General features: G+C 38.2%; 3 protein-coding genes across 5 annotated transcripts; 2 read left to right on the top strand and 1 right to left on the bottom strand.

Moving 5' to 3' along the window:
• Window positions 1–1,611: 1,611 nt before the first annotated feature.
• Window positions 1,612–28,667, bottom strand: KDM1B (lysine demethylase 1B). The gene is made up of 22 exons (XM_070940668.1): window positions 28,635–28,667; window positions 27,686–27,730; window positions 25,398–25,491; window positions 23,469–23,593; window positions 20,817–20,906; window positions 18,672–18,783; window positions 17,908–18,024; window positions 17,059–17,097; window positions 15,320–15,524; window positions 14,870–15,048; window positions 13,262–13,438; window positions 12,848–12,922; window positions 11,965–12,102; window positions 10,703–10,874; window positions 9,681–9,808; window positions 8,684–8,815; window positions 7,024–7,098; window positions 5,061–5,177; window positions 4,241–4,366; window positions 3,766–3,888; window positions 2,969–3,121; window positions 1,612–2,726 (listed from the first exon to the last, which is right to left on the bottom strand). Exons 3-22 carry the CDS (start codon window positions 25,485–25,487, stop codon window positions 2,643–2,645), a joined length of 2,457 nt encoding a protein of 818 aa, XP_070796769.1. The 5' UTR covers window positions 25,488–25,491; window positions 27,686–27,730; window positions 28,635–28,667; the 3' UTR covers window positions 1,612–2,642.
• Window positions 28,668–28,805: 138 nt separating this feature from the next.
• Window positions 28,806–45,558, top strand: TPMT (thiopurine S-methyltransferase). Of its 3 annotated transcripts, XM_070942483.1 has the most exons (10): window positions 28,806–28,892; window positions 30,264–30,425; window positions 30,895–30,987; window positions 37,115–37,247; window positions 37,954–38,006; window positions 39,993–40,067; window positions 42,092–42,177; window positions 43,016–43,060; window positions 43,740–43,800; window positions 45,229–45,312. In XM_070942483.1, the coding sequence occupies exons 2-9, from the start codon at window positions 30,286–30,288 to the stop codon at window positions 43,754–43,756; spliced, it is 642 nt and encodes a 213-aa protein (XP_070798584.1). In that variant the 5' UTR covers window positions 28,806–28,892; window positions 30,264–30,285; the 3' UTR covers window positions 43,757–43,800; window positions 45,229–45,312. The 3 variants fall into 3 exon arrangements, with proteins under 3 accessions (XP_070798584.1, XP_070798582.1, XP_070798583.1); XM_070942481.1 differs by lacking the exon at window positions 43,740–43,800 and having other exon boundaries at window positions 45,229–45,558; XM_070942482.1 differs by lacking the exons at window positions 28,806–28,892; window positions 43,740–43,800 and adding an exon at window positions 28,912–29,035 and having other exon boundaries at window positions 45,229–45,558.
• Window positions 45,559–49,191: 3,633 nt separating this feature from the next.
• Window positions 49,192–50,820, top strand: NHLRC1 (NHL repeat containing E3 ubiquitin protein ligase 1). The gene has a single exon (XM_070942484.1). It carries the CDS (start codon window positions 49,248–49,250, stop codon window positions 50,448–50,450), a length of 1,203 nt encoding a protein of 400 aa, XP_070798585.1. The 5' UTR covers window positions 49,192–49,247; the 3' UTR covers window positions 50,451–50,820.
• The last annotated feature ends 8,838 nt before the right edge of the window (window positions 50,821–59,658 follow it).

The following is a 59,658-nucleotide window of genomic DNA, read 5'->3' on the forward strand; positions in this document are numbered from 1 at the left end:
ATTTATAATCTTGGCTTTTAAGTATGTCATTTTAAGAGAAACAAAAATATTTCATTTCTTTGTCTATTTGATAAATGTTCAGTTTGGAGCTACAAGCAAATTATACTTAAAAAAGCAGAAATGAAAGCTACCTTACATGGTTACACCACTATGCCCAAGTACCACTATATCCAACTCTTTTCTAGTCTCTTTCTAGTATTTAGTCTTCTATTTTTATGAATTAATGCTAGCAGGTTTTCTTTAAATATCTAAGAAACTGATTGACTTCTTAACACTATTTCTATTTTCCAAATAGCCTCAGCAGAGAACAGATAACAGTCACATGTTATATACAGACACTGTACAGGTAGTCCTTAACTTACAACCATTTGTTTGGTGACCGTTCATAGTTACAACAGGACTGAAAAAAGTAACTCTTTTTTTCACACAACCGCTGCAGCATCCCCACGATCACGTGATGAAAATTCAGATGCTTGGCAACTGGCATGTATTTATGACGGTTGCAGTGTCCTGGGGTCATGTGATCACCTTTTGCAACCTTCTAACAAGCAAAGTCAACGGGGAAGCCAGATTCACTTAACAATCACATTATTAACTGCAGTAATTCATTTAACTGTGGCAAGAAAGATCATAAAATGGGGCAAAACTCACTTAACAAATGTCTTGCTTAGCAACAAAAATTTTAGGTTCAATTGTAATTTTATACTACACCTGTGTTAACACAGATGAACATTTTATCAGTTACTATATTGCTATTAAGTCACTTTATGATCACTAGTAAATATTTCAAAATATTTTACAAGACATGAGTTACCATATGTAAATAAATGAGCAAGTTTCAAAAAATCTTTGGGATTTTTTCCTGAATATTTTAGCTCATTTAAATAAATGTGAAAAATATTCATATCCGATCTTTCCTTGTAAAAACAATTTATACAGTGATTCAATATTTAAGGCAGGAGTTCCACATTAATGACAATAAAATACCTACAGATGCCTATAAATTTATTTTTTATTTTTTATTTTTTATTTTGATTTATATGCCGCCCTTCTCCGGAGACTCAGGGTGGCTTACAATGCGTTAAGCAATAGCCTTCATCCTTTTGTATATTTATACAAAGTCAGCTTATTGCCCCCACAAACTGGGTCCTCATTTTACCTACCTTAGAAAGGATGGAAGGCTGAGTCAACCTTGAGCCTGGGGAGATTCGAACTTGCAGTAATTGCAGGCAGCTGAATGTTAATAACAGGCTATTAGTCTGCTGCGCCACCAGGCTCCTGTTTGTAATGCTCCACATTACCGCGTTTCTCCAAAAATAAGACCCTGTCTTATATTTTTTTTAACCTTGAAATAAGCGCTTGGCCTTATTGCCATGCACTCAAAAGCCCAATTGGGCTTATTATCAGGGGATGTCTTATTTTGGGGAAAACAGGATATATCATTTGGGTTTAAGATGTGTTTCCTTTATTTGGTAATACCATGTGTTATTTGTTAAAAACTTCGCATAAAAAGGTTGAGTACCAAAGAAAATAAGTTTAGATAAAAAAAAAAAAAACCAGCTAAACTGCTTTAGATGAAGAGTCACATAATTTGAACATTTTAGATCAGAGAAAATTTCCAGAAATCATGTTTATTTTGTTTTTCTTTATATACATGTTTTCATTATTATAGTCCATTTAATTTAGTAAAATTTACAATGTCAAAACTTGTCTATTTTAAAACAGTAATTCTTTTCCAGTATATCCTCTACTGTGTAAATCAGGTTACTCTTCAAGTCTTCATAGAATCACAAGGCTGGAAGGGACCCTGGAGGTCTTCTAGTCAACCCCCCTGCCCAAGGCAGGAGTCATAATGCCATCTCAGACAAATGGTTGTGCAATGTTTCTTGAAAATCTCCAACAATGGAGCTTCCATTATATATTTAGAAAATATTGCATATTGCATGTTTGCAGCAAACGGTTTTAAATACATCTAAGCAATGTTTTTGAAAAATAAAGAAAAGGTGTTGATGCTGGCATACTGAAATTGTCACTGTACATGTTATTATATCATTTTAAATTTGCTTCTGGATGATGTCACATTTAACTTTTCAAAAACAAACGTATCCCAATTTTAAGCCCCCCCCCCCAAAATTTCAGAGTTGCCCACTTCCATTATATTTCTTTAATTAAAGTTCTCATTATTAAAACTAAGTGCACAGAAAGGAAATATCCACATATTTTTATTAGGCCAACATTTACATGATGAGCAAATACTAATTTCATACAGAAGTTCTTTTTATATTATTTTCTGCAGGTCAGTAATGAATGTCATGGTTGTTTATGCGTACTATATAATTGAATGGTACCAAAGGCTGCATTTCTAACCATTTCTTAGACTTTTTTTTTCACCCTATACATGATTGGAGAAACCTACTATCCTTTTGAAGAAACATTCAACTTATGAGCTATTTGACAGTCCATCTACCACTATTTAAGGTTCATTATAATTCCACCTTTCATAATACAGACTTCTTAGTGAAAAAATAAGGGATGAAGTGTGTGAAGTGCATCTTCAAGGCATAAACGATGAAATCGTTTTTGTCTTCACAAATTTGAGCACCACGTGGATTTAGGATTTGTTTTAAAATGTAAACTAGTATTCAAAATGCTGATATTTTGCTTGCTTCTCGAACACCACTCAAGTAGGCTCCTGTAACTGTCTGCGGAAAGTGCCGATTTGTGGCCTGTTTAAAATAAAAAAAGTTTCAGTGTATATATTTTGAGAGAAATACAAAAGATTCTTCTAGACCACTTTTATGACTGCATTGCTTAGCAACTAATTCCAGTCCCAATTGTTCAAGGATAATCATTTCAGAAATCCTTCTACAGCCTATTCAAAGGGCGAATATGTTTTTAGTCTTTTCAAACTTGGTTTTGATTTGAACAAAGCTGTATTTTTTTAAAAAAATGTAATTTGAGATTTCACCTCTCCAGCAAAGAAGATTTTTCCCTGTATGTCTTCAGCAAGTATATCATATGCTTCACCGCTGCCCCCTGTCTTTACAAAACTATATGCCATTTGGATCCAAGGGTCTTTGCTCCACCTTGTAATGAAATATTTGACTGGATCTGGCACTTCCTGAATTGCAAAGATAAGCAAAATTAATAGCAATAAAATGACACCATGTGTGTCCAAAACTAGACACTTGTTTAAAATGTATATTGAATGTTTTAACATCTTGTTAAAACAAAAATGCATAATTGTCCCGTGAATAATTAAACAAAGCAGACTTCATTAATTATGTGTTCTGAGGTGATTCTTCATTCAATACAAAATACAGGAAACAACTAGAGTATTATCATTCTTGTAGTTATGATGCATGAATTCACAGATTTTGGTTTTGTGAAACGCACAATATATAACCTAGCAAATTCAATCAATCAGTCACTCCTTCAGTCATTTCCTGCAAATTTCGGTTTCTTAGGCATCCATGATAGTGCTACACACAACATCTCAAATTAAGTTGGACTTGTAGTTTGTGTGTGTGTGTGTGTGTGTGTATATACATACGTACTAGGTAAAATGCTCTTTTCCCTAATGTGCTAAAAATATGCACAATTTTAAATTCAAGTCATGTAGACAGATCAAATAAATTTAATAAAACATTTAGAAAATGACACCATATAATAAATTCACCATCCCTGATTTTTTTAAAAAGTCCTGGGAAGTCTCTGCTTTCCATCTGTGGAATGAATGTTATTCTCTCTGAGAAAGAAACTGACCTGTTCCTTAAACAATTCCCGAAGCACGGCCATGCACTGTTGCAGCACTTCCTTGTCATCTAAGTTCCTTATTGCTCGCACAGCATCTCCAGTTATTACAGACATTAGAACACTGCATTTACGCTGAAAACATAAAGGAAGGATCAGCTATTGTTTCCTTTACTGGTGGCTCCCTTTAACAATCTCTAAATGAATGCTGGCCAGCCCATAAAACTGAACTACTTAGAACATGTGCCAGTGCAAAATAATTGCAGTACTGAGTTTTTTTTATGCTTGTCTTAACAACAAAACACATTCAGATGACAAAAGTCAAAATTGCCAAATATTCTTAGCATAAAATGTATTGTAAAGGAGTGAGATATTATATATATATATATATTGGAAAAATGCCAATTTACATTAAATTCCAAGAGGAAAGGTATTCCGAAGGTAATCATTTTTTTCCAAATCAGAAGAATAGGAAGATACTGGATACCTGTGGGTCCATGTCGTAGAAAACACTGAAGAGTCCACGTTTACTTGAATTAGGTGGAATATGGCCAAAGTAATCAGCTCCTTGAATTTTGCTCTCCCAGAATCTGTAAGGAAACTGTAGTGCAATCTAAACAAAAAAGCAGTATTTACCCTCTTTGCTCACATGGGTTGTCATCCTGCATAAGTTTAGTATATAGCAGTAGAAAGTAAAATCCATTTCTTTCCATAAACATAGTTCCCGTTATAGGGGGCATAACATCAAGCCATTACTTTCAAAGATTTTTCTCTCATCCAAACTAACCCAACTAATGATGTCAAGAAGTCTCAAAAGACTGGTTTTGACAAATAAAGGGGTATCCTCCTACTATGGGTTATTTTTTATGAATATATACATATGACATCCATTTTTACTGGAATAAGCTTGTCTAAACCAGATTATGTAAAGAACATAATTTCTAAAAATGTTATGAAGGAGTCAATAGGGCAGAGGTCTTCAAACTTGGCAGCTTTAAGACTTGAGGACTTCAACTCCCAGAATTCTCCAGCATGCTGGCTGGAGAATTCTGGGAGTTGAAGTCCACAAGTCTTAAAGCTGCCAAGTTTGGGGACCCCTGCCATAGGGACTCAAGATTAGTTTTAGGACCCTTTGCCAGAAATACTAATACAAGTATATGAACTTGTATCAGTATTCAAATAATAATTTCTCTACAGCACAGACTTGGAAGGCCTTCACTGGCCTCTACACATTTCTATTGGAAAACATTCCCTGCAAATATTTGCTCTTTGTATTCTACTTTTTATGACAAAAAACAAACTCTTACCTTCTCAATGACTCCAGTTCCTAAACTGTTGATAGCTTTCATTTTTCTATCTGATAAAGCTGGATTGAACTGAATTGCTGGTTTTTGAAGAATAGTTAAAGGTACAGCAACTAGAACCTTTGGAGAGAAAAATATTATAATAGAATGCTAAAGGACCCCATATTTCCAAATGTTCTAATTTACACTTTGCTGGGTTAATGTGCAAATAAGAATGTAATAAACCGTATCTTGCAATATTATTTTTTCCCACATTTAAATTAATAATTTAATTGGCTACCAATGGATCTTTCTCATGGTAAAAAGGTAAAGGTAAAGGCTCCCCTCGCAAATATGTGCTAGTCATTCCTGACTCTATATACCATTCTATATACCATTCTCATGGTAGTTATACATTATTCTATCTCAAAATTTTCAATATCGATAAAAATTAAAAAGTATAGTTTAAGCAACATTTGATAAAAAATCTAGAAACATAAAAGTTTTATACAGTTGAAATTTGTTAGAAATATTCTTTGAAATAGCTTCCTTGATTTTTATTTTTAATTTGCAGGATTGGGAAAATGGCACAGAAGGGATTTATAAGGAAATAAATACATGTGAAACTAACACTGACCAGACGTAAACTGATTAATCTATCGCTACATTATATTAAAATAATTTAACCCATTATATTCAATAGATTTGTTTCTATATTTAAAAAGGGAAATAAAACATAGGAAAAAATGATTGAGCCAACTTTAAAGAAGTACTTTAAAGAAAAATTTTCAGCAGCTTTTTTCCAGCAATAAATCTGAACAAATCCAGAAAGAAATAATGTCATGATAATAATGCAGAAAATCATGTTAAGTAGGAAACCAATCTAAGACAATAAATATTCTCTTCCTCTTTTAAAACAATTCATACACAGTCCATCAAGGAAACTTTTCTTGCTCTTCGTTCTTTCAACTCCTTGTAATTCAAGGATACAAGCAAGCATTTCAACTGCCTTTCCCTCCCAAAAACCAAATAATATTCAACCTTCCCTCTATTGATAGAGCAGAACCCGAAACAGATCCAAAGAGGAAGTCTAATTGATATTATTTACTTCTGAATTATTTTCTGTGTAATTTTCATGTAATGTCTCCTATTGCCCTGTGATCTTCTCTAACCTTTGCATCCATAGATTTTCTGTACTGAAATTTCAACAGCTTGCTCACTGGAAATTGAGGTCCACACATCTTGAAGACATCACACTGGGGAAAGCTGTCCTATAATCTTAATGCTGAAGTTTTTTAATTTGGAAGTAACCGGACAGAACTGCTTTGAAAGAGACTCAGTTAATGGACGACCAAGGCAGAACACTTAACAGAGAGCTTTTCAATGCCACTGAGCCCATATGTGTGTCTGAAACTGCACAATCTCAAATGCCCTAGCACTACTTCACCAATCCCAAGAGGTATTTCTAAATACCACCCAAAGATTAGAAAGAGGATGCAGAATTGGACTAAGAAATTAAGAGTCATGAAAATAAAAGGGAAGCCACAGAATGGGTTGGCCTACCAGTCTGAGTTTTCCCACTTCTGAACTATGGTTTACATTTGTGAGGGCAGGTTGCAGGATTTTGAAACACAATAGATATTAAAAGCTGTAGTGCATATTTTCTGCTTCTTGCAAAAACATTTCTCAAAAGCCCAGGTCATAAATCAGAGGCACACAATATTTGCTCTAAAAAGGTTTAAATAAAAATTTAATTCATCAACTGCATTTAACTCCCCTGCTCCTCCACACAAGAAGGAAGGAATCAAAACTGTTGGCTCCCCACCCAGTATGAAAATCTCATGACATCAAACATGCCATCTTCAGCTGTCAAAGACAAAAGTACAGTAATAACAAAATAAAAGTGTTCTCCAATGCTGAAAAAGGTTGCACACTCCAACATGGGCCAGCCTGTTCTAGACTTCAACCCCCCAAAATAAGAGATCACCTTTTGTGCTGTCCACAAAGTTCCATCCTTTGTGGTCACTTTCACCTCTTCTCCTGAGTAATCAATGCGACAGACCTTTTAAGAATGAAAAGGAGATTGTAAAATACTTATTTGTACCGCATCAAGACATTAATTAACACAAGTAGACCAGAGATATATTTCAGTTGACATTAAAGAAGCTGAAACATTGTCCATGAAGAAGCAGGAATATTTTCAGTAAAAGGCACAAGAACAATACAGGGAAGACCTGATTTAGCAGGAGTACAAGAAAAGGATCTGGATCTAGTATAACGTATGTTGAACATGAGCCACCAGTGTGATTCAGCTGCTGCAAAAGCAAATGCTATTTCTGATGAATCAGCAGAACTTTAAATGATGGAGCGGCACTGAGAAAAGTCAGAGTTGGAGTTTGGAACAGGGTGGAAGAAGAGAGCTAACAAGCTAGTTTGGTTTGAGGTTGTAAAGGCAAGCAGCATCTATAAGTTGACTATAGGAATGAATACAGAGTGAATGCAGCTTGGCATGTCAAAAATTCAGAAAATGCCAAATTTGACTCTGTTGGCATGTCACACATATGCACATATATGAACAAAGGAAACTATTCTCTGTCTCCTCCCCTCTCCCCCATCTAGGCCACCCTGAACAGCGGCACTCAATGGCAACATCGAGGCTGGACCTGAAGTAGAGCAAAGGAAAAGGAAGAGTCCTTGCGGATTTTACTGTGCTAATCGTTGCTGACTATAGGGGGCGGCACTCACATTCATTTCAAGGCCATTGAGCCAGCACTATCCAAAGACATTTCCGCAGTCATGTGGTCAGCATGACATCACGGAGTACTGTTTCCTCTCCATGGAAGTGGTAGCTATTCATCTACTCGCATTTGCATATTTTCAAACTGCTATGTGGGCAGGAGCCAGGCGAAGACGGGCACTCACCCTGTTGTGCGACAGGGCCTGGGTCTCAAAGTAGAGGTCTTGTAGTAGAGGCCTGGCCCTCAATTTCAGCTCTAGTGCCACAGCTGTCATCAAAATGCCACCTCATACTGTTTCTGCAGTTCCCAGCACTCCCCAGGATCTGCCATGTGCCACTTATTTTTGGGTAACCTATCTGAGGCTGCTCTGGGTCGCACAAGGCCTTTGTCCCTAAAGTAACTTCTGAGAATGCTCTTCTGCAACCTCTGCAAACCTAACAAAACATGCCCCATTCTCACACGATTTTTGGAGACTCCAGAGGCCTTGAGAAAGCAGGGCCCTCCTGTGCAACTTCTGGAGTGTCCAGAGGCTGCATGAATTCTCACTCATTCTCATGCAGCCTCAACAATTCCAAAGAATGGACTGTGCTTTTGAGAATAGTTATCAAGTGTTGATGAATGCTGACTTCCCATCCAAAACATCATGGTGATGTCACCTTTGATACACACTTTAATACGTTCATCATCACTGCTGTAGACTATTAAAAGGTCTAGTATACATTTAAAATAGGCTATATGAAGCCCTATTTATATTTCTTTCAAAATGTATTTTAAGTTGGGCATCCATACAAGCAGTTTGGAAAATTTGTGTATATATTATAATTCAGACAGAATTAAATGGAACATCAGCGAGATGAAATATTCAATGACAAAGCAAGGAAAACTATTCTTCCATGTTTTGATACTTACTGGAACATTTAACCGAATATCCAGGCCTTCAGCTAATTTTTCCATTAGGGCTGAGTATCCTGAACTCAATAAGGTGTGGTCACCAGAAAACTGCGCAAAAAATTCATTATGATCCCAAGACCGTGCAGAAACCTATGTGGCAAAAGAATTCTTCATTCAGTTGCAATTCAAGTTAACTCTTTTTAGCATATTTTCTTTTCCCATGTACATAAAGAAATCTCCTCATTCTCCTGACTGTCCTATATGTGAAAGGCTAATTGTGTTAGGTTGCAGCTATACCATCCCTTCTTGCAAGCTAGCACTTAGCACATTTAACACTGCAAGCCAGTTATCTTTTTCCAGCTTTATTTGAGCATGAAATTTAAAAAAAAAAAAAACTTCCAACAAGCAGTACTGTTTTTTGAAGCATTTTTATCCTTTTCACCCACAGAGGCTCCCAGAGTAACTTGTATGTACCCAACAAAGGGCAATTTGCAAATTAAGACAGAGAGAGAAAGAGGCCCTGCCACCAAGCAAGGCTGACAATGAAAGGAAAAACATGCAGAAAGAAGGAAAACACCCCCATACTCAGCCACCAATAGTCATTCCTCTACAAGGAACAGTTGACGTTCCAGGAGAAGAAGATAGTTTGATGTGGGTTTTCGGCAGGGCAGATACAATGACCTGGCCTATCATCTCATCTCCCTTTTTTGCAAGGGATGAAATTTGCACTTGCCATAATTTTGCAGTCACGTAAAATGAATTCTACTGCCTACTAAACTCTGGGAGGCTAGTTCATTAACTTTCCCCATCCAATCATCTTATAATTTTCTTTCAGGATGTAGAATTAGAATCAGTTGGTTAGCAGTCCCACATTAATTAAAGCTCTGAAACATTTATAATGTGAAACATGTCTGCTTAATAAGAAAATATGGATCTGAATACATTGTTATGACAATAGACAAAACATATTTTAACCATATTGTTCAGTCATTATAAGAAAAGTATTTCCACTCACTTCATGGAGGTTACTGCCACAGGCATATTCTAAATTGCTAACATGGAACTGGAGCACTTTTTCCTCTAGTTCATTGAACTGGATACCAGATTCCTGAATAAAAACTTTATAGATTTCCTGAATTTTATCTGCAAATGTTTTAAAACAATTCAACAGTTAGTAAAAATATTCATTTATCTCAGTGTCCCGTCATTTCAGCAACAATTTAGCACATGTATTTAAATAAAATCCATACACACATACATACTTTTCTTTCTACAGTCAAAATGTAACAAATTTGAACACTTAAATTGCAGACATTTCAAAAAGAGTTAAACTCACTAACCTGATATTTATAACAGAATTTAAAAACTCTCAGGTCTTATCTAGTGACCACTTTATGGTAGCATTTTACATGCAGATCTACAGGTCACCAACAGAGACAACTACCTCCACCAATACACATTCATGTGTTAATCTGGTCAATATAAGGCTATAGCAAACGTAATAAATACAAAACTTTGCTTATTTTCAGGTTTAAGATACTTGTTATAATTCTCCCAGATCCCGTACAAAGGTGCACTTACAAATTCTGCACTTACAAATGTTGTATATCTTCCTAGCAATGCAATAATTCAATGAAACCTCTTAACAACTGGACTGCTTGAGTTTCAGCTATTCATACATGCAAATGATGAATAAAAAAAGTTTGAAAAAGAGACCATTTTTATGTTCTCCTCAATGAGCAACACATGACCAAGCTTGTATTCTGGACATTAAAAATATTTTGGGATTTTTTCCCTTTGGTACATTGTATAAACTTGACAAACTATCCTCATTCAATAAACCATGTACATCTAGCTAAGATTCAAACTGGCCCAATTCATGAGTTCCAAGTGATTATGCAAACGTATAAATTAGACAAGCTAATACACAACAAATACATACTTCTATGGATGCTGCCATATAAGTATTCTATGCTGTCATAGAAGCATTCAGCTGCCATTGTTGCACTATTTTAGTCTTTCATGATTCTTTCTTACCTCCAAGAGGAATATCTTGATGTTGACTTTTATCTTTTCTCCAATTTGCCACAACATCAAGGATAGAATTGAAATGAAAATCCATGCGCTTATCTATTGCAGGATCAGTTATCCTTCCACCTTCTTGGATCAAGTCACATTTCTCTCCAATTTTGTGCATTTTAATGCCCAACTTTAGAAAAAGAAATTTTAAAGATGGAAGCATGTGAGTAATTCAAACTTCATTTTCATTGGTAGCAATACACATTAATCCCAACCAACAGCTATTGCAACAAAATATTTATCGGTATTTTAAAGACAAGTAATCAGAATGGTACCAAAACAGGCAGCAAATAAAAACTAAGGAAACTTTTAAAATCTTGAGAGTTTTCTATTTCTGAAACAATCATTTAATTTATCATAAAGTATTTGTAAGCCTTTCGTGTGTCATGAAGGATAGCCATTCTAAATGACAAGGATTATTCATTGAAAAAGAATTGTCTGTTGTTTACTGCAAGAGTGACATAATCCATTATAAATTTAAATACATGATGCAGGAAGAAACTTTGGATACAGAGGAGCCACGATAGCACAGTAGTCAGAATGCAGTTCCCCTTCCCCCAGGTATGGCAAACCCCCACCGGGGTTTGACAGCAGTATTGCTGGCTAATTCTGCCGATTGCCAGGAGTTCGATCCTGACCGGCTCAAGGTTGACTCAGCCTTCCATCCTCCCAAGGTCAGTTAAAATGCGGACCCTGATTGTTGGGGGTAGTATGGTGACTCTGTAAACCGCTTAGAGAGGGCTGTAAAGCACTATGAAGCAGTATATAAGTCTAAGTGCTATTGTTAACTGTAGCTTAATAGCAAATCCTAAATTTTTAAAATATGATTTGCTCTTAAGAATTGTATTTACCTCATCTCCTATTCCTTTAAACAAACCTTTAGACCAGTTAAATGTCAAACTGGCGGCCCAAGGGCCAGATGCATCATGCATAGACCACGCCCCCCAGCTCCGCAAAAATCATTGCAATACATTACATGACACAATCAAGTTTGACACCTGTGCTTTAGACAAATCCTTGCTCTTTTCCAAGTGATAAAACTAAATAAACATTTCCAAGCTTCCCAATAATTCTACAATTAGAACACCTTCAGACCAAATCCTCAAGTGGAACACAAAAGTCCTTGTAAAATATATCCAAAATAGAGATGTACATTTACAGGGATCAATATATACTAAGCTTGTTATCTGCAATGTGTCATCTTCAAAAGTGCAACCCACTTGCTCACACATTAGTGCTATAGGATTGTTGATACAGCCATTCACAATCTGAGCTCCTTTTCCCACAATGATCCCCTTGAAAGTCTTATCGTCCCAGACTCGCCCGCCAATTCTATTCTTTGCTTCCAGCACAAGGACCTGTAATATACAAACAAGGTAATGGAGGTGGTAAGAAGCACTTTACTCTCAATGGTTTTTTTTTAAGCAGTTAGTATAACTTCCCAGAGTCATCAAGAGGATAGAAGAGTATTATCTAATTATGTGGGTTGTTTAGCAAGCTTTTGATATAATTACAAAAAGTGAAATGAGACCTAAATAGGTGAGCCGTGGTGACGCGGTGGTTAGAATGCAGTATTGCAGACTAATTCTGCCGGCTGCCAGGAATTCGATTCTGACAGGCTCAAGGTTTGACTCAGCCTTCCATCCTTCCCGAGGTGGGTAAACTGAGGACCCAGATTGTTGGGGACAATATGCTGACTCTGTAAACCGCTTAGAGAGGATTGTAAAGCATTGTGAAGCAGTATATAAGCCTAAGTGATATCGATATTGCTAAATATAGGCTCTTGAAGTGTTAAGCAGAGACATACTCATATGAATTTTTTCTTAAAGAAGGAAAGTGTAAGAAGACAGTTGACTCTGTCACATCCCAATGCTGGCTAAACTCTATGTTACATAATGAAATCACACTATAATAACTTTAAAGTCATCTTAATCTTTAGTCTCTCCAACTAGATACTAACTCTGCTTCTAACTGTGCAATGGAATAATTCACTAGAATACTTTCTGGATTGCAAAGGTTCATGTTCAAGTTATTGGAATGTAATAAAATTATGCCAGAAGACAACAGTATTACAGTATCTTGATTTATATGATCAGGTCTTACTTTAATTCCAAAGTTTTGAAGTTGTCGTGCAGCTGCTAATCCTGCTGGGCCAGCTCCAACCACAATGACAGATTTCTGCATTGAAGGAAAAAAGGTTCTATTACAAATACTATTTCTCTAAAGCTAGTCAAATAGACCTTATAAGACTTCATACAAGTTGCATAAAATATAAAGATAATATTCCCACTGAAGCGAACTATTGCCAACTAGAGAATTAATACAGATAGTCCTCAACTTAAAACAGTTCATTTATGTTGGGCTCAATTGTGGTCATTAAGTCAGGGATTTCCTAAACTAAGAACATACCAGAAACATATTTTTTACTTTGAAAATCTTTGTGGGGATGTTTCTGTACTTTCAGAATATTCTGAAATATAACCAGTTTAATGATATATTAAATTTTAAAAGACCTACATTGTGGTAGTCTTTGGGAAGCAGGGCTTGGGCTCGATTAACTAACAAAACTCCTGTATTAATCAGACCTTTCCTGGTCATAAAATGAAGAATTCGTTCTGTCTCCCGAACACAGCGAATGCGTACAAGTCCTCGAACAATTATGTGATGAGTACATTTTTGAGGGGTTAGAGGTTCCTGTAGATTGAGGGAAGAAAACCAAACCCAAAATGAGAAAAAGAGTCATGAAGCAGATCCATGGACCAAATTGTCTTGCAACCGAGGAATACTGGCTTATAATTATCTATACTTCTGAAAAATAATGACAAAGAATCCTATAACACACTCAACAGTTTTACTGCATAATAATGACATTACCAACTAGATGGAACTAATGTTTCCTGATTTTTGGAGCAGGGGAAATTAGCCCGATTCTGGATGTTTTCAAGAAATGGAATCAATTCCTTAAGATTGTGCGTGACTTAAAGCACCTTTTTTTCTCTCTTACAATCTCCATTTCCCTTCCCTGGGAAACAAAATTTTGGTTCAACCTATCCTGGAGATACACAGAAAACTTTCTTGCAGTTTGTAAACCATGGGTTGCATATCTATGAGAAGTTGTAGCAGGGGTGAAATGCTCCTGGTTCGGACCGGATCACCCGATCCGGTAGCGATGGCGGCAGGTGGTTCGGAGAACCGGTAGCAAAAATCCCTGCGCCTTGCCCCCACCCCCCTATGCCCAGCTGAGCCGGACGATCATCAAGAGGCTTTTTTTTTCTTTTAAAAGCATTTTTTCTACAACCTCTTCCGATGAAAAAATGCTTTTAAAAGTAAAAAAAAAAAAAGCCTCTGATGATCAGGCGGCTCAGCTGGGATCGTCAGAGGCTTTTCAAAGCATTTTTTTCTGCAACCTCTTGGCCGAAGAGGTGGTAAAAAAAATGCTTTGAAAAGTCTCTGACGATCCCAGCTGAGTTGCCTGATCAGCAGAGACATATTTTTTAAAAAGCCTCTCTGACGATCTCAGCTGAGTTGCCTGATCAGCAGAGGCTTTTCAAAGCATTAGAAAAAATGCTTTGAAAAGTTTAAAAAAAAAAAAGTTGGCCACGCCTACCCAGTCACATTACCACCATCACCCCACCTAGCCACTCCCACAGAACCGGTAGTAACAAATTTTACATTTCACCCCTGAGTTGTAGGAATCATAGCTTCCACACATGTGGAGGATATCAGATTGAGGAATGTTGTGATGTAGCTTTCATGTGAAGAAATTATCCAAATATATAAAGTGAGATTATCAGAATTAAATGAGTGGAAAACACATGCTTCAGAAAATAGTACTTTGCAATCCTGTATTTCCTTTTCTAAAAGAAATATGTGCACCATATAAACTTCATGAATAAATCAATAAAGTAACAAGTGAAAAACTTTTAGATAAAAACCTTTGGGTCTATCGAACGAAGCACAAAGGAAGGAGAATTAGCTTGATCTTCCTCACAAGAAGTTTCAGAGCCCAGGAACAATCACTAAGAAGATGATGGCATGGACAGAAAAGTTTCACAGCCCCACAAAGTTATCAAAATATTAAACTGGTGTTACTTGATCAAGCTTTTGAGAATGCGTAAAACGTACTTTGCAGTTCGTGTACCACAAGGCCAGAATGAGATTTCGCAGTGCTAGGTACATGGTGGGATCCCGGGAATATTCTGGAAACTCATAGAGTTCATCTAATTCCATGACGTCTGGCCTTACACACAAGGCTTTACCGCATTCATTGGGCTGATAGAAAGGCTGGAAATATTTGTTCATCCCTAAAACACAAGAAAGAATCAATCGCCCATAGAATAGAAGTAAGTTTTCATTCCGTAAAGATAGTATAATATTTCTGCAATGCCAGAAATGTTCACAACTATAGCCACAAAAAAACAAGATCAAATGGAATGGAAAACACACAATGGCAGTGTTGACTGATCACTGGGAGAATAAATCTGCTTGAACCTACAGCTGATAATGCCTATCAGTCATAATTCAATTCTAAATACAGAGTATTTAAGGGAGAACAGAGAAGAAATCCTGGCTTACCAGCTATGGAAGGTGGAGTCTTTAAGTTCTCCATTTTCATCGGACTGGATTCACTAACCGATCGTTGAGTACTAGTACAAGAGGGACTCATGCCCACACAGTCTGGGTAGTATGCAGACAATAGTGGAGCAGCTACGCTGTCCTTCAATAGGGGAGGAAGGATAAGCATGGAATACCACCAATGATCTGAAACTTCAGCAACTCTCTAAAAAGAAGCATTAGAGCAAAAGTCAAGAAGAAAAATCTTGGCAACAGATCAAGTTTCTTCCCATCCCCAGTATTATTTCTCAATCCTGATTGAATTTCACATCAGAAGATAAATTGGACATATGCATGTTTGAGTATATAATTATGTATGTAGGTATGTAATCATCAGTGTGTGAAATTAGGCATTTTATAGAATGCCTAGGAAATCTAAAGAATGCCAAAAGTGGGATGTCAAAGTATGATTGTTGTTGTTGTTGTTAGTTGCGAAGTCATATCCGACCCATCGCAATCCCATGGACAATGTTCCTCCAGGCCTTCCTGTCGTCTACCATCCTTTTAGTGACTCCATCCAGCCACCTCATTCTCTGTTGTCCCCTTCTTCTTTTGCCCTCAATCTTTTCCAGCATTAGGCTCTTCTCCAGTGAGTCCTTCCTTCTCATTAGGTGGCCAAAGTATTTGAGTTTCATCTTCAGGATCTGGCCTTCTAAAGAGCAGTCAGGGTCAATCTCCTCTAGGACTTCTCCTGGGCATTTTATGCAATGCCAAAAGGCGAAGTGACAAAATGCAAAATACTCCCACTAAAATCCCATTCTAGCCTTCCTTATTGCAACATAGGTCAATATTGGTAGTTTTTTCTTGTGCTTTTTTTTCAGTAAGAAAGTCCTGTACTTTGCATTTCTTCTTTCATTTTAATATACATCTTTTCAATATAGAGTTAAAGTTAGGAATAACTCCAACCCTAACCCTTTTCATGATTCTCTTTTCAACCTTGCCCACCAAGCCACACCCACAGAACTGGTAGTAAAAAATTTTGAATCCCACCACTGTCTCTAAATATGTCTTAAGGTGTATAGATTACTCATTCGAGATGGTTAGAACTAGTTGAGCTAATTAGCGTATAACATATCATCATCAGTATGAAAGGTTCAAGAGCTAAGACTTTGTTGGGAAGGTGCTCCACTCTGATCTTTCTAGAACAGAAATAACATGCAGATATAGAACAAGAATACTAACCACATCTCTTTAATTCAATAGCTCTGCATTCTCAAAAAGTGATCAGTTCTAAGTCCTCGACTTATAACAGTTTATTTAGTGACTGTTCGAAGCTACAACGGCACTGAAAAATGTGACTTATGACTGTTTTTCACACTTACGACCTTTGGTCATGTGATCAAAATTCAGATGCTTGGCAATTGATTCATATTTATGAAGGTTGCAATGTCCCGCGGTCATGTGATTCCCCCTTTTGCCACCTTCTGACAAGCAAAGTCAATGGGGAAGCCTGAGTCCCTTAATCACCGTGTTACTAACTTATCAACTCCAGTGATTCACTTAACAACTGTTGCAAGAAAAGTCGTAAAATGGGGCAGAACTCACTCAACGCATGTCTCATTTAACAACAGAATTTTTAGGTTCAATGGTGGTTGTAAGTCGAGGACTACCTGTAGAATTGTTTGACCACGTCATGTATTCATGGCTAAGGCTGCAGCCTCTATTAATTGATCCATTTTAATAACACAGGCATTGCTTACCAGATCCTCAGGCATGGCGCACTGGTCTGAGCCTTCCACCTGGAATAAATATAAGAAGCCTGAATCTTTCCAGCTAGAATAAAATGCCACTCTGACCAGCACTGTAAATGAAGCAGCTTTTTTAAAAGTTGGATAATATTCTGTGACTGAAGCAAAGGTATTGCTGATGTCCAATATCACACAACATTGCACCTGACACTCAAAGTTAAGGGTGTGGAGGGTTTTGTTTTCCTAAGACATGGGAAGCGTTTTCTTCAGAAGGACAGCATTTTTAAAGAGAAACACTTGCCTTTCACAAGCAAGAAACAAATCAATAATTACACTCAAAAACAACTGCTGTGCCACAGATGGTCCCTGGAACAAGTGCCAACATAATTTCTTACAGCGGCCTTAATAGTGGGTGATCGTTAAAATCTCACAAGACTTTGGTACCCTAACATTTACAAGATTTCCAAAAGGAACACTAAAATCTCTCGGTTTTTCCTTTTGTAAAATTAAATTAATTTCTGATTTAATCTGTGAACCTCCTCTAAAATACACATTAAGTCATGTGCCTGTTAGTAACACACCGTTGATCCCCCAGAGACCCTCAAGAGATATCAGATGCTACAAAAGAAAAGAATTGGGAATTACTACTTTAGTGCAAACTACAGGAGCTGCACCTGTGAAGTCACTGGTATGAAAGGTTAGCAAGTATGAAGAGATGCAACAACACAACTGTTTATGGAGCCACTGAGCATCCATGTATAGTCCATTGCCATCTATGTACAGGGAAGCTCATATAGCCGGGGTAGAAGTAGAAACAACCAAGCCACCAGCCTATTCCAATGCAAATGGATGTTGAAGTACCTTAGCAGAATTGTTCAGTTTCATGCCACAGCGATATGCTTTGGCTATTTGTGAGGTAAGTTGAATTTCCTTTGTCAACTGACGCCACTTCCCACACTCCGCCTTTGTGCACTGAACCTATGGGGTTAATAAATGACATTTTAAGAATTACAAATGTAGGCAATGAAATTGGTTCAGAAAGTTCAAATGAACTTTAATTACATTTAGCCACTTTGTTTCAGAAATATTGCTGGAAATTACTTGAAGCTTCAAGAGAGAACAATATAAAGCAGGCACAAAATATCCAGCAGACCTCATGCTTTCCATGAAGAGGTCTTGGAGTCAGGCCCTGAGTAAGGGCTGAGTAAATTCCCTGCTGGAAACCTTAATAGCTTGTATATTCCACCTTTCTTCTGAGAGCTCAAGGCAATATGGGGTTCTTAAACAAATTATTTTTTTCAGAATGTTATTTTATCCAATGGCAAAATTCTAAGGCACTGTAGGATTATTTATGGTGACACCAAATATATGTATGCGGACAGTGTCTATCCAGCCCCTTTTACATGTTCTAATTCATTGAATGAGTTACCTATTCTGATTTTTCACTATAAGAACTCAAAATCTACAGCACAGCACTTGTATCAGAAAGGGCTACTGAGAATCGATTAGGTATCATCAAGTTTTTCTTTACACCTTGCAATCAAGGTGTAATTAAAACAATGAAAAATGTGCTTGGTTATTTATTATTTATAAAGATGCATCATTATAAACAAAAAAGCTGTTACCCAATAAGGAAGCTGTTGATCAGCCATAAAAGCTTTTGGACTGGGTTCACTTTTTCCATTACTGGTCCAGATCCTTTTCCACGCGGTGTATTTTTCATAACCATCTTTATGACTAACAAAAGTAGAAAAAGTAAATGATGAGTATAAGGAATAAGCAGACTAAGAATTCTGTAGTTTATCTAAATGGGCAATATTAATGAAAAAAGGCAGTCATTAAAATAATAGGATTATAGTCAGCAGAGTTTTCCCATAAGTCATCATCATCTTCTTTTAACAACTGCATAATCCCTTGCAGGGTGGAGTCTGGGCAACTGAATGGAGCTAGCAGAGAGTTTAATGGCCAGATGCCCTTCCTGTCGCCAATGCAAAGCTTTTTGTTTAGCAGATATATTCTCACTGTGCCCAGAGAGAAATAGCTGCCTCTACCTAAGATCAAACTCACAGCCTCCTGATTGTGAGGTGAGAGCTCCACCTCTAGGCCACCGTACCACTCAGGGTTTTCCCATAAGTAAACAGGAAAAAAATAAAGTCTCCACATCAAGACAGATTTCTAGTGACTTTACAGAAAGATCTATTTAATTTTCTTAATAGTAACACAAAATAACTTTGCTATTGCTGCCTTCTGGCATTTTATTTTCATTTTGACTCTGTTCTAGACTGTAACTGGGGATCTCCCAGCCAGACCAGACCTGACCCTACTTAGCTTGTGAGTCCAAACAAGGCCACTCAGGTATTTCCACTTGCTGAGGCAAAACTAAGCAAAGGTTCTAACAAGTATTTCATTGCAATGCTATGTTGGTTAATCCAGGGGTTGCTTTGAATTACATCCCCTTCAATCATGGATATCTAAATCTACACAATGATTCCTCTATTAGATTTTTTCTTCCAACTAAATCTTGGGTTGTGTCCAACTTCAACCATCAGCCAGCAGAACTGGACTTCCTAGTACCGTGATGGCAAACCTATGGCACGCATGCCACAGGTGGCACGCAGAGCCCTCTCTGCGGGCATGCCAGCTGTCACCCCAACCCAGCTCCACCATGCATACGCGCATGCCTCCCAGCTGGTATTTGGGTCTCTGCTGTGTATGTGCAGGGCCAGGGCGCATGCGGGGGATGTGCACACATGCACGGGGGAGTGGGGCGCATGCGCAGGGGGTGCAGGCAGCTTTCCAGGTCCAAAACGGGGTGCAGGGGAGCCTCACACAGCCCCCCCGCTCCCTGTTTTGAGCCTAAAAAGCCTCCTGCACCAACTTGGAATCCAAAACGGGGCACGGGGGTGCCGCACGAGGCCCGCCTGCTGCACCTTCTAATACAAGATGCTCAGGTTGTCCAGGAAATGGTACGTGCAAAACCAAAATTTCTGTTAAAGGGCAGATTGCCTACTCTCCCAAGAATTTAACATTCCCACATGATAAAAGATACTAACATTCTTGCATTAAATACATAAACTCTTAGGATGGAGATCAATATGTTCTCAAAGTATTTATGGCTCTCTTGAGATTGGGCATTTTTTTTAATGGGGGGGGGAGAAATTGGACCTGAATATATTACCAACCTGGTTCTAGAAAGAAGCAAAATACCTAGTTCACAATCATTACCGTGTTTCCCCGAAAATAAGAACCTGTCTTATATTTTTTTGAACCCCGAAATAAGTGCTTGGCCTTATTTTCGGGGAGGTTTTATTATTTTGGGGCAGTTGGAGCAAGATGGGGCTCCTCTTGCCATCTTACCTGATTTCCAGCTCTGCATTTAAATATTTTCAGGGAGGGCTTATTTTCGGGGGGAAGCTTATTTTAACGCATGCGCTCAAAAGCCTGATTGGCTTTTGAGCGCATCTTAATTTTCAGGGCAACAGGGTAAAACATATTGCTTGATATAACAGTACTACAAATGTGGGTGTTATATTTAATCTCTTTATTAAAAATCAAATCCAAATGGGCAAAGCACAGAACTATGGATAATAGACAATCCCAAAATTTGCTCACCTGGGAATAGATCCCACTAAACTCAGTGTGGTTCACTTCCAAGGAGTGAAGTCTTGTAAGTCTTATTTATTTTCTTGTTTTAAACTGCTAATGACCACAGGATATGTGCTACTGGAATGAAGTCATTTCAGAGTATAAACTCTTATAAATAAGATTACCTTCTGTAGTAATGATCAAAACATTCATTACAGAAATGTTCCCCGCAGGACAGATGATACCACCTTGACGTATAGCCATTTTTAGCACACCTAAAACAGAAAATATTTAAAAACTCTGTTTACTAAGATGATATGCTTTGCTCTAGAGCAGGGGTGTCAAACTGGTGGCCCATGGGCCGGGATCCAACAAATGCAGGACACGCCCATCCCAGCTCCACAAAGGCAAAAAACACTGCAATAAGTCACATGACATCATGCGACACATCATTTAACACCCGCACTCCAGAATTTCAGATTGCTTTTTACATTAACCATCAATGAAGCACTTCAATTTATTCATACTTGAAATAAAAGTCATGAACAGGAGCTGTATAACACACATGTATGGCAGATTCAAAACCATTTCCTTGACTTATGGCCTGGAAGGATACCCATTTATCATCAATTACAAAATGATTTGAAGAACTCATCTACATTTTGACATAGAAGCAGAGCTGTGTTTTTCAAGTCGTTGTGTAATGAATGACAAATGAAAGATTGCTTTGAAATTTGGACTGTGTGTTATTTGCTTGATTTCCCCTTTTTCCTATAGTTAAACGAAAACGAATTAACTATTAATAATTTAATTATATAACTTGACATGAATGCATAAACAAGATTAATTTTATTGAAATGATTTCTGGGCAATAGCAATATAATAACTGTACTTTACAGTCTAGTTTTAGAATAGAGGGCAGGTGAACTTTCTTTTTTCCCATTTTCTTTTTTTTTCTTTCCTTGGCATATAATAATAAAATGAATAGAAAAATAAAATGAAAATTCCTGAATTAAAAATGATGAAATTTTATTATTGTTGTTGTTGTTGTTATTTAAATTTATATCCTGCCAAACTCCCAGAGACTTTACAATTGTTAAACCATTTAGAAGCAAAGAACAACTCCTAACTAAGATCATTAAAATCTTATGAACAATTTTTTAATATATATCTTGGCAAAATACCACAAGATTTCAACAGTGGGATTTACATATAAAATGGCAGTTTTGGCCCTACTAGATAGACAAGACAGGAGGCACAACCAGATAAGCCAATTCTATCTTAATATAAAGCTATATTAACAGAAACTTCCAAATCTGAAAGTACAATTCTCTTGCCATCTCATTTACAACTTTAGAAACTAGGGAGGGTTCCTTCTGAGCCTCTTGCCCTTCCCACTCTCCAGTTATAGGCTATGATGTCTCTTATCTGCCTGTTTCCCTAAGTAGCATCTCTTTGCCCTGTCTACCAACCTCTTTCCTACATTCCATTACAGGCAGCCACCAAACTAAAAATGTTGCAAATCCCTGTGTTGAGAATATAGAAAACTATTCCAACCTTCTAAAACCCAAGGAAAACAAGATAGGTCAATCTTACATTGACTTTACTTAATTGAGAATAAACAAAGCAAAGTCAAACTAATGAGCAAAGCACATTGAAGAGCTGTTGCTGAGGACCTGAGAAGACTGGGGGGTGGGGGGGGGGGAGGTGTTGGAGTGGAAGAAGAAAGAGACTCACCCATGGGTTCAGGCTACTTGAGAGACCGTGTTCTGATCTAGGCTTCCTTAGAAATTAAACAGTACAAACTTAGTCTCGGCAAACCTCTTTAATTCATATGGCTGTAAATTACTTTCATATACAGTCCACAAGGCTTGATAAACTGTCTTTCAGAGGAAGGTTATCAACACCCACCTATCTCACGTGGAACGCTGCCAAAGAGCCAATTTCCAGATGCAGGGCAAGGCCAAACTTGGCACAGAGTCACAAACAGAAATTTCAAATCTTGAATCGGCCAGATGAACTAATTGCTTCTTGCAAAAGTTCACGTCCCGTTCGCTTCTCTTTTATGTCTTATGGGAGGGGCCAATCATCTCCAAGCCTTACTCCCAAGTCGACCCTGTTTCCTTAATTGTTCCTGTCTCCTGGCAGCTCTGCACATGTGCACAGTGAGAACAGGCTCATGCTGTTCTTCTGCCTCGCTGATGTCAGACTCCAGAGACTCCAGAGGCAGCAAGAACTACCAGATGGCCTTGGCCCCCTCTCTGTCTCTGACTCACGAGCCATTATCCGATCCTTCTCCAGACTCCAGGACTGGCCCACGTTCCTCCCCAACCTCCTCACTGTCTGAATATGCTGTCAGCTTTGCTGGCCGCTGGCTGGCCACAACTGACCGTTTCATCCCACTGGGATTGATCTGCCCCACCTATGCTGGCAGAGGAGCCATGCTGTGGGCCCCATCGGCCAGGGTATTCTGGCTGGCAGGATCCAGGACAAGGGCCTTCTCTACCACTGCACCTGTCCTCTGGAACATTTGCTCCCTGGAATGAAGTTAGCTCCAAGCCTCCTGGTCTGCCACGAGATCTTAAAAACCTAGCTCTGGGAGTTGGTTTGGAGCTCCAATGGAGAGTCTTCACATTGCCCCCTTCTCATCCTACTCCCTCCCTCCCCGTCTTTGCAGTTAGGGCTCAGTAATTTGGAACTTTATAGTATTTCATTTATATCATCTAGGTTTTGTACATCTTTTTAATAAAGTAAGCTGCCCAAGGTTACCCCACGGTAAGATGGATGGCCAATAAATTTTACAAATAAAAATGAATACTAAATAAATAAACCCAAACCTTTCAGCAGCACTAGCAAAGCAGACTGGGCAAGTTGCAGTACACCCGGCTTTTTCACATTTCCGGTATTTCTTCTCTGATATTTCTTCATCCTCCTCAGCTGCCTCTGCTGCCTTCCTCCTCACCTAATGTGACACAGAGAACTTTGTGACTAAAGAGACTTGTGCGGTTGCCCTGTCTGTTTACCTCCACATATGATGACAACCTTGATTTCTCCTGCATCCCTGTTTGCAACTGCCTGTTTTGGTATGGAAATGCTGCATGAGTAGCTGGGCACAGAAGAAATATATATATATAAAAAAACTGTCAAGACTTGGTAATGTTGTGTATACAGTGTGTCTTACTTTGAGTAAAGCAATAATAAATAGCAGCCTAATAATCCAAAAATCGTAACTAGTTCTCAGAAGGAAAAAGGAGCCAACCCCCCCCCCCAAGAAAGCAATATTCCAGATGTCACGAAGGTCAAAAGGCAACCGGATTTCCATGGTTTTTTCCTTTAAAAATGTTTCACTTCTTATTTCATCTATCCCTTGTCTGCAACAGAATTCCCCAATCTTTTCGGGTTGGCAGCCCAGAGTGGGGTGAAGCGGGAAAATAGGCGATGGTTTTGTGGGAGGGGCAGGCGCATGCACACGAGTGGGATCGCAAGTGCCAGTGACACTCGTACAAGTGGAGTTTTGCACCAGCACACACACGCCCACCGGTCCTCATGTGACCCAGTGACAAATGGGCAGCAGCCCAGTAGTGGGCTGTAGCCCAGAGATTGGGGATACCTGGTCTACAGCACAGTCCTTTCAGTAGAAGGTTCCACACCCATTTGCACTCTGATTCAGGTGACCCTGAGGGTATAGATAAAGCCCCAAGTGGCTCCAATGATTCTCAGAGACCTAACGAGTCTAACGACCAGATGATTACAAACAATATAAATCTTTCTATTCTTTACTATTCAGTCAGAACTGAAGAAGCTTCTTGGAAGCAAAATGTTTTCAAAAGAAAAAAAAAAGAAAGTCCAGTTGCCTTTTGAAAAGCATCTTTGGGATAACCGTGACATGGGTGATTGAGAATCTCCATAGACAGTATTCCAGATAGGAAACAGCCTAGTCTGCAACTATAATGTTATTTATTTTAATGGTGGGGGCTAGATATCTTTTAATGCTATAAACTGCTTCAATATTCCAACTCAAAAGAAGCTTAATTTTTAAATAACATCACACAATAGGGGCAACTAAGATTCAAACGCTTAAGATTCTAATGCAGAGATATACATTGAAGAAATAACCTTAATAGGAGTCTCAGGTACTTAAAGCTCTGTTCAAACATTAGAGCCGCCAGAGAATCCAATATTTTCTCTTTCTGCTACATATTCACAATGGTCAATGATTAATGTGTGTGTGTGTATGTGTGTAGGTATATATAGTATGTATGCATATAACATGTGTATATGTGTGTTATGTATATGTATGGGTAGATATATACTTTCTTTTGGAGAGCAGGCAACAGAATTTCATTTTTAATGTTTCTCAGTATGCTCACAGTAAAAAATGACAATAAAGGTTACTTTATCTATCTTATTGTATCTAATGCAAGGGTGGAGATGAAATAATTTTTCTTGCCCCTTCCATCCATAATTGTTGCCTGGCCTTCTGCCCTCTATTTATTTGGGAGATAATGGTAGCAGCAAAGGGTTGCTTTGCATACACATTGCTATCCATGCAACATACAACTATATGAATTCAGCGTTCTGAATCTACTACAAGTCCTCACTTTTCCAACAGCTGGATAGCAGTAGAGCAGTAGGCAACAGATACAAAGACAAATACGGGGAATGAGGGGAAATGCATCAGAAATGCAAATGTATGCTCAATATAAAGAAGATTTAAGTGATTACCATTTCCATTTCATTTATATATTTAGAAAGACATACAGTACCTGTCTCCCAGAACTTCTCAATGGAAGATTATCAGGTGCTTGATCTAAAGTGGTGATCTTTTTCTTCGTTCGGACTCTGCCAGCTGACATGGTACTGAAGGGTTTAAAGAGAGAGAGAGAGGGGGGGGGACATTAACCAGTCTTCTTAATGGAGAGTTTGAAGTGCCCTGCTATGCTCCCTAGGTAAGAGAAAAGGCCATATTTGGTCTTACTTATAGGTACCATTCCATAAACAGATCCATCTGTCAACTGAACTGGGAAGAAGGAAACTAAAGAATTTCTATTTAGGAGCACAGCATAAAGAACAAGGAGTAATGATAACAAAGCTCCTCATTCCCATCCCTCAAAAGAATGTAACATCCATGGATTGCCTAGACCCTGAAGAAAATCTCTGTTGGTCTTGGCAAGAAAAGGGAAGAATGGTTCTTGAAGAAAATGAAAGAAGCTCCTTTATGATCAACATAAGGTTGCATCCAGTAAAACATATTTAAAAATTGTTGGAAAAATATGTACATTTAAAAAGTTCCTCTGCTGAATTTGTTTTCATCAGCCCAACCTGCAATTCCCAGGAGATCCTACTAGTAGCTCCCTATTTTTGTAAACCAAAGGGGAACAGAAGCCCACAGACACTGCTTCTCTGCTTCTGGGATGGTGTTTTGAATTCCTTTCCCACAAAAATTCAACTAGCCCTTGCTTAATTAGTTTGGAATGTATTAAAGGCAAAATTATTTAAGATGGCATTTAAGAATTATGAATGTTGGCTATCTGTTTATATATATGTTTCTATTTTTTGACTGCTTCTTTGGCTTTTTATTGTATTGTGTTGTGCTGTGGTTTTAATATTACTTTGTGATTGTTTATTTTAGATCTAGATTTAGTAGAGATTTACTGAAACGTGATTATTGTAACTTGCCAGATGTTTGTCAACTGCAGTAGACAGAAATCAATCGAGAAAATACTTCAGCCCAAGCAATAACAAGAAGAGAACCTGGCATGCCAACTTTTCATCCAGATCTTCCCATCAGGATAGATACTTCTAGACTGATAAAATAATCCTCAGGAAGTTTGTGTAACTTTACAGAGACTCCAAGCACAGCCTAGGTTTGCTAAAAACAGATCATGCCAGACACACCGTATTGCCTTCTTTGATAAAGTGACTAAATTACTGAATCAAGGAAATGCTGTGGATAAAAGTGTACTGGAGCTTCAGTAAGGCATTTGACAAAGTAGATCACAGCCTACTTCTTGGTAAAATAGAACAATGTGAGAATGACTATCACTTAAGTATGAGCCAGCAGTGTGCTGCAGCTGCCAATGCAGTTCTAGATTGTATCAACAGAAGAGTAGCATCAAGATCACTAGAAGTGATAATACCACTCTATATTGCACTAGTGAGGCCACACTTGGAATATTGCATCCAGTTCTGATCACCAATATACAAAAAATATGCTGAGACTGTAGAAAGAGTGCAGTGAAGAAGAATAAAAAATAAGGGATCTGGATCATAAACCGTATGATAAACAGTTAAGGAAACTAAGTATGTCTAGTTTAATGAAGAAAAGGATTAGGAATGACAGCTGTCTTCCAGTACTTGTGGGGCTGTCACAGAGAAGAGGGGGGTTAACTTATTCACCAAAGCACTTGAGAGCAGGACAAGAAGCTATGAGCAAAAGCTCATTAAAGAGCGATCCAACCTTGGAACTAAGAAGAAATTTCCTGACAAGTGAGAACAATTAATCAGTTGGACAGCTTGCTTCCTGGACTTGTGGGTGCTCTGGATCAGGGGTCTCCAACCTTGGCAACTTTAAGACTTGTGGACTTCAACTCCCAGAATTCCTCAGCCAGCCTTTGCAAAGCTGGCTGAGGAATTCTGGGAGTTGAAGTCCACAAGTCTTAAAGTTGCCAAGGTTGGAGACCCCTGCTCTGGAGGTTTTTAAGAAAAGACTTTGTCTTTTGTCCAGGATGAAACTGACATTCAGCTGTAGATTTTTTGTTTTTATTTTTAAATGAGAACTGAGAAATCAATACATCATAGAAGATTGTCAGAAACATTTACAGCTCATCAACTCCACAATTCCTTATGGACTATACAAGTAGTCCTCCACTTATGGCCATAATTGAGTCTGCAATGGCCATAAGCATGAAAAGCATGTCAGTTTTTTCTATGTAACATCAAACGGTCACTAAACGAACTGATGTAAATAAGAAGATGGGTTGCAATTGCACGAGAAAGAAGAAAATTATGGTTCCCGCAAGTTTCATAATACAAAGGGCAGTTTTCTGTTTACCTAGGAATCCAAGAACCCAATTTTCAGATGTTCAGTCAAGTCAATCTGTAATAATACAAAAAAGAAAGAAATCATTGTAAAGACAAAGGAAAGTGGCATAAACAGCACTGAATCCTCTTTCTTTATGGACCATCTCACTCCTCCCAAATTCCTCTTTTCTGCAAGAAGTAGATATATTACATCCATTTCAGATAATAATAACAACAACAACAACAACAACAACAACGAAAGCTTTATTTATACCCATTTATACAACGAAAGCTTTATTTATACCCATTTATACCCACCTGCCTTGATAAATTCTAGGGAAGCACTTCTTAGAATCCCCCCAATTCAGCACTTCACTGTCTCCAAGGAGACAAAAAATCCTGCCTGGAAATCTTACCCTCCTCTGGTCTTCTCCTAATCCTGACCAGCTTCTCGTAGAGTTTTATTTTATTTTATTATTATTTTTTATTCCACCCTATCCCTTGTAATGAAAAGGCACTCTACCCATGGCTCAGAGACAAAAGGCAGTGTGTGTGTGTGTGTGTGTGTGTGTGTCTGTCTGTGTCTGTCTGTCTGTCTGTCTGTCTCTGGAGGGGGGGGGAGTTGTTAAACAAGAAAGAGTGCTGCGGCCGGCACTGAAATTGAGCTCCAGGGCGAAGTCCCCGGCTGGCGTCCCTTTCCAAATTCAGCATCTGCAAGGCAAGGAGTAACCTCCTTTCTTGCGCAGATGTCCCAGATCCGCGCAGGCACACATTTTTTTGCAACAGAGGATTCCCCTGCGGAGGACATGCAGCTTGGGGAGGAGGTGGGGGGGTGGGGGAGAGACCGCGAGTCAAAGAAAGGCAAAAGACCCTCAGGGCCACTTTAACGTTCCCCCCACCTCACCAAGAGGGAACGGGCGCCTCGGTGCCTCCGGCTAGCCGTAGGATCCCACCTCCCCCCACCGGCCCCGCGCTCTTACCCCTCCGGGCCAGCCCTTCCCGCTGCTCGACCCAGCACCCAGCTCTACCGCAGCTGCTTCCGCTGGTCTCAGCGCGGGGCGTGCCGGGCGAGGGGAGGAGACAATGTTGCCAGCCTCTCGCTTCCTCTCTTCTCCGCCCGCGCGCCCTCGCTCGCCCAGCCTGAAGGAGCGGCGGCGCGCAGTGCAGCGGAGGAGCGAGGAGCTGAGCCGCGCTTCCCCTTGTTGCCGCCTCGTCCCCGCCGTTTACTCTTCGCTCAGGTTGCTTTTTTTGTTTCCCGCCACTTGATTCCGGTTGCGGTTGTTTTTGTCGAGTTGCAGGTCCGAGGGAGGAAGAGGAGGGTGTCCTTGGTCCTCTTTTGCGCCTTGGTGGTTTTCTTGAAGACGTTGCATGATCAAACTAGGTAACATTATCAGCGTTAGCCCCAAGGTGCTTTTTTTCCAGAGGCAACTGGACTTTCTGGTTTTTCTTTAAAGACGTTTCGCTTCTCATCCAAGTTCTGAACTGAAGAAGCTTCTTGGATGAGAAGCAAAATGTTTTTAAGGAAAAGAAGATCCAGTTGCCTTTTGGAAAAGTACCTTTGGGACCTAGGATAATTGATATAAAATGTACAGTAATAGTAAAATCGGTGCAGTCAACAATCAAAATTAAAAACATGTATCATCATCTTAATGTGTGGCTGCATCTGGTGGTTCTTGGCTGAAGTCCAACAGTTGGCAGGGTCAGTATTTGAATGGGCAACCATCAAAAGATTTTAGGGAAGTAGGACAACAAAGGAAAGCAAAGCAAACAACTTCCCCAATTTGTCAGCTATACTGAAGTTTCAGTGGAGTCTTCAGAAATTCAGATTCACTCAAGGAAATTTATGATGGCTTGCATTGGCTAGATTTAAATTCAGTGACTGCAAGTTTACTCATGTTTGCTAGACAATGCAATGAAAGTTTTACTTTTGAGTGGAAAGAGATACAACTGCATGAATGTTATACCCTAAATGCAGCTTTCAGTTTTGAAACTTTAGAAGTAGTTAATGGATCAATAAAACATCTAACAGCAGGAAAACAACAATCTGAAGATCGGAGGGTACAACCAGTATATTTTAATGTGCTGAACAAAGCAGCATTTTAAAAGAAATTTAACATCCTCTCCAAAACTAAAGAAAAAAAGACCCCTGGGAATGTTTTAAATAATGGACAGAATGACATAGGCAGAGATGGGATTAGAAATCATGCTGGAGTCTTCTAAACATGATTGCAACCCAAAGAACATCATTTTGCCCTTTGTCCTTTCCCTGTCCTGCAGATATTCATTAACATAACCATAAAGCATGCTCTCTTTTTTTTTCTTCTTCCTTTTCTTCCCTCCCTCTCTCATACACACACTATATTCACTTGTTCAGGAAATCAGCAATCCTGTACATTATTGGATGTATGCTGTGAGGTGAACTAGGAGGAAAGCCAAATATAATTCTTTAAATAGCTATTTCCGCAAATAATAGCTCTCTGCATATGTTGCACTGTTATTTTAAAAAATGATTTTTAGCCTGAGGGTGTAAAACCCATTACCTTATGAACGTAGACAAAGGTTTTAAAAGGAATGTTAATAATTTACGGGTAATTTTTCAATATGTCAAGCTGTACAAAGGTTCTCTGGACCATGGAAAATTCCTCCAACTCCTCTAGAAATGAAGATTGCGATGATCCAGAGTTACAGTGGGATCGAGTGATGACTGAAAAAGACTGGCTAAATTGCTGGGAAACAAACAATATTGGATTTCATAAAAAGGAAGAACATCAGTAAGTATTCTGCTAGCCAAGGAATCCTCATGACTTTCATCCTGATGTCACTTTAAAAAAAACATTGCCACTTTGCAAAATGTGTGAAAGAGGCCTGGCCAATTCAAAGCGTAACTCTTGGTCTTAACCAACTCCATGTGGGTTTCTAAATCATTTTTTCCTTCTATATCCTTCAAGTATTGACCATACATTTGCTCGTTCTTCCAATGAACAAATCGCTTTGCAATTGTTTCTTTTCTATATTCAGCTTTCACCTTTGTTGTTTTCAAGAACTTTCCTTGGTTGACTGCTTTCAATAAAGTTTCTTAGCTTTTTTAAATATAATTCATCAGGTCGTGCTGAAGAAAGCTCAGTATTTGAATTGGCATTTTACAAATTATTAAGGTTCTATAAGAATATGAGTATGAAGATCAGTTACTATATGTTCTTTTTAAAAAATAACAATTTATTTTCTCTTTTTTTGTTCCAGATTCCTGAAGAAATACTTGGATATCTTTGTCAATGGCAGGAAGGAATTAAGAATATTTTTTCCACTTTGTGGGAAAGCTGTTGAAATGAAATGGTAAATGAATTGTCAGATCATTTCAGTTTTATGTAGATTTTGTTATACCACTTCATGTATATAAACAAATAACAACTAATAAAACATGAGGAAAAAGATTGGGTAACTTTGCTAAGTCCCTTTTCAGCCATGTGATATTCTCCTTCACTAGGCAAATTTAAGCCCTGTGTAACTGTACCTTGAAACTCATCAAATTTGGTACACAATGCATTTTAACACAATAATTTTGTCCCTGTATTCATTGTTTGTTTGGTACTCAATGCATAAGTTAGATCTTGTTGGTGTCAGCTGTGACTCACTACATTATTCCTTAGGATAAAAATTTGTTTGGTGCTCACCATATTTGGTTCTCATTATGCCTTCTGGAACCAATTGATGATGAGTACTAAGATACCACTGTATTTCAAAATCTTCACTTTGCTAAGTCATTCTTCTCAAGCTGAGAAATGAGCCAACTTTCTTCAACCTACCATCCTTCAGAGCTTTGGACTTTAGCATCCATCATCCATAAACATTAATAGACCAGCTGGGACACATGGAGGTGGAATCCAAAACATCTGAAGGCTGTCTGGTTGTGAATATGGATTAGGATTTAAACAATTTAATCTTAAATCCAATTTAAAATGTCTTCCTTTGTAGCTTGATCAATTTATTGAGACAAGCCATTGTCTGTTAAAATAAGCAGAAGCTGTGCAGAGACTCTAATAAACAGTTAGACCCCTTACAGATAGCCAGAGATGTTAGCTGAGAGTGATAGAGAGTCAATAGAGAGTTGTGATTAGAATAGTCTTAAGGCTGAAAAACATGTGACTGTCCAGATATTGCTTAATTATACAGGAAGTCCTCAATTTACAACCATTTGTTTAGTGATGTTCTAAGTTACAATGGCACTGAAAAAAGTGACCTATCACTGTCTTTCACACTTGTGACCATTGCAGCATCCCCATGATCATGTGATCAAAATTCAGCTGCTTGGCAAGTGGCATGTGTCCCAGGGTCATGTGATCACCTTTTGCAACCTTCTGAGAGGCAAAGTCAATGGGGAAGCCAGATTCACTTAACAATCATGTTACTCACTTAACAACTGCAGTTGTTAGCAGAGCTGTGGAGTCGGGAGATAAATGTTCCGACTCCGACTCCGACTCCGACTCCTCAGTTTTTTGTACTTCCGACTCCGACTCCGACTCCGACTCCCCGACTCCGACTCCTCTGTATTAATATGCGAATGTATTTTATACATTCCTTGAAGGAAAGAAAGGCAACATACATGTCATTACCACAGGACTACTGGCTGGGAAGCCAACAGTCTACTGTATTGAACAGTTTAAGCAAAAGACAAACACAATGAAAACAACAAAGTTTTATTATTTTTTTTTTATTAATTTAATTAATCAAGTTGCTGGATAGTAGCAGCAGGCATAAACATCAGGAACAGGAACTTTACCAGTTCAAAAATACAAACCACATTATTTGGTTGTTTTAGAACAAAAACAAAGCTTATCTATATGAACCAAAAACAAAATCTGTAAAACCTAGAAATGGTTTATATTAATCTTGAAATGTAGTTATAGGCTTAGCAAATGCAAATCAATTCAATGTAGAGTTCTAAGGAAGAGAATTGCCTCTGCCAGATCCTCTTTCATAGAGGCTCTTAAGTCAGACTTTATTATTTTTAGGGCTGAAAATAATCTTTCGACACTGACTTGGGTGGGTGGCATTGCAGTAACTATTCTGGCCACATCACTAACGATCTCTGGATAAACAAGGATGGCTTCTTCAACAGTAAGTTTTGATGAGCGATCATACTTTTCAACTTCTTTTAGTGCTTTATAAAACTCCTGTTGGAATTTTTTTATTTGGACATTTACTGGTTCTGTAACGCTTATGCGACGTCGCTTTCCTTTAGCAACTTCCATTTTGTCTAAGAAGGAATCAAAGTCTAATTCTTCGTTTGAAGAAGATGATTCTGAGTTACCACTATTGCTTAAAAGAACTCCATCCTCCTGTGGAGGTATTTCAGGTCGTAATCCCTTCATGCGAACTGCTACATCATAGAGGGCCTTTTTCCCAGTAGCAATCTGTTTACTGTTCAATAAAAGTCGGCTCATTGGGTCGACATAAATAGCCGCTAACAAGATTTCATTTTCCAGCAAAAGACTCTCTCTTTTCAACATTGAAGATGCAATGCCCTCAGCTATTAACCCTCCATTTTTGTTCAGGCGATATAACAGGCTCTTCCATTCCAAGAGGAATTTACCCGGGGTTAGATCATCACATTGCAACCTCTTGGTGACAGTGAAGGGGTGAGAAAGAAGGTTCTCCAGCTCTTTTGTTTGTGTCCACTGGCTTGCAGTTAATGCAAGATTTTCATTGTCCATTTCTTCTATGAAGTCTTTAAGTTCAAGCAAACGCTTCACCATTAAATAAGTGCTTCCCCAGCGAGTTGTTTGATCCAAAATGGCTCCTTTTCCTGCACGTCTTTTCAAAATTGCATCTGTTTTTGGGGCCCTGGCTGCAACAGTTACTTGCCGTAATTTGCCAATTAATGTAGCTGCATGGCGATCTTTTAATCCATCTCTTATGGCAAGTTGCAGTGTATGAACAGCACATCGCATATGATGAATAGTAGCAAGCTTCAATGCTTCTTCAACAAAGTTGTCTAAAAAAATGTCAGCATTCTCTTCAGTTTCTAAACTTTCTCTAATACTTGCAGAGCTGTCTTCCTCTAAGTCTAATATCTGTTTGATACCTTCTTCATCTGCCTTCATCTTCTCAATTGTGCTCAACATGTTAGAAGCGTTATCTGTCACAACACATAAAATCTGTTCCTTTTTAATTTCAAAATCTTCTAGAACACCCTCCACTAACTTCTGAAGGTAATCACTGGTGTGATGTGCCTGAGTGTCCTTTACTCCGAGGGTCCGTGTTATTGTTTTGTTATTTTCATCCACAAATCTAACATTAATAGCGAAATAATTGACTCTGTGACGTGTGCATGCATCCATTTTAAGGAAGACAAAACGTCCTTTCATAACTTTCTGTAGTTCTTCCTTTTTACATTTGGCCTCCTCAATTATAAGTTTCCTTATACTTTCTCTTTCCAGAGAAACACCAAGTTTTTTTGCCATTTCTCCATTTAGGCCTAAAAAGGCTGTCTGTGAAAAGAAGGATAGTGGTACACTATTCTTTACTACCATTTCAATAATGTGGTGTTTGAATTTTTCTGGTGTCATCCTTATGGTAACTTTGTCAGATATAAAGAATTTTCTTATTTGTGATTGTTCTCCAGTAGATTTCTGAACGTTTTTTGTCACAGAAGTAGATGCAATGTTTTCATTGCTATCTTTCTCATTCACGGCTTCTAACACTTTGGGATGAAAACGCTGTAAGTGTCTTTTCAAATTTGATGCTCTTGTAGGTGCATTTTTATCAGGCCCACTGAAACTGCTAATTTTTGCATCACATTGTTTTTCACCATCATCATCTTTTCTAATACATTGGCACACGTAATGTTTTCCATCACTTGATAATGCAAAGTGCTCATAAACAGTAGACTTTGTTGTGTTTGTTGTTAGCAGTCTTTTTGCCATTGTTTAGGATGCCTCTTTCCCTAAAATATAAAATATGTTATACTAACTGGCATATAATTAGATTTTTAATATCAACATACACAGTCTTGTAAGTTGTACGTACATGGCTTTATACAAACAAATAAGCTATATATCCCAGCACTAAACCTAGACATGATTTGTCCTATACAATATAAACACTTACAGTTGAATCCAAGAAGCTGTTCCACCAAGTTCTTCTAAGCCAGTGGTTCTCAACCTTCCTAATGCCGCGACCCTTTAATACAGTTCCTCATGTTGTGGTGACCCCCAACCAGGGGTGGGTTCTAAATTTTTTTACTACCGGTTCTGTGGGCGTGGCTTATTTTGTGGGCATGGCTTGGAGGTTATGTGACTGGGTGGGTGTGGCTAGCTGGTCATGTGACCGGGTGGCCATGGCTATGTGTATAGAGGGCTGAAAAAAGTCATTTCTGACAGGTCCTCGCACTTTTGACTGGTCCTCACACTTATGACCATCCTCACATTTATGCCCGTGCAGCATTTTTAACAACCATGTCACTCATTTCACAACTGCTTCTCTTCACCATGGTGACAAGATAGGGCAAAAACGTAAAATGTGAGGACAGTCGTAAGTTCGAGGACTGGTCAAAAGGGAGAGGACCAGTCAGAAATAACTTTTTCAGCCCTCTGAGTAGTCCATATACATAAAAGGATACAGCAATAGAGAGGGATGAAGGAAGGGAAGGGAAATTAGAGTAGGAGTGAGGGTAAGAGAGGGAGGAAGAGAGGAGGAGAAGGAGAAAGGAAGAGGAAGTAGGGAGGAGAAGAAGAGGGTGAGGAAGAGAAAGTAAGAAGGAAAGAAAAGAGAGAGGTGGTAGGTTTGAGGAGAAAGATTGCTGTACAATAAAAAAGATGAAAGGGAAGAAAGCCAACCCCAAACAAATATAAAGATATTAAGATAAAGAATGAATTGTTAAACTTTAAAGAATAAAAGAGAACAAATATGAATAAATAACAATAATTAGAAACACACATACAAACATACAATGTATTTTCTTTGAACAGAGTATTTGGCCGGTTCATAAATTTAAACAGTGTTTAGTCATGTTTAAAGTTTAAGCTAACAATCAGAGTTACAAGTTTTTATAGCCTTAGCTGAATGACAGCAGTTTTTCCAATGGTTTACAGCTTCAGTCTTGAACTATTGACCCTCCATTCCCTTCACTTATGCAAGTGTCTCTAGTCCTGCAAAAAACATATTTACTTAATCCCTTATCAGTGAGAGGCTAGGTTACCCATGGGCGCTGCGTTCCCTGTAACAGCAGAACACAACACTATGGAAAGTATAAGTATTGCCACTCCTAATTGTGCGTTGCGTGCCTTATAGTGAAGCACATGAAAAGCATGCTTCTTCACGGTCACTTAACGTGTTCATTTTGCGGTTACGTGAGGCACTGCATGCATTGGTCTTTATTCTTACAGTAGAGAAGTCATTAATTATAACTTTTTGTGAATTGGGACATTTAAACTTGCTTTTTTTAAAATTCCAATCTAAATTTAGTAGGAGTCGGAGTCGGAGTCGGTGCATTGTTTGCCGACTCCGACTCCGACTCCAGGTACCCAAAATTTCCTCCGACTCCGACTCCTCGACTCCGACTCCGACTCCGACTCCACAGCACTGGTTGTTAGGTTAACTATGTCAAGAAAGGTCGTAAAATGGGTCAAAATTTACTTAACAACTGTCCTACTTATCAATGGAAATTTTGGACTCAGTTGTGGTTGTATGTTGAGGACAATGTTCCTAAGCTCCTAAGCCTAATATCCCAACAACATCTGGAGGGGTAATTGCTCCCTGCTCCTAGAATAATCAATAAAATATGAAAGTTTTATGTTTGAATAATAACACAACCCATTTGGATGCACATACTTTTCAATGTATTATAGAAATAAAGTGTTTATGTTATTCACAACATCGCTAATATCAAAATGGATTTTTCTATGTTTGTTTGATTGATAATCACCATGTTTCGTCAAATGTTCCCAGTTTATCAAGGATCCACCATCTGAGTGAATTTAATCAATGTGGAAATAAACTTTTAAAATGTAAGTTAATAATCTTGGACCAGTTTTACATTCAAAGCAGTTGTTGTAGTCCTCCACGCATCTACATCTTCATATTCCAATTTTATTACATCACTGTTGGAAAAAAAATGGGGAGGAAGGCACCCTATGCTTTTAACTTAATGGGGAAAAAAATCCCATGATATTTAGCAGGTTAAAAAGTCTTACAAAAAAGTAGAGAAGCAAAATAGAACAAAACATTCAGTGCTGCTTCTTACCATTCTATTGCATTGTGCTTCAGTTTCTTCAGTCCAAAGTTTTATTTGCTTTAAAAATAATAGAACTTTCCACAGACAATATCCTGATTTTTATAATATGCAGTTGCCCACTAACACAAAGAGGACTTTGATCTCTCTTCTTTTATTGTAAAAAAATAAAAAAAACACCTCCGACAGTAATACATGAGTAAACATGGCATGTTTTATTGTTCTATATAGGTTAGCTGACATGGGACACCATGTGGTTGGTGTGGAAATTAGTGAAAATGCATTGAAGGACTTTTTCACGGAACAAAATCTTTCATTTTCAGAAGAAATAGTTCCAGAAATCCCTGGAGCTAAATTATTGAAGGTATGTATTGAACCCTCTGTTTTCTTTGTAGAAATGTAATTATGTTTATTTGTGTAGCTTAGCCTAAATTTTTTATCAGTGGCCCAAAGTAGATACGTCTCTGTTTATTGATTTAAAATATGAATTCTTGCAAACTGTGAATTAAAATAACAACAATGAGGATTGAGCATCATTAAAATACATGTAATGAAGTAATGATATTAATTATCCCAAAAGAAGTATAGCAGGAAATTCATAGCAGTAGGGTATTAATAATGAAAGTGGAATTAAAATCTATAATTGTATTGAAAGAATAGAATGTCTTGATGATAGAAGGGAACTCCTTGATGAAAACTGTAAAATTCATCCCTTTTGGACCTCTTCTGAAGTTCCTTTATTTAAACTGAAATGTAAATAAACACCTTGCATGTTTAAGGCTAGATGGTTCACTATCCTTAAGCATTATATACAATATATACATATACACATTTATATCTATTAAAGCTCATCTTAAATGAAAATTAAAATATGTTATTGCTTTTATTATGTCAGTGCTGAATTATTTTAATCTTAATTTTGCTTTATGCCTACAGAAACAGTATAGCATTGGCACTAAGAAAATACAACTAATAATAAAATAAGATAGAATGTTTAGATGTTAAAAATGTTAGTTACATTTTTGTTGCTTTATCTTTTTTTAAAAAAAATCATTTATTTTTCATTGTAGTGCACATCTCTGAATATTTGTCTCTATTGTTGCAATCTATATGATTTAACCAGGTAAGAATAAATTAATACTGAGTCTTTCCACACATTTAACATATTTGATGGCTTTCAACTCTACCTACTATGCATCTTACTCTGGCTCAGGTGTGTATATGATAGGTAATGAGCTTTTCATGCCATGAAAATAGACATTGGCTGAGCTCACACATCATGTTAATATTTGACAAATGGGCTAGATTATATATAAAACAATGCCAGGGATCTATCATCTTAAGCACTGAGCACTATGACATAATACAGGTAGCTCTCGACTTATGACCACAATTGAGCCCAAAATTTATGTTGCTAAGTGAAACATTTGTTAAGTGAATTTTGCCCCATTTTACAACTTTTCTTGCTACAGTTGTTAAGTGAATCACTGCAGTTTATTCAGTTAGTAACATGGTTGTGAAGTGACTCTGGCTTTCCCATTGACTTTGCTTGTAAAACAGTTGTAAAAAGTGATCACATGACCCCGGGACAGTGCAGTCGTCATAAATATGAATCAGTTGCCAAGAGTCTGAATTTTGATCATGTGACCATGGGAAGGCTACAATGGTTGTAAGTGTGAAAAATTGTCATAAGTCACTTTTTTCAGTGCCGTTGTAACTTTGAGCAGTCGCTAAAGGAGTGTTTCTCAACCTTGGAAGCTTGAAGATGGGTGGACTTCAACTCCCAGAATCCCCCAGCCAGCGCTGCTGGCTGGGGGATTCTGGGAGTTGAAGTCCACCCATCTTCAAGCTACCAAGGTTGAGAAACACTGCGCTAAAGGAACTGTTGTAAGTGGAAAACTGCTTGTATTGTGTAACGGTGCGTGTCTCTGAATTGATTTTAAAATATTTTAAAATGGCCCCAAACTCACTTGTTCATCAAATCTCCTTATGCATTGTTACTTGTATCATAAGGTCTCATGCAAGAATATTGACATTTTATAAGATCTAGGGATCTTAGCAGAGTTTGGGGATTTGTGACAAAACTTAGTGAGGACTTCCTGGATGCCAGTTAGGGGTTTTGTAAGTGCTATGGCATATGTCATAATGTGTTTTGGTTCACAAATGATCCTAAGTCAGAATGAATGCATCATATTATACCGTGTTTCTCAGAAAATAAGACCAAGTCTTATTTTCTTTTAGACTTGAAAATAAGCACTTGGGCTTATTTTCAAGGTGTTCTTACTTTTTTTTGAAGTGCAGCAGGCCAGACTCGGTGAGCTGGACGCCCCATGGACGCACTGTTGCCTCATTCCGAACCTTCAGCGTTCGGAATGGAGGTTTTTTGGCAAACGGGAGGAAAATGGGGAGGGGCGATTTTCCTGCCTGCCATCCTTCCTCAGTCTGTGCTGAGCTTGACGAATGGATGACAGGCAGGAAAATCCCCCCTCCCCATTTTCTTCCCATTCACCAAAAAGCCTCCCGCGAGCCTCCCAAAAAGAGGGGAAAAGCAAAGCAGCTGGCCACAGAGCTGCCGGTTTCGGGGAAGCGGCCCAACAAACAGAAGCACTCTGCCCAGAAAGAGAAGGGCAAAAGGGGTATTTGCACTGCCCCAAGGGGCCAGAGGGCTGCAGCCAGACAGTGTCCCACCCACCCCCACGCCCACACCACCACTTGTGCTGGCCACACCCATCCCCCCGGGCTTATTTTTGGGGTAGGGGTAATATTAGGCCCACCCCCCAAAAAATAGGGTTGGGCTTATTATTGGGGTTGGTCGTGTTTTAGGAGAAACACGGTAGCATAGCATTATGTGCAAATGAAGCAATTATATCAATTCATTTTCTGATTCTTGGATCATATCAGGCATATTGCAGTAAAATACATTCTCCCTAGTTCTGTAAAACTTTTAGCATCCATATCAAAGCTGTATCTTTAGGCTGTTTCTTGTTCATGTGGATTTTAAAACCTTTTATCTTCTGTATTTGTTTTTTTAATGCAACATTGCTTTTCTGGATTGACCAAAAATAGTACTTAAGATGTTTGATGTGACTTTTTCTCTCCCACCCTGTAGCTCTATTGCTGGTCATTTTGATGGGATTTGGGACAGAGGTTCTCTAGTAGCTGTGAACCCTTCTGAGAGAGAACGGTCAGTAACTGGGAACTGCATTTTATGTTCATATCAGGAACCACGGCGTTGCTTGTTGGGGGTGCCAAGGAAATTGCTCTTTCTTCCTGAGTGATTAACTTGTTCCGATCATTCTGTACTGGGGATGCCTTTACTAAATAACTTTTGCAATATTAGATGAAATAATTATTGGGATACTTGACTTAACAAGGTCATTACATTTAAGTCACAAGTGTGCCATCACAGGTAACATGTAAGGTGTGGTGAGGCTTGAATGACAGCAGTACTCAAATACTTTATTTCTCTTCTACTGACAGCATTGCCCTAATAGGAAATGCAGTGCAGCATGTTAGTGCAATGGACTGAATATTCTGAGAGACCCATCAAGACTTTGCTGATGTATATAACTGTTTGCTTTAGGGTTGGTTTCATCAGAACAGCTTGGTATCCAAAATAGCTTCTCTACAATTCCTTAACACTTTTCTCCACAATTGTTTCATTATCCTCTTAGCCTCTGTATTGGGTATTGCTCACATCTGGACTTTCAGAGCGTTTTGCTTTTTTAATTTAATTCTTAACCACCTTGGATGATGTTGCTTGCTTCTGGAGATATTGGTTGATATCTCTAAACTGTGATCTGTGCCTTCTCTGGACAGTGCTACTTGTCTTTCATTGCACAGGCTGAGTATAGGTAGTCCTATATGACTATAATTGAGCCCAAAATTTCTGCTGCTAAATAAGACATTAGTTAACTGAGTTTTTCCCCATTGATTTTGCTACTGGTTCTGTGGGTGTGACTTTGTGGGCAGGTTATGTGACTGGGTGGGTGTGGCCAACGTTTTTTTTTTTACTTTTTAAAGCATTTTTTACTACCTATTCACCCAAACTGGTAGTAAAAAATGCTTTAAAAAAGAAAAAAAAAGGTTCCAACGATCACAGCTCTGCCGCGTGATTGTTGGAACCTTTTCTTTACTTTTTAAAGCATTTTTTTTACTACCAGTTCGCCCGAACCGGTAGTTTTTATCACTACTGATTCACCCAAACCGGACTGAACCGGTAGCATTTCACCCCTGCCTAGGACACTGTAACCATCATAAACATGAGTCAGTTGCCAAATGTCTGGAGTTTGATCTCATGACCATAGAGTTACTACAATGGTTGTAAGTGTGAAAAACGGTCATAAGTTGCTTTTTTTCAGGTCTGTTGTAACTTCAAACAGTCACTAAATGAACTATTTTTAAGCTAATCTGTAGTCCTCATCTTTCCAAACTTGAACTTAGTTAAGGCCAACTAAGTAGGCTCTTCTGTAAGTAGAGCATGGATCTACTATGACATAAGCAGGGGTTTAAACATATACAGTCAGGTCCAGAAATATTGGGACATCGACACAATTCTAACATCTTTGGCTCTATATACCACCAACTCCATTGTGGTGGTGTATAGAGCCAAAGATGTTAGAATTGTGTCAATGTCCCAATATTTCTGGACCTGACTGTATATCGTATCAGTATTGTGTGTGTGTAAAATCAAACCAAATATGCTGTTATAACACACAAACCCAGCCAATATAAAGCCTGAATCTGAATATTTAAGTAACATCCTGCTTCTCCCCCCCTCCCACATATATGAGTGAGATCCAGTGTGCTGTTGTGCTTAATGTGCCACAATGTGTATTAATGTGCCACAGCATATGTCGCAGGATTATAAAATGGAGATAAAATGGACACTCGGTATATGTCTCCTTCAGCTCTCTGGAAAAGGAAAAGGAAGCGGCAGCAGCTGTGTTGTTTCACACTCCATGCTAAGATACAGCATAGTTTTGGCTTGGCATAATTATAGGAAACAAACCTTTTCAGCAAGTCAGTTGTGCTTTAGTGTGGTTAGCAAGACAATTGTCTGCATCAATTGTCACTTTAAAAAGTTTAAGAATCATAGCTCATCATGTTGTGTGAATCCAACTTTTCTTATGTTCTGCATTTTCAATTCCTTCTTTGTAATAAAATATCAGCTTTCCCCAGTATGTGTTTCTTGCCCTTTTCTTTTAGCTATGCCCAGTTGATACTATCACTAATGAACAGAATGTGTCGCTGCCTTCTAGTTACTTTGTTGTATGATGCAAGGAAACACAAAGGTAAGACATTGGGACTAAAGTCTCAGCTAGATAATGGGAGAATCTTACATCCTTTGTAATTGGAAGTAAGGTCTTAAGATTAGTATGGGATTGGTCTGGCACAGTGTTTCTCAACTTTAGTGGCTTTAAAATGGATGGACTTCAACAACCAGCAAGGGGAATTCTGGGAGTTGAAGTCTACCCATCTTAAAGTACTCCAGATTGAGAAATACTGGTCTAGCATGATTAGAGGACAGGCTTAGCAAGTCTAAACAGATAGTGTTCCTCAGTGAATGTGAGTCTGAAATCCTTTCTAATCCTTTTCAATACTTTTACTGTATTTATTCAGTGATTTGCGTCTTTTTCATGGCTTTAGCTTTTAAACTAGGCAACCATGATAATTTTTTCTTAAATTATTTAAAGACATGATTTAGTGCAAAAAAATGATTAAAACAAACCAGATCACTAATGTATAAGAATATACTATAATGAACAATCAAAATATTAATGACTCTCCAGGGTATGGCAATGGAAATTCAGTTTTTTTTTAAATCTGCTATTCCATATTCTAGGAATCTGCCATAATTTTATAACATTCAGTTCAGAACTAAAACTGGGAGTGCAGTTTCGGATATCAAGAGCAAGCCATTGCATAAAGTTTCTCAAGTGACTGTCCTATTTTTCCTCACATTTCTACTGCCATTCATCTATTTTTCAAAATAGAAATGGACTGTTACGAACTGAATTGACATTAAACTAAATAAATCCCTGAATTCTCATTTCTTAAAAGTGAACATTTAGGGCTTTAGCTGGGTTTTCTTTAATTTCTGAATTTCTAACTTCATCTTTTCTGTTATAGGTCCACCATTCTATGTTGCTGATTCAGATGTGAAAAGTTTATTTGGTGAGTCAATGAAAAAGAAACTTTAACCTATGTCTAAAAGTGCTTTACAGTGGCACCTGTCCTCTTTCAGGAATGAAAATGCTTATTTTCATAGACTAGGAGGAAACAGAGCCATGTCAAATACCCCCCAAACCAGCACCTTAATATGGTATTTGGGAAAGAGGCTGCTGTTTACATCCAAATGTCTGATAAATCTAACTGAGTGTCATTTCTGTCAACTTACATTATTTGCATAATCAATGTAAATGGCATCATTTGCACACACAAATCTAGATTTAATAGACAAAACGTTCAGTGTAATGAAACATTTCTCCCTCGCATGCAAAGTCCACTAAACAGGTCTTTGAAATAGAAAGACCTCAAATAATGCATTCTGCTGATCTGGGTATACATTTGCTTGTATGAAGAATCTTTTTCTCTCTCTGTTCAAATGATTGTTCTGTTTGGAGGTCAGCTACTCAGGCTTATTTTTCTGACCTATTGTCTTACATACTCTTAGTAATGCCTGGAGCTAATGTTTAGAAACAAATGCAGCATTTTCTATATTAAAAATATGCAGGGATATTATGTAGGAACGTTTTATTTCCTAAATTGAATCTAGGGACATATGCAATCCAAAACAAAAGCTCAGGATAAATATCAATGATCTCAATCTATTCCTGCCAATTTTTTGTGCTAGGAAAAAAAGAAACTTGAATCTGCACATCTAGCAAACAGATACTGTATCCTTCCAGTTCAAGGTTACTTTCCATGCTGAATTCTAGTAATTCAGTCTAGATTCTTGGATTTATTCTAACTCTTTTTTGATCCCAGAGTCGTACTATAAATCTAACACCCCTTTGTGTTCACCTTTCCTAACTACTTTGGACAAAATCTGCTTTGCAGATCTACAACAGAGACTGTTTGTTTTTGCCTCAATCCATACCCAGTCCTGTTATCTGGACTGTGCCACATGGAAATGACTCATTTCTCTGCACTGCTTCAAGCTAGTTGGATCTAGAGTGATGCCGGTGGAAAACATTCTTGTTGCCATGGCCTTATGCTTGCAGAAAGCTGTACAAAGGACAGTAAAGAATGCCTCATATTTGTGGTTGCCTTGTGTTAATATGCCTCATGACATATTGAGCAAAATTCTGTGAGAACAGCGCTTGAGAAGTTGCACATTGGCAGCAAACGTGGTCCATAGGGGATCAGAACAGAACAGAATAACAGAGTTGGAAGGGACCTTTGAGGTCTTCTAGTCCAGCCCCCCGCTCAAGCAGGAAGCCCTATACCATTTCAGACAAATGTATGTCTAAAAAGTCCACTGCACTAAAAAGCTGCAGTGATGGAGCACCCACAACTTCTGATGGCAAGCTGTTCCATTGGTTAAGTGCAACTGCTTCTACTAGTGTGTATCTTAAAATACTGGGCAAGTCCTTTGTGTGACATGAATTTTGAGAGACTGGCCAAGGTTTTTGGCATGCATAGTGCTAAGAAAAGCACAGTGTTATTTTAAAATATCATTCCTCATGCAAGACTCTTGTTTTAGTTGGAAAATGCCCTCCATTTATGGAAGGGCTGTCCCCTGTTGGTAGGCTACCTCTGGGTCCAATTTTTAACAAGAATAACATCTCTCAACATAAGTGCTCATACTTGTTTTCTCACTCTTGCAACTATTTGCTATGGCTGCCTGGCTGCATTCATAGTCTTTCATTCTGGGATTATTATTTTTTTAGCTCAAAAGCATGCAGAAGAAATAGTTTCACCATCACACATCAATATTGCAAAACCTATTAACAGCCTCCCTATTAATTAAAGCATTAGGTGAGAGTACATTAGAGTGATTAAAACAGATTTTATCATAGCAGCGTATAAACTTAGGAATCTTATTTTGATAAAAGTTATTTTAAAAAATAAGTACTTTTTTTTCCATATGAGGCATTTATAATGTGTAACAGAAGGGGAAAAAACCCCAAAGGATAATGAATAGCAATAGCACTTAGCACTTAGACTTATATACCGCTTCACAGTGCTTTACAGCCCTCTCCTAAGCAGTTTACAGAGTCAGCATATTGCCCCCACCAATCTGAATCATCATTTTACCCACCATGGAAGGCTGAGACAACCTTGAATGTTGAATGTTGTCAAAACCATTGAAAGTCATTTTTTTTCCTCTTTCCTCCTAGGAAAAGACTGCGATATTCAATGTCTTGAAAAAGTCTATAGTTTGGAAGAGCGACATAAGAAATGGGGTTTAGATTATTTATGGGAGGTTTTATACTTGATTATATTGAAAGAATCGAGATGACTCCTAGACCTACTCCTTGGAGGATGAGAAAAACCACTTGGTTGCCATACACCATAATGTTTCTAGTCTGAGGATCAATCATTCTTCAGATACTTTCTTCTATTATCAATATCTCTGAGAATAATTTTCTTGAAATTTGCTTTTGCAAATAAACCTACATTGTTAAAATGGAATCTCAAGAGTTACATCAGAATATGTGCTTTCTCCCCATTTTCCCATCTATTGGGTTCATCCTAATAATCAGCATTAGGCTGAGCTAAATAAATTTGTAACATTACACAATATTGACTTTGCTGGAAAGGTTTCTTGGCTGTAGGATGCTCAGTAAAACCTCTATTAGAGGCCTCCTGTTGTATGTGTATTTGTTGCCTTTTGTAGTATTTCTGCCTGGTCCACCACCTGATGTATGGCACACAGCTTTTCTCTTATATAAGGTAAAGACTTCTGTATAAGCCTATATAAGGTAAAGACTTCACTCAAGTCAAGCTTAAAATTGGATGACTCTATGGATGTTTATGTGTAGTTTTTGTGACAAGGATATGGAAGAGATTCCCCACAGTTGTTTTCCAAGATTTTGTTTTCAAATACTATTGCGAGATCTCTGGTGATCTCTTATCCAAGGATCAGCAAGATCAGCTTTGCGCTGGCATCTGCTTTGAGCAACAAGTTCAGCCAGGCAATCTGAGACAAGAAGAGAATGTGCCAACATGAAATTCCAGAAGTCAGAATCATTGAATTATCAACCAGTTTGTGCAGTTTGTTTTTTTTCCCCCTGCATTGCAGTACTATTGCTGATATATTTTCAAGCAGTGGTAGGCATGCCAGAAGTTTGCCCTTGCTTAGGAGAATGAGTCATTTCCCGTGGTAAGAAATCACCAACTGGGTGAGGGAGAGATAAATAAGAAATTATTGGCAAGGCTCAGGAGACCTTCAACTCCAGTAACTTCTGTTGATACCATCCTGCTTGGCTGCTGTCGCCTATCACTTACACCAAGCTGTTTGGAAAAAAGAGAGCACAATATATCAAAAGCTGGTTCATACTTTATGGGCAATTCTATTTGTGACAGGTACACAAATAGCTAACATGAAGGCCTGGTTTTGTTTGGTTACCAGTTCTTTATTTGAAAAGTATTAAGAGAGTAGTTTATAAAAGATTTCCAGCAAATGAGATTACCTCACCTGTTTATAATTTGAAACACAGAATATAAAAATATAAAAGAAATAGGAAGAAGAAAATAAATGTGAGCATTGGTTTTTTAAAATACTTATTATATTTAAAATAAGTAATATATTATTATAAGAGTGTATTGTAATATAAAATGCAAATGGAAATAATGATCAGAGGGGAAAGAAATGTGGGATGAAAAGAAGGTAGCTCCTTACTTAGCTGCAGCTATGGTCTTTGCCATCTTCTCTATCCACCCCCACATGTGAAATTAGGAATGGGGACTTGGTTTTGTTTAAATATGTCATTCACCCAGAGAAGAAAGAAAGATTTTGCTTATATATCACCTTCTTATCATTACTGCATCTTTGATGATGGAACTGGGTCATCAGTTACATTTCAGGGGTAATTGGTAATTATAGTACTCTGATTTCCCCCAATGTGGTCCCCATAAGAGATCTTGGAAGGTGAGATTATAGTACTCTGATTTCCCCCAATGTGGTCCCCATAAGAGATCTTGGAAGGTGAGATTTAGAGATCTATTTCAGCATAAGGGTGAATATTGCCAAGTAACAGGAGACGCCTATAATGGTAGCTTCTGTTATAGTGGTAAGTCCACTGTCTGCCCACAACAATCTGCCATATTGAATGGATAGTAAAACTGAGCTGCACATGGCCAAGTCTTTGTCTTCTAGAATTAGCCGCTGAAAGTACCAGAATGGGAAAGCCAGTATCATGTCATTAAAAATAAAAAATAGTTGCCTGTTTTAATCTAAAAAGTGAGTGCAGTGAGTGATTTTTACTTCCTAGCCTGTTTTTCTTTCTCCCTAAAAGGTACAATGAGTGCATGTAAACATTTGTGATTACAAAAGAAACACTATTGGACCAATTATCCTGTATATCAGAATATTGATATCATTCATTCACTGAATTGTCTTTCTACCTGATCTGTTGCATAAAGGAATCCAGAGCAGCAGTTCCATTGATTTCTATCTTTGCAGATTTTTTTTCCTAGAAGTCTTCACTACATGAGGACTAGATGGCATTTAATCTTATGCCAGGATAATGATTCAGAACTGACTACCCAGCGGACAGAAATAGCTGGAAGGGTAGAAGATTGGTTGAAAAGTTGACATTGCTGACTGATATAGGCGAATTTGAGTCCACTTACTCTCAGGTCAAGGTAGTTCTGCAGATCCCAGATCCTTGAACCAAACTGCCTTCCTATGTAATGATAGTGGGGAAAACCTTGGGAGATGGGGCGAAGAGATGCTGCCTAGGGAACAGTCAGGTTAAGAGGGAGCATAGCCTCCAGCTGCATAGTGGGCAGAATAAGAGGGTCAGGAATGACCCTCCCTGATGCCCCACCTGATCTACCTAGTAAGGTTGATATCCTATTCTTATCCTATTTGCCGATTTAGCAAGACTGAGAGGTTAAAGATTGTGTGCCTGCTTTTACTGTTCAATGTATACTGCTTCTTAACACAATAAACACTAGGAAGAGAGCCATCTTTAGGAAGAGCTTCAGCTAATTCTATATCTTCTTCATGCCAAAATTTCTTTTATGTTTGCTGTAATTCGTTTGGTAGCTAATTTGTCCCAGTGACTTTCTATAATTCTATTTTTGATACTGATCTGTTCAATGGCCAACCAAGTTCTTTTAAAAACTACTTCCCTTCTTATAAGTTATGTAACATAAGGCATCTTGGTAAGTGGAACTTTGTTTTCCTCACTATAGGTACAATACAGCTACAATGAACATTAAGCTGTTGAAAGCATGGGGACTTACTTTACCATTGTTTTCTTCCAATATCTCTTTTTTATTTTTTTATTTCCTAGTCCCAAATTTGGATTTCCTGGTTATCCTGTGTTACTAATATTCTTTTGGGATCAGCCAAGATCAGCATTTCCACCTAGTCATTCCTAGCTTTTTAGATTTTTATTTATTACTTTTTTTAATAGCTACCAAAGTACTTTATAGGTAATACATTTAAGGGAAGAATCTTTAACAAAACTATGAATACAAGTAGTCCTTGTTTAGTGACTTCCTCATTTAGTGTCAAATTGCAGCTACAGTACAATGATGATGAAAAAGCAGTTTTGCAACCATTGCCCACATTTACAATCTTTGCAGGTCTGTAAAGCAAATAAAAGTTGAAATAAGATCATAATCATAGTCACACTTTCACTTAGCCACCGCTTTGCTTAACAACTTAATTGCAGGTCCCAATAGGAATCACTAAAAAAGGATTACTTATATTGTTAGTTCTAATCAACCAAGACTGCCAAATCAACTTTCACCCTTCCCTGCTCTGTCTATTTTACTGGACTTTAATCTCATGTGAGTTGTTTGCAAATCAAATCAGACTTGCTAGCTTCCCAAACTCACTGGAACGAATGTCTTTACGTGGAGGATATTACAATTGTTGGGATTCATCTTTCAGTGATTCTGGTGCATAGCTCTATCTTCTTTTTCTCACATTACAACCAATGAAGAAAAACAGAATGCATTGATTATTTGCATCCAGATGTTCCTCACGCAAGAACTTTTGTGAGTGTCCTCAAGAGGGCAGCAAACATCAACGCAAGCTTGCATTGTGGATTGCAGCCATCCGTAAAGGCCTCTGAGGTAAGAGGGTCTTGTGACCGCACCAATGTGACCAGATGGCACAGCACTCCCCCTTCTCCCACTCCTCAGCAGCGCAACAATCAATCCTCTTAGATGTCTCCTAATGACTGCCAAAGCCGCTGATCAAACAGAAATCATGACAGAGCTGCTGGATCAGTCTGAGAACAATCTGCTCGAATGCAAAGTGTGCTTTGAAAATTTTAACCCCGAGAAAAAACATCGGCCGAAGAACTTGCCATGCGGACATGTGATGTGCCTGGAGTGTGTCATGTCTCTGGCCCACCCTCGGAATTTCAGGCTGGAGTGCCCTTTCTGCCGCAGAGCTTGCAAAGCTTCAGAGACCAGTGACTGCTTGCCGTTGTTGCACCTGATGGAAATCTTGAGTCCTTCAGCCAATCGGACTCTGGTTGCTGGAAGGACAATAGGGAGACGGGAGGCTGTGGCTGCCCCTGGATCTCAGGTCTTTACCTTTCATCTTTCTTTTGGAGGTTGGGGAACGCTGATCAACCCCACTGGGCTGGCTGTGTGCCAGAGCTCCAGCTGTTTAGCAGTAGCCCACGATGGCAAGAAACGAATCAAGCTGTTTAGCTTCAGTGGCAGCTGCATACAGCAGTTTGGAGAAAGAGGGCAATCGGGAAATGACCTCAGGTACCCCACTGATGTTGCGGTCACGCTGGATGGCCATATTGTGGTCACAGATAGCGGGGATCGTTCGGTCAAAGTGTTTGATTGTGATGGCAGAGGCAAGATGGTTATCGCAGAGTCCTTTTCCTTGCCGTGGGGCCTTGACACCCTGCCACAAAACGACATCCTCATGACCGATTCGGAGGCAGGTGCTCTGTACCGCTTGTCGGCTGACTTTAAAAAGGGAGAATTAAAGGGAGTGAAAAAGTTGTACTCTAACCTGTGTTACCCAAGGAAAGTGGCTGTTTCGCCCGTCTCTGGAGCCATCGCTGTCATCGAACACTTGATGGCCAGAGGGCCCTGCTACGGCAATACCAGGCTGAAAATCTTCAACAGGGACTTGCAGCTAATCAGTCAGGTGGACAGTTTTGGCCTGCATCTTGTCTTCCCTTCCAAAGTCCATGCCAGTGCTGTGACCTTTAGCAGGGAAGGGCAAGTAATAGTAACTGATGCTTATAACCAAGCTGTTTTCTCTCTTGGAAAACCTGAAGAATTCCCTATGTGTACACCATTGATAACTCAGGGTCTTTCCTATCCTTTGGCGTTAGCTTTCACATCAGATAATTCTCTAGTAATTTTGGATGGAGGCGATCATTCTTTAAAAATATATACTCTCAGCTAAACAGTGGTCTCTGGGTAGGATTCAAGTCGCTCACAATTTCAAGGAAGAATATACAAAATGCTTAATTCTCCGGCTGTTGGGTTTGAGTCTTCTCTGGCTTAGCTGTAATAGATTTCGGTTCAAACAAGTTGAGACAAACTTAGCTCTGCAGCTTTGTATCTCCTTCCCCGAATGGAAGGCATGTTAACTTATTTCTGAGTGGAACTGCATCGCAAAATGATCACCCTTACTAGAATTAAAGTAGTAAAATATATGGAGCCATGTGCGACCTACTTTGAAACTGTATATATTAGATTCTGGATAGGATGAGTTTCTCTTTGGGTTATTGATGATACAAAGCCAGTCTGTTTGATCCTTATACCAGAAAGTTAGGGTTTCTTAAAACAAAATAAAAGATTCTTTTATTTTCTACATTAGAAAACAATTCTGATTTCTGTTCATTTTCCTAACCTGATGCCCTCCTGTTATGTTGAACTTGCCAATCACGTTATTTCTAACCAATGTGACTGAGGATTCTGGAAGTTAATATTTCATTTAAATTTGTAAATTTAGAAATATATGGAGCCACATGTGATCTACTAAATTTGTAAATTTAGAAAGGCTGGTATATAATCAAGACTGACCCAAGAAACATCAGGGAAAATGATACTTGTTATTCTGGGAAAAGTTGCCTTCAGTAAATACTTTGCAGTGTCATCATGTAAATAATTTAAAATGGAACAAAGCAGGGCATTGGAGTGACATGTTCACAGCTAGTCAAGGCATGAGGATGACTCACTTCCATATCATTATATTAATTTCTTTTTAAAACCTTGCAGCTAGTTAAACCAGTGCAAACCTGCATGTGGAGAACATTAAGCATTAACCAAAGTGTTAAGATAATTCAGTACTTCAGAAATTCACTACAGAATTTCAAAGAAGAGATATAGTTTAGATCAACCATTTCATCAATGCAAGGGATAAACTACTGTACATATACAGAATTATATTTTACATCAAATATTCCTATAATGGGTGTGAATTAAATATATAACACATAATAATGATATTTTGATGCATGCGAAGGCAGGTAACATATATCTAAATGTATTAACTACATTTTTGTGTGAGAAAGAGGGGGAGGGAGGGAGAAATACAGTCTTCAGAACTATAAATTCTATTTAAATTTAACCCCACCCCCACCCCCCAAAAAACCCAAGGAAATTCTGGCAATTTTTCTTGGAGCTATTTTTCTGCTCACTATTATCCCCCATGGTTGCTTTCATCCAATAAGCAACCAGAAATTACCTTCAAATAATAAAATATAGTTGGAGACCCATTGGGGCAGGGGGAAGGAGGGGGGATAGCTAAATTCCATAAATAATGGAATTTAAGCATTTTCATCCCACCGTTTCCTTTAAAGGGTAAAATCTCAAAAACCATGCTCTTTTTTAAAAAACAACAATCCCAAAATAAGTTGCTGCTAACATATATTTGACTTAGATTTAACAAAAAGCAGACTTAAACTTCCTTCAAAATCAACTGGAGTTAACTTCATGAACGCATCCATGGAAAATGGAGGAATAGTTTGCCATTGTTTTCTTTCCAATTTTTTTCCCCCAGTTTTCCAATCTAGTCTGCAACTAGGTTATTCTCTGTGATCTCCCATCCAATTACCAACTTGACCCAATCCTACTTAGGTTTTAAAGTTACACGTGGTTAAGCAGGTGCTGCTTCCTGCTTTTTCAGTCTTGGCATTGTTAGGATTTTAGAATTCACAACATGAGAAATGCAGGTGTATTCCTCACAACACAAGACATACTGCTGTTGCTGTTTTCTTAACAAGAACATACAAGTGATTCTATGGGATGAATTTAAAGAATCTGTGTTAGCAAATAATTTTCCAACTCCTGGGGTGTTAAAAAAATGCAGCACATTTTTCATTGGTTAATCTGGTGGAATTTTACTCTTTACTTAGCCTCCTTATGTAAATTAAAATTGTTACATATGAAAAACTCATGAGAGGCTATAAAAACATCATATTCTTGGAAACCCACATGGAAAAAAATACTGAGTCAAATGACTGAATTGCGTCCAGAGTTCTTCTGAGTGGAAGAATAAGAAAGGCAATATTTGTCATTTCCCCCATCTCCTTTATGCTCTTGAAGGCTGGGACATTCCCTTGAATAGAGAAGCACTAAATTAGGACTCACTGTAATTTATGCCCCATCCCCTACTCTCAGAGCAAACTGCTGTTAAATCTTGAATCCTTCTGCCAATAGAAGAAAACGTTTTGATTCTCCGGAAGCTAATTCTGGATCCTTCCCATGATTTGTACAAAATTTACCATCTGGTATGTTGTAGTTAGAAAAGGAATGGAATTAGGATAAAAATAATGTTTTCTTTTTTCCCCCTTGGTTTTTGGAGAAGTTGTTGGCAGTCAAGTATCCCAGAGTTACTTCTGGCAAAAAAAAAAAAAAAAAGTTTCACATCAGCACAGACAAGATACCGTCAGAAAAGTATCTCCATGTTCATTTACAGAAGTAAACCTATACAGCATCTACCAAAACTGACAAGATTAAGAAGTATTTTCAACACTAGTCATGTTATTGGCTCCATGTACTGAAAAGTAAAATAAAGATCAACAAATTGACTACACGAGGCAGGAGAATAGTTTGTACTGTACACAATTTGGATTAGTATATATACATATTGCCCACATCCACAGAACATGTATTCTGGTTATTTTTAAAATAACCTATAAATAACCACAGTAGCATTTGATTCATTTAATAGCTCTGGGCCAAAAGAGATGTAGTGCCAGTAAATCGAGTTGGATCTCTTGAAAGTTGTTTTCATTTTAAGTCACGAGGTTTAATTTTCATACTTCTGCCTAGGAAGTCTTTCATTCCAAAAATCTATTCTATAAGCAGGGATAATAAAGTGCAGCCTTTAATTACTTTCAACTTGCCAGCATTCCTATAGTCTTGGCTTTCAGAGTCCCCCACAGTAGAGGGATACCAAAAATATTACCTTTTTTAAAAAATTTGCAGGCAGATAAGAAAAAAAAACCATAGAGAAAACTGAAGATACCCATTGCATGTCACAATGTCCCTTGCCTACTTCCCCATATTGGAAAAAAGAAAGTTACATTTTTGGGAATGAGATTCTTAACACAAACATTACACCAAGGATTTCTTTTTTCATCTGCTTGCTCTAAGGATGGAAAGGATGGAGAGTCTTTTCCTGTCCAGGACCCATGGATTGTGAGTAAAAATTAGCACCAAAATTGGCAAGGCCACCCTTTACTTATTTTATTTCTCTTTCTCCTTCCTCCCTTTCTTTCTTCCTTCCTTCCTTCCTCCCCTCCTTCCCTCTCTCTTTTCCCTTTCCTTTGCCTCCCTTCCCACATTAATACTAATACCAACAATCACACCAATACCACTGCCCCCTTTAGTTTTCTTGTTTGTTTTGTATTTTTGCTACAAAAGAAGAACATAGCTAGAAAGTTAATGGGAAGTTAATGTTATTTTCTCAATGGAATTCCTGATCGTCCTCATTTAACAACCACAATTGGGACTAGTAACTCCATTGCTAAGCGATGTGGTCATTAAGCAAGACATCACACGATCACCATGGATTTACAACCCTACTTCTACCTCAATCCTTATTTGTTTATTTATTGGTTCGATTTATATGCCACCCTTCTCCGGAGACTCAGGGCGGCTTACAATGCGTTAAGCAATAGCCTTCATACTTTTGTATATACCTGCTTAGTAGGGCTTTCGGCCCCCCCTAAACGGTGTTCTTTTTTATACAATGTCAGCTTATTGCCCCCACAATCCGGGTCCTCATTTTACCTACCTCGAAAGGATGGAAGGCTGAGACAACCTTGAGCCTGGTGAGATTTGAACTTGCAGTAATTGCAGGCAGCTCGTGCTACTTAATAGCACTTTAGTCTGCTGCGCCACCAAGGCTCTTCACTTCTAAAAGTGAATCATTTGTGGTTGTTAAGCGAAACACCACGAGTGCAACTTGCAATTTTAACTGCCAGATTCTCCATTGACTCTGCTTGTCAGAAGCCAGCTGTGAAGTTCACAAATGGCAATCACGTGACTGTGGGATGCTGCAACAGTCATAAACACCCATCAGTTGCAATGTGCTTGAAACCGTCATGGCTGTAAATGCAAGTATTGGTCATAAAGTTACTTTTTTAACACCATCATAACTTCAAATAGTTGCTAAACAGGGCAATCCTTAAGTGAGGACACCTATACAATAAATTCTACTTGGTATAGTATGACATTTATTGAATGTATTAATGTAGTATACACAAGAAAATTGCCTCCCTTTGTCACATTCTTTACAAAATTACACTTAATTAAAAATAATTTTCATCTTTGATGCAGTTCAGATGTTTCAGGGTAACACGACCTAAGTCCATCAGAAAACATTGCAGACCTATTTTGTGTTAGAGTGAAACTATTGGCAGTTTTGTAAATGAAAGGAAAGCCAGCCAATGAAAAGAGAAGAACTTCCTTTCTACCCTGTCTCCCATCAGTACCCCAGGTTGGACTTGCTCAGCTGATTGAGCTAACGGGTCTGTTATTATTTATTTATTTATTATTTATATTTATTTTTGTCAAGAATGTATTTGGTAATAAGTATAAGCATGGTTTGGATACATAAAATAGATACAAATAGAAGAAACATTAGACAGGGACGGTAGGCACGCTGGTGCTCTTATGCACGCCCCTTACAGACCGCTTAGGAATGGGGTGAGGTCAACAGTAGACAGTCTTAGGTTAAAATTTTTGGGGTTTTGAGATGAAACCACAGTGTCAGGTAATGTATTCCAGGCATTGACTACTCTGTTGGTGAAGTCATATTTTCTGCAATCGAGTTTGGTGTGGTTTACCTTAAGTTTGTATCTATTGTATGCTCGTGTATTGTTGTGATTTTATTGTAGATTTGATTTTGAAATGAGAGTGAAAATCAAGCATGTCTAGGATGCAACAGGCAATGGAAACAACCCTTTCAGAATTTAAACTCAAAAGAGGGGCCAAGAAGGGTGTCTCCTGTACACATTTCCCCATCTCTCCATTATCCTTTACATATTAGAAAAACACACAGAGAGGTTTTAAGGACTTGCAAACTGCATATGAGACAAATGTTATCTATTTCTTACCTTCAAAGAAAATAATAAAACCCGATAAACATTCTAAAGAAGAATGGTACAATATTCAGGCACCACCATTTCCAAATTTAGGAAACGTAGAAACGACGTATTGAATGGTTTCTTATAACATTCTACACCCGGTTAAAGTGGAACTTGATTGTTGTTTTGACTACCGCAAGAACTTAAAATCTTTCTTTTAGCATGTTCTTGTATGAGAAAGGCCAGTAATTTAAGCTATAATTTTGTTTAGTGAATGTATGAGACCCAGGTTTTAGTTTTAGTATGTTGTGTGAAGTCCTCCGTTTAAAAACAGCCTTGCAGCTATTGCTCAGAAACTGTCATCCTTTATGGATGTCCTCTTTTTCCAGTTCAGGGACATCACAATCACATGGTACACAATGTAGCAACATGGTCTGCTTTGTTCCAAAGGTTTACACAGAGCAAAATTAAAGTCAGAACAAATTGCAAACAACATCCTGCCTGAAACATGATTGCATATAGTGTAACATTGCTGTTGTAATATTTTTACCTTAATCTGTCTCCCTTCAAGAAACGAAGATCATCGGATTTTTGGAATCAACAGATTGTTCGCTGATGGTGAACAAGGAGATATCAATTCCAGCACTTCTTACAAAATAAAGCAACCAATGTCTGTGCCATTCTACATGCTATATTTGTACTAATCTGGGACAAATGTTGTACCCTCTGTGTACTGTGTAACATGCAAGTTCTTTGGCAGTTCTCCAACTCTGTTGTGATATAGGAAAACAAAGTAAAGAGAGTTTTGCAGCGTTAATGTTGAAGTTTTAAGACTTCCATTGGGGAACTCCTTATCTTATCTCCAAGATTTCCTCTCCTCCTTGTTGAAGTCAAAGAACCATAGTGCTCTATCACTCTTTCCCTATTCCTTTTTTTTTTCTTCATTGGAAAATAACATTGGGACAGAATGTTAACTGGACCCTTGATTTTATATATTTATAGTGCCTTAATCAATGCATCAGATTTGCTCCATTCAGGTCATCAGAATTATGATAGCAAATCATACCGCTGGCAATATGTTGCAACGAAGAGGTGCTTCTATCTTAACAAAACTTTCCACCAGTCAGCTTCATGGAAAAAACATGGTCATTTACACCAAACATTTACACCAAGATATTTTTAAATTCCCTTTTATCTTTTTCTAAAAGTTGGTTCACCAATTTTCATTACTTCTTTCTGCATTTCTTTATCTCTCTATAGAATCCTTTGCAATATATATTCTAGTCTGAACTGCACACATTGTAATTATTGCATTCCAACTGTGGCCAATCTAGAGATTGTATAAAGGCATTGTAATACAAGGGCTTATTATTTTTTTGCATAGCTTTATGGAATTGGGTGCCTATTATGTAAGAATTCATTATTTTTATATAAATCTACAATGATACACTAACTGGGTTTCTGTTAACAGAAAGGCATTTTAGTTTTAAATAAGACTTAAACATGTAGATTATCTTGAAATACAAAGTACTATGATTTGTACGGTATATATGATTTCAGAAAGTATCTTTGAAAACTACTGTATATATTTAAGGAATCTGTCCTAAATTCTTAAGCTTTTTAGATCTTGGCCTCTTTTGTCAGGAACCTCTGGTTTCAATTCAGAATCCATGTTCATAACAGAGTGATGGGGATGTGTTTCTTGCATACCAGACATTCTTTGTCATAATGATGAAGAGTGGATGATTTAGGGAGGGGCAAATAATGGGAGTCTTGTTTTCTCTATAGTTCACGCTAATTTGTGTTGAATATGTCAGAAACTGAAAACGGGTTGGTAAATGTTTTGTAGACCAAGCAGTTTATTTATTTATTTATTTATTAAATGTATTTATATGCCGCCATTCTCCCAAAGGACTCAGGGCGGCGAACACAAGTTAAGAAACAAGTACAATAAAATCATAATTTAATCCAAATAATAGTTTATCTTTCAGTTCCAGAATAGAAATGAGAATTAAAAGTGAACAGAGTTAGAACAATGACCACCCAATTAAGCCTTAATCATTATGCTTTGCAATAGAAGGAAATAGCATGGTGTCAGTCTCAGTATGCTAATTTCTCACCCACACTTCTTTGACTGCCTATCATAAAGCATACCACCATAGGGACATGTAGGGAATTGATATAGTATTGCTTAAATAATGTAACTTTTCCTTTTGTTTGAGAGAATCATGTATGCATGTTTTAATAAACCACAAAGCCTAAACTGAGTTTCTTCCTCACCAAAATGCATGGCTTCGAGGGACAAATAGCACCCATGTGTTTTAATGACTGTGTCAATTTAAAAAAAACCAAAAAACTACAATGTACTAAAAAAGCTCTTGTGTTTTTTTTCATCAAGAAGTAAGCTATAATTGGGGCAGTCAGTTTGGTATGTTAAGGCACCAGGCTAGAAATCAGGAGGCTGCAAGTTCTAATCCTGCCTTAGGCATAAAGCACGCTGGGTGATCTTGCAGCCGTCACTCTCAGACCTAGGAAAGAGGCAAAACTACTTCTGAAACCTTCCTAAGAAACTTGGAGGACTCATCCAGGCATTTGCCAAGGAGTCAGAGTGACACGAAGATTCACACACTCATAAGCTATAGCCAGATAATACATAGTCACCAATATATCAAAACACAGTGTACAGTGGGCAGACCTAGTCATTGGCTTAGTTCCCATACTGTGCTATGACATGTCACATTGATGGCGAGGATCAAAACAGAGAATTTGAGGCACTCTGGAGTTTTATTAATCATGGATCAAAAAAGAAAAAGATTTTTCCTAAAATGTTTAGGGAAAAACCCGGCATAATAATTACTGTAAAGGTTAGGGTTCAGAAGGGGTGGAATTTACACTCTATAACACAGCAACCTTTCAGCTGCATGCATGCATTTAGGAAGGGAACAAATCCACATTCTTCTCTCAGTATGTCAGAATTGAGGGCTAAATCGGAGGTGAAATCCTTGATTGATGACAATTGAGCCCAAAATTTCTGTTGCTAAGCGAGATAGTTAAGCCAATTTTGCCCCATTTCATAACCTTTCTTGCCATAGTTGTTAAGTGAATCACTGCAGTTGTTAAGCGAGTAACCCGGTTGCAAAGTGAACCTGCTTCCCCGTTGACTTTGCTTGTCAGAAGGTCGCAAAAGGCGATCTTCATGACACTTCAACTGTCATGAGTCAGTTGCCAAGCATCTGAATTTTGATCATGTGACCATGGGGATGCCACAATGGTCTTAAGTGTGAAAAATGGTCATAAGTCATTTTTTTCAGTACCGTTGTAACTTCGAACCGTCAGCAAACAACAAGAGTTCCTGTAGGTATTCATTCGTCCTGCTATTAAAGGTCAATAGAAAGCCCATCCTGTCCCTCAGGACCCCATTCTCCCCTTCTTTAAGCAACTTTACCAGCAAGGAGAAAAGGCTTGACAGCAGTTAAGACGCAAACATTCCTTGTAGGATGGATAAATAAAAACAAAATAAATCCACCCCTTTCGGGCCATATGGGGGAAGTTGATCACAAGAAGCAGCAGAGCCAGAAGGAGGAGGGAGGCTGACAAGTGAAGGAGGAGGTGAGAGAAGAAAGCAGAAAAGGGGACAAATTATTACGGCCCTTTTGTTGCAAACAGGGCTACAGGTGGTTCTGTGATCTTCAAAATTCGGACTACTGCCGCACCCCGATTTGTTAAGTGAATTATTCAATCCCGACGAGTCGTAGCTGAAAAGAAACAAAGAGCGCAGCCTGGAGCAGATGGGACCTGTGTCCCTTTTGAATGACAGGTAGTCCTCATCTTACAACAGTTCATTTAGTGACCGTTCCAAGTTACAACGGCACTGAAAAAAGTGACTTAAGACCATTTTTCACACTTATGACCGCTGCAACATCCCCATGGTCACATGATCAAAATTCAGATGCTCGGCAACTGATTCACATTTCTGACGATTGTAGTGTCCTGGGGTCACGTCATCTCCTTTTGCAACCTTCTGACCAGCAAAGTCAATGGGGAAACCAGATTCACTTAACAACCACGTGA

Source organism: Pituophis catenifer, unplaced genomic scaffold, assembly GCF_029215685.1.
Source record: "Pituophis catenifer annectens isolate HBS135680 unplaced genomic scaffold, rPitCat1.0.hap2 SCAF_3, whole genome shotgun sequence".
In the NCBI taxonomy this organism is placed as follows: Eukaryota; Metazoa; Chordata; class Lepidosauria; order Squamata; family Colubridae; genus Pituophis; species Pituophis catenifer.

Bases quoted from the DNA above. Each gene is read 5' to 3' on its own strand.
- NHLRC1 (XM_070942484.1), top strand. From the start codon at position 49,248: ATGACTGCCAAAGCCGCTGATCAAACAGAAATCATGACAGAGCTGCTG.
- KDM1B (XM_070940668.1), bottom strand. From the start codon at position 25,487: ATGTCAGCTGGCAGAGTCCGAACGAAGAAAAAGATCACCACTTTAGAT. The intron at 12,923-13,261 runs GTAGGTCTTTTA...CCTTCAATGCAG, and splicing joins TTCCCAAAGACTACCACAAT to AAATCTGTCATTGTGGTTGG. The intron at 7,099-8,683 runs GTAAGTATCAAA...CATTCTTAAAAG, and splicing joins ATATTCGGTTAAATGTTCCA to GTCTGTCGCATTGATTACTC.
- TPMT (XM_070942481.1), top strand. From the start codon at position 30,286: ATGGAAAATTCCTCCAACTCCTCTAGAAATGAAGATTGCGATGATCCA. The intron at 37,248-37,953 runs GTATGTATTGAA...TTTTCATTGTAG, and splicing joins CTGGAGCTAAATTATTGAAG to TGCACATCTCTGAATATTTG. The intron at 38,007-39,992 runs GTAAGAATAAAT...CCCACCCTGTAG, and splicing joins AATCTATATGATTTAACCAG to CTCTATTGCTGGTCATTTTG.